Source organism: Dryas octopetala, chromosome 4, assembly GCF_963921425.1.
Source record: "Dryas octopetala chromosome 4, drDryOcto1.1, whole genome shotgun sequence".
In the NCBI taxonomy this organism is placed as follows: Eukaryota; Viridiplantae; Streptophyta; class Magnoliopsida; order Rosales; family Rosaceae; genus Dryas; species Dryas octopetala.
Window position 1 is genome coordinate 6,876,736 of NC_141369.1, and position 72,089 is coordinate 6,948,824.

Consider the following 72,089-nt stretch of genomic DNA (forward strand, 5'->3'; position numbering starts at 1 on the left):
CCGGTGCATTGCCAATGGGAAAGTCTGCAATGTTATCATAGATGGAGGAAGTTGTGAGAATGTTGTATCCCAAGATATGGTAGACAAGCTCAAATTAAAAATGGAGAAGCGTCTAACTTCTTACAAGCTTGCTTGGTTCAAGAAAGAAAATGAGGTAAATGTTGATAAGCATTGTCTAGTAACATTCTCTATTGGCAGGTCATATCAAGATGAAGTATGGTGCGATGTAGCGCCCATGGACGCTTGCGACCTTTTATTAGGGAGGCCCTGGCAATATGATCGAAGAGTACTCCATAACGGATACAAGAACACCTACACTTTTGTGAAGGATGGAGTGAAGGTAATTTTGGGTCCATCAAGGACTAACCAGTTGACAACAAATGAAAAGAAAAACAGCCCCAACTACCTCACTATGTCAGAGTTTCTGGAAGAAAGTCAAGAAGGTGCTCATATATGTATGCTTTAGTGATCAAAGAATAGAATCTTGGGAGTCCAATCCCACCTAAGCTCGAGCCTTTGATGAATGAATTTTCTAATGTCATACTAAAAGAGCTACCAACTGGTTTACCACCTATGAGAGACATACAACACCGAATTGGCCTCATTGCAGGGTCAAGTCTACCAAACAAGGTTGCTTACCGAATGAGTCCCAATGAGCACCAAGAGTTGCAGAGGCAGGTTATGGGATTAATTGAAAATGGGTTGTTACGAAAGAGTATGAGTCCATGTGCTATGCCAGCGCTCTTGACTCCGAAGAAGGATGGCACCTGGAGGATGTGTGTCGACAGTAGGGCTATCAACAAGATCACCATCAAATACCATTTCCCCATTCCTCGCCTAAATGATATGCTTGACATGCTAAGTGGCTCTCAGGTATTTTCAAAACTTGATCTAAGGAGTGGTTATCACCAAATAAGGATTAAGCCTGGAGATGAGTGGAAGACCGCCTTTAAAACAAGAGATGGGCTGTACGAATGGCTTGTTATGCCTTTCGGATTGTCAAATGCACCTAGTACCTTCATGAGCCTAATGAATCAGATATTTCGACCTTTTATTGGCAAGTTCTTGGTAGTGTACTTAGATGCTATTTTGGTATATAGCTTGGATGAGAAACAACATGTAGATCATTTGAGACAAGTGTTGCAGATGCTGCGTGAACAAAAACTCTATGCCAACCTTAAAAAGTGTGATTTCTTGGTTGAAAGTTTGGTGTTTTTGGGATATGTCGTATCAAATGAAGAAATTAAAGTCGATCCGAGCAAGGTGGATGTTATTCTCAATTGGCCAGCTCCTACAAATATTCATGAGGTACGAAGTTTTCATGGATTAGCCTCTTTCTATAGGCGATTCATTCGAAATTTCAGTTCAATTATAGCTCCTATTACTAATTGTTTGAAGAGTGGTAATTTTAATTAGAATGAAGAGGCAGCAACAAGTTTTCAAGTGGGGGAAGAAAAGATGATCAAAGCCCCAGTATTAGCTCTTCCAAATTTTGACAAACTATTTTCTCTAGATTGTGATGCCTTCCACAAAGGTATCGGTGCTGTGTTGAGCTAGGAAGGAAAGCCAATCGCCTTCTTTAGTGAGAAACTAAGTGAGGCTAAGCAGCGGTACTCAACATATGATGTGGAATTTTATACTATTGTTCAGGCCCTTCGACATTGGCGACATTACTTGATTCAAAGAGAGTTCACATTGTTTTCTGACCATGAAGCTTTGAAATACATCAATGGGCAACATAAGCTGAATGCTCGACATGCGAAATGGGTAGCCTATCTGCAAGAATTTACTTTTATCGTAAGACATAAACCAAGCTATAGTTTAGTGATTTGTTAGAGAGAGAAATCTGAACTCAACATTAATTACATAATGACAAAACTTATAAATAATAGGAAACTAATGAATTATTGTTATCCTACGTGGCATATGATTTTGAATATGGGCTTCAGCTATTTAAAAAAAAAATTAATAGTGTTAGACTCTATAAATTAGATTTGTTTTTTTGTCGAACTAATGCATTAAAAGAGCCCAAAAGGCATAGAAAATACAAAGTTAGAGCCCAAAGGCCCACAACAACACAAACAACTAAAAAGTGTAAAAAAATGGGCCCAACCAAGCAAAAGTCCTAACTCTAGGCAAAAAGGATGGTTCAGGAAGAACCACGCTGCCATGGTTCATAAGAACAAAACCACCATGAGGTGGAAGGGAGCAGAGAAGCCCACAAAAGGCCCAAGATCTCATCACATGGGCACCGAGAAAAAACCACAACCACCAAAGGAGCTAACAAATAATGAAAGCCAAAGAGAAACCAAGGAAGATGGAGGTGAACACCCATGCCGAAGAGCACATCCTCCAATGTCATAGCGACTGATTAGCTTTTGTGACAACCATATTCCCAACCATCATCGTTGAAGATCAAAGAGTAGTCTCAAATCTGACGAAGATGACGAGCCATGAGGCAAAACTAGCAGAAGTAGCGACCACCTGATGCTTGTCGACTAGAAATTGAGACAGAGAATAAAGGGATGAGAGACCTCCAATTCTGAGCATATAGCTTAAGAAAAATCACCACAAGATGGTGAAGAAATTACCACAAGGGGTGAAGCAACTCTCAAAAAGAGAGTAGTGAGAACCTGGGAGTGAGAGAAAAGGGAGGTGAGTGAGAAATGGGTGGAGGCGAGTGGGATAAAGGTGAGAAAGGGGGAATGAGGAGATTGGGAGAGGGGAGTCAGCTGACTCTCAAATCAATTATGAGATTAATCTGGAAGCTTCCATCTCCAAATTAGTTTAAAGGGCTAATATCTTAATATCCCTAAATTCTAAATGCTTGATTAGCAATGCGAGTGATAGAAAAGTCTATAAAATGGGCAAAAGAAAGAAAGAGGAAAATGGCCTATGTGATATCTAAATTTTTTAGATTTTATTGAGTGTTTGAAGTCCTACATGTAGGAAATTGTAATATCCAACCCAAAACCAATTACAATTGGTGGAGGGGACTAACTCCTTATAAGCCACTAAGCAATGCCTTACATTCCAGATATGGATCTTTCTCTTAACACGCTCCCGCACATATGGTGTCACTCAAGCCTAGCTAACATGTGGACAATTTATATTGATTGACATGGAAGCACGTGTAGCTGTTGGGTATGTATAACTTGCTATGATAACATGAAGAATATTGGACCATCCAACCCAACTCATGCCATTAATTACATAACATCACTACATCAGTTGCCACATAAGGTGGTAGCTAATATAGTTAGATAAGTGTGTACAAATAGTGTTACTCAATATCATAATTTTTCCACGTACTGTGGGACAACACTTCACATTCTCACACACCCTAGCACGTGTGGCATCACTTAAGACTAACACATGCATGGAAAACTCATATTAGATGACGTGGAGCATGTGTGGTCGTTAGGCCCAACACGTGGGTGAATCTACTTTGATACCATGAAAGAATATATCTTGACATCCATCCATAAACCAATTGGCTAAAAGCGGAGTAACTCAAGATTATTATAAACCACTGTGCAATTAATGCCTCAAGCATCACTCAAGCCTAACACGTGAACAATTCATATCGGGTGACGTGGAGTACAAGCTTGCTCTGATAGAATTAAGAAATTTATGCATTCATTTCAATAGGAGGAGATGCCCTAGTCCTTATTAGCACTTACAGAAGACTACAATTTTTCAATATGGGACAACACACTCCACATTCTCACACTACATCACTATATACTAGGTCAATGTAATTTAGGCTATATTATATGTACTAGAACTAGTGTCAGCCGTATGTTCTAAAGCCAATTACTTTAGGACATATTCATGTAATTAATTATTATCTAGTTAATAAACTGACAAGTTTTTCATTCTTAATTTGGTATTAACCTTATGAATACATAATTGTGTATATATAGAATTTGAGTTGAGGAGATAGCATCCTAAAGTGGACACCTATACTCATTTGCACTTGTATCTTAAATGGTCCTAGTTGTAGTATTACTAATTAGGAAAATAGACAATATTTCTTAAAGAAGTTTTAGGAAACTAATATGTACATTCAAAAAGCTAGATAAATCAAACCATAAACCAAGAGAACTAAAAGATATTTAAATTTGCAAAATAAGAGATTCTGAGAGATCTTCTATTTGATAGAATTCCTAGTTCGAGCGAGCTAAAAGAGAATGGGGGAGAGATTTGATACTTGGTTAATTAGTCACCATTGCATTAAAACAAGAATGGATCGAGCACAGAGAGATGAGGGAATAATGATAGTGCATTCAAATTGGAAGTGTGAAACATTAATATATTACCAAACACTGTTTAAACAATTGTTATAAATAATTAAGCATCATGACATTAACGTTAAAAGGGTTAATTACAATTTGTCCCCTCAAACTATGGGGGTTCGTATTTTGTCCCCCAAACTAATATTTTTGATAGTCAAGCCCTTAGACTATGTTTTGTCAAACATAAGATTCTCAACCCTTAAAAAAATAGTAGTTTCCATTAGTTTTGCACACGTGACGCTAAGAGAGAATGTCACCTGTGCAAAAATAAAGGTCAATTTGAATTTTTTTTATTGGAAGGGGGATATGTATATAACAGAACATAGTCTGGGGGTTAAGTGTCAAAATATTTAGTTTAAGGGGTAAATTGCGAACCCCCAATAATAATTTGGAGGGATAAATTGTTAAAAATATTATAACTATTACTCAGTGTAAACAATTACAGAACATCCTCAATTAAAAAAAAAAACAAAACAATTACTGAACATCCAAGAAAAACACATGCTTTCCAATTTGTTTTATTACAGTAAATGTATTGAGTGACAAAAAAACCAAATTAATATTTGATCGCATTTTGCAAAATTTTGTTGTGTGTTGTGTGAACTGGAAAAAAGAATTCAAAAAGGTTATATTTATTTGACAATAGAACTCCCACAAAGGAGTTATATCATTTACTCTCTAGATATTTTCTTTTTAGTCCTTAATAATAAGTGACAGACCACTAATCTAATTACTCAAAAGGGCAGCTACATATCCTTTTACATTTCAAGACAAAAAGTAATGTGAAGCGCTCGACACTGTAGTTGTAGCTGCAGTTTGCAGTACGTATATATAGTTACAACATTACACATACACCATATATCCTCCATAAAAATATTAAATTTAAATCTTAAACCAATAAATTTCATAAAACATACCTTTTTTTTTATATATAGCATTTCATTGCATTAGATCAGCCAAAAGGCAGAGTAAATACAAAGAAAGAACCCAAAGACTTACAAGAAGGCAAAAACCTACAGAAGTGGAGCATCAAAGCCCACAGAAATTCCAAGATCTCATCACAGTGGTGTTGAGCAGACATTATAACCACCAAACGGAGCCGGTGAGGCGCCGAAGGACTTAGCGAACTTGTTACATTAGGGTCCACGATTCTACCAACAACCCTAAATCGAGGCCGATAGTAGCTCATAGTGGCAGATCGAGCAGTAGTAACCGGTGAAAACATGACCGGTACCGGCGAAAATAGTGCCAATCAAACACTTTGAGATGAGTGTCTGAGAAAACTTGAGAGTATCAAAGCACCAAACAAGCCAAAATAAGTGAAAATAAAGGAGAAAAACAAAGCTACAAGATGCAGTAGGAAAGACTTCCAAAATGGAAGTATGGAAAAACTCTCATTATTGAGGGAGGAGAGTATCCCTGAGTTGGGGGGAGAAGGGGAAGGGAAGGGAAAGAAAGGAAGGGAAGGGGAGGGGAGGGAAGGCCAGCTCCCCTCACCCTCCCTGGAGTGTGCGACTGTGGGAGGGCTTGAGGAGAGAGAAGAGAGAAAACAGAGGTGGTGTCTAGGATTTAGCCTTTTTGTTGAAAACATACCTAAACATACTATAAAAGTTCTAATTAATAAACCCCACAAATATTAAGATTCAGTTTTTTGAAAAAATAATAACCGACCGGCAACTGCATCTACAGCTGCACCTACAGCTACAATTGTGCTGCAGATGCTGTTGTGGATTTGGATTTGCTTAGAATTTGAGGTGAATGTCTTTACGAATATGTTGAACCACTATTTTGGAACACGTGAACCTTGTGTTTTTAATGTTTTGGAATAATTGCATGGATTTTATGAAATCGGGTAGTTTAAATGTATCTACATGTGTGACACAAACATAATTTCTAAATATATGGTTGTGAAATGTGGGCACGTGAGAATCGCTATCCCCACAATTATAGTGTGAAGTGTTGGCTATGCCCCACTGATATTGCACTCAGCCAATGGAATATGGTAATGGATGGCCAGGAGAGATTCGTATTTGTTGTGCTATTGAGTTGGGGTGTGATCAATTGTAACAGATTTGGTTCTTCATAAAATACTAATTCCTCACCAACATAACATTTGAACATCCATCAAAAGGTTCTGAATTTAAAACATGGACTCTTTATTGCATAAAATTTGTTTTCTCACATTCCATAAGATGGATAGCACTACATGGGAGGATACAACTCCTAAACATCACTCTAATTTTGACATCTATATATGAACCAAAGAATCAAATTTGGTGCACACCAAGTGAAAACTATACACAGAGAGAGAGAGAGAGAGAGAGAGAGAGAGAGAGAGAGAGAGAGAGAGAGAGAGAGAGAGAGAGAGAGAGAGAGAGAGAGAGAGAGTCTAAAGACCCCTAGAACTAGGAACATGAATCCACTGCAATTGGAGTTCCACTTCCCCACACTCCACATTTCTAAGTCTGAGGACCATGGTTTGGACAATTTTGCCCTTGGACCAGATGATGCAGCTTTCTTCAGCAAGGCAATTTTGGGTACTTGGCTCTACCTTTGAAACTATGGTTCCATCTGGGAGGCCTTGAGAATTAGAGTGCATCTTCAAGGCTTTAATAAATGGACCAATCTCAATCTCAGCATCCCCCATTTTGTCATCATGACTAAATGTATCCTTGTCATACACACAAACCATGATTGGAACATTTGGGTCTGCAACAGAAAGAGTCAATTTTTCATCCCACTCAGGATTCACATTCCTCTTCACCACACGAGTCTTCAGCTTCTGCATCACAAATTAAATAGGTAGCTTTAATAAACAACCATTAATAGCCTCAAATTTTTCTATGATAAAGCAACGATTACTTGAAGCCAAAGCAAAGGATCAAACAAGAAACTTCCAGATAGCTTAACTGAAAACCAAATACTAATTTTTAATTAAACAAAAATAAAACTAAAGACTAGTCCAAAATTCCAAATACTAGACCAATTCAAACACCATCAGTAATCAAACGAATTATGTTTTCTACAAGCTAAATCTGAGGAAAAACCCAGAAACCCAGAAGTCCAAATGGATGAGGAAATTGAACAAAACAAAAGCAGAAATTAGAACACCATAAAGAGATGGAGGAGGCAATTGAATTACCTGGTTACCCATTTTGACAATAACATAAGGGTCACTGCTTCTCACGTCTCTAATAGCAAGGTTCACTCCTCTTTGGATGTGAATTCTCAGAAGACCCATCAAGTTCTCCATTAGATTTAAATCACAAGATTGATTAACAACAACTTCAAGGTTTTTGACAAATTAGTAGGACCTGTTTGAGGAGTAGGAGCTGGCTGAGAGAGAAAGATTTGTATGGTATTGTGAACTGTGAAGTGGTTGAATAAATGGAGCTGTTGATACAAGAGCACAACCTTTCATGCCTTTTATACCCAAACATGTGTTTTGACTTTTGACATTGCAAAGTTCACGCGCTCTTCTAGACTCTTTCAAAGTTTCACTCGTTTTATTTATTTGTTTTGTTCTTTTGGTTGTTATACCTTTTTATATAGAGAGTGTGCAATGTTTGACTTGGGGTTGAATGTCTCCATCGGGAATCGTGAAATGGGTGGGTTTAGTTTTTGTGTGGCATGCGTTTTGTTTGTTTTTAATAATAGACCGTGATTAAATGATTAATTGTGTGGTCGATTATAACAGCAGGACTTGTCTGACTCGCCTGGAGTAGGAATGTAGGATTAACATGTTTACAAGAAGTTGGAAAGCTTGATTAGGTGTCTCTGAGTCATCATATACAGTATTACAGTTGGTCATTTCAGTAAAGCACGGGAGGATAATGAGGCATACACTAAACTTCTAAAGTGCCAAAGAATTGAGAAATTATACTGTATAATTAATAAGGACAATGTTTGAGTCACCCAGGGGTACCTGCAGGTTACTCCATTTCCAAAAATACTTGTTCGGTAATGCAGGTTCAGAATCAGAACCGTTTATTTTTTAGATTATATATCAAAAATTATCTCTGTAAAAAATTAACTTAATCGAAAATCGTTTTGTTATATAACTGTTATCGAATAAATAGAATAAATGGATGGTTTGGTCAATAAACTACTATTTAAATACAAACTGTCCATTTATTTTATCTATTCGATAACAGTTATATAACCAAACGATTTCCGATTTTATTGATTTTTTGCAAAAATAATCTTAATTAATATGTGATTTAAAAAATGAACGATTCTAATCCTGAACTTACACTGCCGAACAAGCATTTCTAGAGGGTGGGGTGTATATGGAGGTCACCCTTGGGGGTGACTCAAGTATTGTCCTAATTATAATATCATTATATAGTATAATTAATTCATTTGTTATAATATGAGTGCGTGTACTTTAAATTCAATAACTTAGGTTCCAAAGTTATTTGAGTCCAAAGTTTTTGTTCTAGGTTCAATATATAGAATTAATTCAAGTCTCAAGATCTCATATTTCTTTTCTTAGGTGGGTTAGATGAAATTTCATTGTAATGAAATTTTGAAATGACAATTATTTAGTAGAACTTGAATGAATTTTTTTTATTTTTTATCTAAAAGAAAATTCAAACTTTAGACCTATCTAACATTATAAAGAGAAATATAATAAGACCGATAAGTATCGGTTAAAAGTGAGATTGGAAACTCTAAAATATCCTTTTATCCGATGCATATTGCTTTTGGTTTAAATGCTTTCCTTTATTCGTTCTTATACAGAAAAGAGAGCGAAGAATATTTCATTTTGTCTTCTTTATATATATGCTTCATTTAATTCCTCGCTTTTTAATATTACAAAACTTTGACTTGCATGCATAAAGTCTTAAAAATGAGACATATGGGCCCCAGACAATGAACAATATAATAAATGCAAGCACCTATCTTTCTTTTGAAAAAACTATCGATGTTGCCATGTAGGTTGGTTTCTTCGAACGTTGTTTATAATGTCATACATTCTAGAATTGTGGGAAAATTGAGCCCCAAACATAATATTAATTCCTATTGGCTTCCAGGTAGTTTAATTAATATTGGCTAATAAAATGTCTTCGAGCGAAAACAAATTAGAAAGGCATACTCGACACTTTGTTTTTTTCATTTTAAGTATCTAAACTTTGACGTTTGTCTCAATGTGGTACATGAATTTTTATTTGTCCTAATTATGTACCTAAATTTTTATTTTGTGTCCAATAGGTACCAAAGTACCTAAACTTTAACGTTTGTCTCAATATGGTACATGAATTTTTATTTGTTTACCTAAATTTTTATTTTGTGTCAATAGGTACCAAAGTGAATTTCTGTTAAAACTGTTAACAGAAGTTAGGGGCAATATGATCACTTCAAATAAAAACTAATAAATCTTTTAAAATAATATAAAATATAAAACAAATAAATAATTGAATTGACAAAAAAAAAAAAAAAAAAAAAAGCCTAGCAACCCCTTTGTCCCCAAACCCTTCTCCCTCCCCTCCCCCGCATCGATAACCCAACCCACCCACCTCCCTCCCCATCTCCGACCTTAATTGATCTTGTTGTCCTCGACAACGACGATGATTAAGAACTCGACGAACTCGTCCTCTGTCACGCTACAAAAGCCATTGGATCGACAACCGGTGGACGAATAGGTCCTCTGCCCCAAAATCGGGGTGATGAAGCCGATTTCCTTTTGGTGGTTCATATGTATATTATCCAACTTGATTACAGGTGTTAATAACCCAGAAATGAAGGGATTTATTCAAAATATTTGCTATAAATATACCAAAGCCTCTTCTTTTCTTTCAAAAGTTGTAACCAAACTTCTGTGAAAAGATCATATAGAGAAACCAAAGATATTACTTTGGTATTATACACTCCGAAAGTGCAATGGCTATACATTTCTTCCAACAATCAATTAGCAGTGAAATAACACATGAAGATCACTTCCACTGAGGCCATTTGATTGTTTCTGCACATCCTTTTTTAATATTTGATGGATTGGACGACAAGATCAAGGCCGTGCGGTGGTGGGTGGGTTGGGTTGCCGATGCGAGGAAGGGGGAGGGAGGAGGGTGAAGACCTGAAGGGGCTGCTGGGCTTCTTGTTTTGTTTTCCTGTTTTTTTTTTTCAATTCAATTATTTATTTGTTTTCTATTTTATATTATTTTTAAAGGTTTATTAAAAAAATTTTGAAGTTACCATATTGTCCCTAACTTCTGTTAACAATTTTAACAGAAATTCACTTGGGTACCTATTAGATACAAAATAAAAGTTTGGGTACTCAATTGAGACAAATAAAAGTTTAAATACCACATTGAGACAATGGTCAAAATTTAGGTACTAAAAATGAAAAAAAACCCTTTTTTTTTTTTTTTTGTTCAAGAATATTTGACCACTTTGTAAGAATTGAATGGACTTCATTATTGTTATACTGGGAATGAATTACTCATTATTGTTTAAGCTACAAGTAATAGGGTTTGTTAATCGATTTAGTTTGTTTCAGTCAGGTAGTTAACTTATTGTTATGGTGAAAAATGCTTCCAGCCACGTGTTAAGCTAGGATTAACTTTTCTACAACATATGGTTCTCTAGACACGGGTATGTAACGAAATAAAAAGTAACAAGGCGTTCCACCAAGTGATGTCGCACTTGGAACGAATGCAAATTATATCTTAAAATGACATAAGATCAAGCAATGCGATTATTGAAAGGAAAATATAAAGAAAAATTAACGTCTAGCCCAAACGATCATGTTATGTTCTTTTTATTGCTTGGGCATTCCAGGACTTTAGGGTGCTTTTAAAAGTATTTAAAGAAATGTCTGCGAGTGTTGGATACTTAAAGAATGTCCATCATTTTCGCACAATTGAACGTGAAATCAATTCAGTTTAAATGAGACTAAATGAAACTAAGAAAACAAATCTGAAAGAAATTGGCAAGATTCTAGATCTAATTAATTGGATATAGATTTCCCCGTGAATTTAACTAAATTTAAACAATTCATGAATGAAAGTAAAAATGCTAACATTAAGAAGTACAATAAATGCAAGTGATTCAATTCCTCTTTCTTCTTTAATTGATGCTCAAATCTCATGAGAGACGTAAATTCAATGAAAGGAATTAAAGTCAATTCGGGAAATAAAGACTAATAACAACATAATTCAGGCCGACTTAATGCATAAGTTCAAATCAAAATAAAGAACGAGGATCACAATTCTCATAACTGATTGAAAATTGAATGCAATACGTAATCAAACAATTCTATGAGCAAACAAAATGTAATAAATGGTCAAGCCATGTCAAGATTGTGCAAGTTGCAGAGAATTTTCTGGGTGTAAATTGGTCAGGTCTTTTCTTTTGCCGTCACTTGTCTATTTATACCTTGGATGGGCTCTGAAACCCTCAACAAACTGCATCTGGATTGTTCCACGTGTAGGGTACTTAACAAATTTGAATATTTGTACTTATCCTTCTATACCAGCTGCCATCCAGTATTTGTCATCCTTCCATAACACGTGTCTTCATGTGATTGGCCCTTGTAACTTTCTCGACTTGGTGTAGCCGAGAGAATGACCCTTCGCACAGCCTATTTTACTTGCCAATGACTTGGGCCTTAAGGAGTTGGGCCATAGAACTGGGCTTTTAGGTTCAATCAATTTACTTATCAAAATCTTGGTACAAACATTGCCCCCTAAGTGTGAGTATCTTTCGGCTTGCAGCACTACAAGAAAATTGACTTTTTATGACATCTGATTCATGGCGTTTTATAAATAAACGTCATGAAAAGTAACCATTTATGACATTTTTAAAAACTGCGTCATGGAATATAATATATACCTAATTAATAATGGCATCTAAAGAAAAATGTCATTAAATCTTGATACAATGACATTCATATGTGTGCTATAAAAATGAAAAAAAAAGGATGACGTTTTTTCTATGTCATGGATATTTTATTGAAACCATGACGTTTGAGAAATGTCATAAAATTAATGGCGATTGAAAAATGTCATTGTAGTAATAAGAATGACGTGTTTTAAATGTCATAAATATTATATTTTAGGACATAACTTAAAACTCCAAGAATGTTTTGTAAAATGAAAATATTTTTAGCTAAAAGTTTGCCTCCAACGGGCGGGATTGATTCCCGCTTGGCTGAAAAGCCTGAAATTGGTGTGCATCTATTCTAAATCTCACACTTTGTTTTTTTTTTTTGTACTTTATCAGTACACCCTCCTGGCTCCCTCTCAAACTCTCTCGTTCCCTCCCTGCCTCGATCGACCTCGCACACGCCGTCGCCCCTCTCACCTTGCCGTCGCCTTCGCCGTCGCCGTCGCCCTCTTTTCTTTCTCGGTCTAAATCGTCCTCACCATCGAATCCCAAAAACTGCCTCTCACCTCGCCCTTTTTTCTTTCTCAGGCTCGATCATCCTCGATCACCATCCTCTGCTCTCTTGTCTTGACCTCTCCAAAACCCAAAATTGAAAATTGACTTAGCCTCTCTGCCTCCCGATTTCCCTCTCCTCCCTGGAAATCTCTCGCTATTTCTTTTCAGTTTAGTTCTGATCTAAGGAAAAAATGTTGGAGAGAGGGCTATTGATAAAAAGGATGAAGGGGAAGTTGAAGATCCAGAAGGAAGGTTTGGGTTAGGGTTACATGCAAAGGAATCGAAGGCTTCAATTTCTGTCTCAAGGTATGTTTACATTCATGCATTTGGAATTGTAAAAATGGTTGGCTTTTCAGTTCGAGAGAGACTATTTTGGACAAGTTCCAGAGGCCCAAAACCAAGAAGCAAATCAATTTGGGTAATGGGGTTTTTGGTTTCTGTTTTGGGTTTTATGAGCTGTATTTTAGCTTTTCTGATAGTGCAATGTGTTTGGTGATTTGAGTATTTAGTTTCTGTTTTGTGTTTTATGAGCTGTATTTGAGCTTGTCTGATGGTGTATTGTGTTTGGTGATTTGGGTCTTTGGTTTTTGTTGTAATTGATATAGGTCTGAGCTTATTGAGTTTTAGAGTGTTATAATTTGGGTGGTTTGGTTTTATTTTATTGTTGTGGGTATTTTGGATTTCGGTTTTACTAGTTTGGTGAGTAATCTGGGTAGGGTCTTCTCTTTTTGGGTTCTATTTGGTGCATTTGCTTTGTTGGGTTTTATTGTTCTGTTTTGTGATCAAAGTGGTTGAGGCAAAAGTTTGCGCTTTTGCAAAGTTTATAGTTTTCATAACCCTATTACTAAACAAAATAAGCACTGTAATTTATGATAATTCATTTTACCCGTTCTTATTTTTCTCTTCTATCAATTTAGTGTGTACTGTGGTTGATTTCTTGTAGGGAGAGATGGTTTAACTCACAATATGCTGAATGATATTCATAATCATTGGAAACATGAGGAAGCAGTGAGGATAAAATGTCTAGGAGTTCCCACTGTTGACATAAACAATGTTTGCACCCAGCTTGAGGTATCTTATCTTGTAATCATCAGTCTGCATCGTGATTCTTGACTTTGATGGAATAATCTTTTGTTTTCATTTTTCTCTCTTCTCCTTGAGTCTTTTGCACCATGGTATGTTGTAACCTCATATAGGTCCTTTTTGGTGTTTACGAATTATCAACTATGTTATGTATTTCTTATAAAAAAAACTACATATACATTTTACACAGGTTGCTTCTTATAGTGGGGCGTCAAAAAATAGTCTGAGGGATGGAGTGTCAGATTTACAACATTCTATATAGCTTTGAGAGATAGAGACTCCATGGGCTGAGAAGACCCAAAGATTTAGAACAACTCTGTGTTGGCCTCTCAAATTTATGGAAAGGTCAGATCTTTAGAAATGCTCAGAAGTTGGTCTTTATAATTTACGTGAGGTGAGATCTTTAAATTATGTTTGGATTCTTATGAATTTGATACTTTACCTTATATCCAATAAGGAGAGAACTTCTTTACAGGTTTATGCCTGTAAAGAAAGTCTTGTATTTGCTGTTGTTTACTCATAGTTTGTGTTGCTTGTTACTTCGTGGTACTTAATAGACCGTGAAATATGTTTTCTTTCTTTGTATTATGTAGGGATCATAATCGTCCCAGTGTTTTGTTGATCATTATTGATGTCAGGTTCAAGGAAGATAAATGTGATTTAGAAGCAGCTTTTCATCTTGCTCGCTTTTGGTCATTGGTATTCTCTTTTTCCTTAATTGAGTTTGTGTGTTAACTTTATGTTACTATTGCAAGAAAATAATAGGAAACAAAGGTTCTCTCATTTATTTCAATTCTTCAATTTCTTGTTATTGTTGTACAAATCAATTTTAAGCTGTGTGAAAAGTTTCCATTTGTAGTACCAAAAATATTGTAAGCACATCTTTGTAGCCCTCTTATTTTTCTTTGCTTTGATGGTTTGATGACTGCATTCCTCACTGCTTTTATTTTTAAGGGGATTTGTTCGTTTGTGCTCTCTTTTGGTTTTGTAGTTGGCTCTCTTGCCTTGTTCCTGGGTATTTGTACAGCTTGTTTAGTTTTGTTTGAATAAATTTATTTTTTCTTGTGGAGTTGGACTGGGGATGCAGTAATGTTTTCTAGTGTGTACTTATTTTATTATGCCACTCTTTTATGGACTAAATGAATCATAGGGTTAAATTATACGTCTAAATTAGCCTCAATGGGGAATTCCAAGCGTCACATGACAAATTGACCACTAAACTAGCAGAGGTATTTCAATAGAGATTGTAAGAATAGACGCTTATAGAGGTATTTTAATTGATTGTAATGGCTTTGTGATTATTGAATCCATTGTTTAAGCCTTCTAACAGGAAGATATGAACAATACTTTTGGAGACTGTAAGAATAGAAACTATTTCAATAGAGAAAAACATAAACATCTCTTTTTTCATTTTTTTTTTATCAAGAAAGCAACTGAGCCCTGTGTTAATAAACATCTCTTTGTTTGCAGTTTTTTGGTTTCTCTTTTTTATCAGTAGGAGTTATTAAATGCATTTATTACCAGTTTAATCTAAAGACTTGGTTTATTATATATTTTTAGTTATGGTTGGGGTTAATTATATATCTTTTTCTATTATTTTTTTTGTTTACACGTACTATATTGCTCTTACTGGTGCTTCCTTTTTTTGGTCTGACTCTTACTGGTGCTGCCTAAACCATTATTATATAAGGGTAAGAGTAATGTTGGAACTGCATTGATCATACTTTCTAGGAGGTTCAAGGGGAAGAGGATTGTATTTTAGAAGTATCATCCATCTTGCATGCTTTTAATTCACTGGAAATATTTTTTCCTTAATTGAGTCTTCAATTGTACACACACACACACACACACATATATGTAGATGTATATGTTTTTTTCTCAAAGAAGCAACACTCTAATATTGGCCATTCTGTAACTACTAGTGAAACAAAAGAGAAAGCTATCTTCTGGTGAACAGAATGCACTTGGTGCGAGTGGGCAAGTTGCTGGTCATTGGTATACAGGCGCTGGTTGAAGGAAGGTATGTTCAAACATTGCATATTGCTGAGTTTATAGATCTTATGTTAATAGCATTTAACAAATCAATTTTTTTTAATCCATTGTTAGTACATGTAGACAGTAAAAGAAGTTAGTTGATTGTAGATTGTTAATAACTTATGCCATTGTATTTACCATCTCAAAAGTAACAATGTCAATTAGTTCCTACATTGTGTCATTGCTGCTTTAAGAAGAGGAGTGTATACATGATATTGCTGGATGCTTGTAATCATGTTGTCCATATTGTTTGAATCGTTTCATGCATTGCACATCAAACCTTAATCTGATGTAGGTAACAGAAATTTGAGATAGGGTGATACTTTATTTTAGTTGAAAGTGTCAGTGTGTTAATCTGGGTTTCACATCTTAATGCGTTCTCATATACGTTACTTGGCTGGTCATTTTAGTTATAAATCTTTTGTTATTTCTTTGACATTATGGCTGCAAGGTTTGTTTATATGACTAACATCGTTTTCTTTTTGAAATAGATTTGTAGCGAACAGATAATGCTTGTATCTGCAGTGGCTGTTCAAGCAGTCTTGCAAATCTTTCAATTTGTATCTGCAGTGGTTGTTCAAGCAGACTTTTAATGTGTTCTTATGTTCTATTTTTTCTATCATGCAGAAACTCAATTCCTAGTCTCATACTAGACATTTTCGAGAAAAGAGATGGTGTCAAAAGCTTAACTCAATTGCTTTTGAAGCATATAGGATTCCACCAACATCTTTTGTACTTAATTAATATTTACTATTGTAGTTTGCTATATCTAGTACTCTTGTAGCTTGTCTGGATCTCTAATTATTAATTGTTATGTAAGGTATGTAAAGATATTTGTAAAGGTGGTTGCTAGAAGTAATGAAAGAGAATGCTATGAAATTTATGGCTTTGGAATTTTTATGGAATGCAATGGGATGATGAATTTGATGAAAATATTATTTTTAAGGATGAGTTGTTTTTGCAGGGAAGAAACTACTTTCAATATTGAGACTAGTTGATTATTATTATTTAAAAAAAAAAAAAACTCATATTATTCAATGGCGTTTAAAAAATGTCATAACAAAAGTTTTAATGGCATCAAAGGAAATGTCAAAAATTCAATGGCAGTTCAAACGTGTCATGGAAAGCCTTTAGATGACGTTAAGAAAATGTCATCTAATTTCACACCCTTTCAATGACAATCTAAACATGTTGTCTAAAGGTTTTAGATGACAAGCCTTAAACGCCATAAACTTAATAGTATTCAATGGCGTTTGATACATGCCATATAAACACTATAGATGACATGTATTGAAAGTCATCTAAAGTTAACATTTTTCAATGACATTCCAGTAACGTCATAGAAATACTTTACATGACACGAATCAAACGCCATAAAAAGTGTGGAAGGATGACAAATTTTCAACGTCATGGAAATTGTTTAAGATGGCGTTTTTTGGGTGTTGTGGTAGGGCTACCCTTTCCATGGCACCGGTATCTAGGACGTGGTTTGCGGCGCCTGAAAAACGCCATGAAAACCCTTCCATGACGTTTTTCAAACGTCATGGAAAGGGTTTTTTGTTGTAGTGTTGGTCTAGCCGAAAGGACGAAGACTTTTGATGCAATTCTGACTAAGCGAACAAAAATACTGCATTGAACGAAGTATCCGTTGAGATTTCTTTGCCATCTATTTACCTTTGGCGAAAGATTCGTGGAGGAAAAGAACATTGGCTTAGTAGCATTAAATATTTTCAATAATTCATGCATGCCTTATGCCACGTGGCCCAACCCGCTTGGCCTCGTGCCTTTTCGCTTTATAGAGGCGGCGTCATCCCTTTTTTTTTCTGAAACCCTAGGCAGCTGTCTTTTCACACGTGACTTATCATTTAAAACTTGTCACCATTTCTACATAAATTCATCATATATTATTCTTAAACAGCTTTCAACCTTTGCAACTTCTGAATAAAATAGCCGTTTAAAAATCCCAAGCTTCGTACATTCTCAAGATCTTTTGCTAAAACTATAAATCAAACACTTATTCATTTTTTTCACTCACATTTTTAACCCTGATCTTTCTGAATTCTTCCATCTTTCCTTTGAGTTTATTTTCTTGAAATTTCTTTAAACCCCTACCTCTGTTCTTCATTCTTCTTCAAAATGGTTCATCAAAGGAAAGCAGAAACTTCTGGACAAATGGGTAGGGAAGCAGAGGCCTTCAACGATGCAATCGTTCCTATTCTTTCACCTCTGATGAGACCTGATGTATTTCATCATTCTTGCCTTAGGCTCGCCACTTAACCAGACCGTGTTGCAGCATTAGGCCCAAGCTTTAAGACTACAATCCCTCCTTATGTTGATGTTATAATGTAAACCTCTTTCGTGGACTATTCGACCTTCTACAAAGGTGGCCACTAGGAAACCTGGATACCTAAAAAACCATAGACTGTTTGGCCGACCTTTACCAACAAATGGGTCGTTTGGTATAAAAGGGTCGAGCAAGAAAATGGAGAAGTTTGGGAAACCCTAGGAATTAGGGATGCAGTTGCTTTATCTATAATTGCCCTTATTTTTGATCGCCCATTGCTAGCCGCTGCCCTTTGCTTCTAGTCATCTGCGATGAATGCAATGTATTTTTCGTATGCCCCACTCTAGCCTACAATTTTGGACATGGCTACAATTTTTGGCTTCAGACCTCTTGGCAACTTCATTTCCCCTTTCTTTGAGCAACGAGTAGAAAGTAACAAAGGCGTTTATGTGAACTGGCGAGGAGATTTCAAGGCTGACTTGCACAGTCCCTCTACTCGAACTTGCTCGAGTTATGATTCTTTCTTCAAACTCTATAGCCGTTCAAAGGGTCACGTCTCAGACGAGGAACATTATGCTTTCCTCGCATATTAGCTTAGCAAGTATGTATTCTGCACAAGGAGCAATAAAGTGGTTCAAGAATTCGTCGTCCTCGTTGATGCTTTGGCTTCTGGGCGACCTCTCGCATTAGGGCCATTTGTGCTCGCACATCTCTATAGATGCTTGCGAGACATCATAGTTGGCAGAATGGACGTCAATGTTGGGGGGCCACTGTGGATGTTTCAAGTATGGCTGCAGGATTACTTCCCAGTCCTTCGCTCGAAATCAGCGGTTGTGCCTCCTACGGACGAAGTCCTTGCCGAATTCATACTTTCCTTACCACTCATAGACCATACAGCTGGGTCTTGTTTCAGATTCTTCCACTCCTTATCGGAAATTCGCACTGAGACTTTTCTGACCAGCGTGGTTCGCCGTCACCCCCACTGTCTTTCGGTAAGTATTGACGAGGCCCTTCCTGAAGATCCTGAAGAATTGCAGGAAATCAGCCATATTTGGGTAAGCATTTTGATTAGCACAGGGATCTGCCCTGGGGAAGCCCCACACTCTCGACCAACAAGCTTCAGTTTGGTAAAGCTGGGGCCAAAGTGTATCAGCCAAACCTCTTCGCTCGCCAATTTGGGTTTCCATAAACATTCCCTTTTTTCTATTTTCCTTAAATTAATTGCTTATCTTCCTGGCGAATAGACTGCACAGATGGGCAAGCCTTTCCCAGAGCTCCCACTTTCTACGATGAACTGGAACAAGTCACAACCACTAAGTTGCACAATTTGCTCAGACTTGACCTTCCAAGGCGAGTTAACAGTGACATCTTAACAAGTTTCAAGTCTTGGTGGGCAACCTGGTACCCAAAATATGTTACTGATGATGTGAAGACTACCTAAATTATTGCTTTCGAGAATCTCCCCTTCGCTAGGGCTCGAGACAGGAGACCCAAGAACTACACCGCCTCAGTCTTCTCATAGCAAAGACATCCCTGCGAAGGAGTCGGCGATACCATCACCGCCGAAAACTTCTGCTTCTCCCCTTCGCCAAGAACAAAGTATGGGCAAGGCAATTAATGAGGTATAGATTTCTCACTTATCCTTTATTTATTCTGCTTAGCTTTACCTTGACCATTTGTTTGTTTGATTTCTTAGCCAAGTGTTGTGGAGGAACAAGTGGTCATTAAAGATAACCCAATTTTGCCAGATCCAACAATAGTAAAAAACCATTGATTTTTTCAACATTCAACCCCTTCGCACGTACTCCTCCAAGACCAAGCTGATCATTTCAACTCCCCTTCCCATAGCTGTAAGTTGTACTAGCTTTTCTACTTCATCTACTTATTGCTTTTGTTCTGTTCTTCAATTTTTCTTACTCTAGCAGGAACAAGACAATCAAAATCTCGGCGAAGAGAATTTAAATAGAACTTCTGACTTCATTGCTCTCACCGAGAAAGAAAGTCCTGCATACCATGGCCTAGCTTCTTGCTCGACTTAATGCAGGGGATGATCTCTGATACCATAAACAGATTAAGAAAGTGATGAATATTTTATCGATAATCTTTTTGTACAATGACTAACTTTATATATACAAGATAGGAGTACGTCTTGGTGAGGAAAAGACTAATCTACAGCTAATAGACAACTACATCTAAGGAACAATTCTAGGATTATAGTAATTACAATAAATCATGATTAATGGAGAAAACTCATAGGAGAAGATCAAGGCTTTAACGATGCATCAGTATTATTAGAGGAGTTGACATTAGCTGCATTATTAGAGGATTTGACTGCCTTTATATTTAATAGATTTTCCCAAGGGTTTTTATAGTGCCTAATTTTAAACCCCCTAATCACCTAAAAAATTTGCCTAAACCCCCACCAATCTTGAAACTCTTTCAAAACCCCCTATAACTTATAATCCTAAATTACCCTTCTGATGCGCACTGACGCGCGTTGACGCATGCTGACGCACGTTGACATCACTGTAACTGAATTTTGGTGAAACTATTATTTTTTTTTTTTTTCTGGAATTGAAGTTTTTGCTAAAACTCAATATTTCACTAAAACTAAAATCAAACACTGAAATTGAATTTCATTACACTAAAACTGAATTTCAAGAATTCAGTTACACTGAAACTAAATTTTAAGAATTCAACTACACTGAAGCTGAATTTCAGAAATTCAGTTACACTGAATTGAAGAATTTAGTTATGAATTCACTTACTGAAACTGAATTAAGTGATGAAACAATTACACCTTGACTAAAATGCAATTACACCTTCACTAAAACAATTACACTTCACTAAAACAGTTACACCTTTACTTGACAAAAAATAACAATTATATCAATTCAGTGTTTCACTATAGACTAAATTCAGTTTCAGTCTGAATTCAATTTCAGTGACTTCAGTTTCATTGCATTCATTAAATTCAAATTCAGTTCATTGAGTGCACTGAAACTGAATTCACTGAAATTGAATATAGTGAAACTGAAACCCTAGACAACATCGTCCGATCACCTCACGCGCGACGAGTACACGACAGTCGCCACTGCCTCGATCTGTTTCTACCTGCAAATTTGATTCATCATATTTCAAAACCATAATTTCATTTAAAATTCATTTAAAACTCATGTTTCACGAACTGAAACTGTTTAATCAATAAATGTAGGCTTAAAGTTCCTTATCCAAGAAACTGAATTTTCACGCACTAAAAAAATGAATAAAATAAGGTTTTAATCGCCACCACTCGCGGTGGAGCAGCCGCAGTGGTCGTGAGGTTTGATTTGGGTTTTCTTGTTTCTTCAACAATTGGACCAATACAAATACATATAAGTGAAGAGCACAACAAGGTGAAGAAGATAGGTACCTGACTCGTCGGAAATGGCTGCCGGAAAAGGCAGATCGCCGGCGGAGAAGCCGCGGCCTTTGTGGCTGATCGGATGGAGAATCCGAGCACACCATCGTGCTCAGGACGTCGAGAGGAAGAAGGCTTGGGTGGTTTGGCATTCCAACTCCGCCGAAAAAGGCAGATCGCCGGCGGAAAAGCCGAATTTTCAGGAAGTGAAACTGAATTTTCAAGAACTGAAACTGAATTTACACAGTTGCACTAATTAAGCTAGAAACTGAAACTGAATTTACTGAATTCAGTTGCACTTTTCAATCGCCGAGGTACATGTTTAAGACCAGACAGTTCAACAAATCAAACAGGGTTCACAAAATTGTTCGTTCAACGGCCGAGTCAGGCAGTGACCACCACTCACGGTGGCTACCCAGCCCCAATCAACACACATAAAATCACAGAACTCACCCAAAAATATTCTCGGACCTCAAATTGAGCTTTTAGGATTCGGAGGAGGCTGAACAGTAAAAAAAACACCCAACCCGCCGCCACAAGTGGCGGATCTAGCGGTGGCATCAGCAGCCCAACCTGAAAACCAAGATTTGAGTTAAAACAACCCAACTAATAGCAAGAGCAGGTCGAGGGGACAAAGATTGATACATGGATCGACGGAAAACACCATCGAAATTGGCCCGAGAACCGCCGAAGAAGCCAACAATGCGAACCATCATCATGGGCTCGACATGACGCGAGAACTCAGATGGATCGATGATCGGAGCACACCATCGTGACGAGCTCGACGAGAGGAAGAATTCTGAGTCGAAGTTGGGCAGCGAAGTCGCCGGAAAAGGCGAGAGCCGTTGGCGTTGACCCACTGTGTGCGGGCTAGGTTTTATGTTCGGGGTACCGTGTTTTTGGGTGAAACGAATACCAAGGGAAGAGAAAGGAGAGAGGCGAGTTCAACAGGCCAAAAACCACCTTCATCCGCCGCCGGACGTGCTGCCAAGCGCCGGTGACAGAGGCGGCAAATGTGAGTTCTCACTAGCAGGGGAGAGACGCAAGAAGAGAGAGTGAAAATGAGAAATGAAATTTCAAAACTGATTTTCAATAGCCAAGGGTTATAATCGGAATTTTCAAAATAGAGGGGGTTAAATCTAGCTGGGTATAGGTTGACTAGGGGGTTTTGAGAGAGGTTAAGTTTATAACAGGGGGTTTTGGGAGCGAGAGGTTGATTTAGTGTAGGGGTTATGAGAGAACCTAGTTCTAAACAGGGGGTTAGTAATAGTTTACATGGGTTTTTATAAGTGAGGGTTTCTCAAGGAGAGATTTTCTAAAGGAGAAGTTTTCTCAAGGGTGAGATCAAGAAAGAAAGCAAGAATTACTTCAACTTCACTGCAAGAAATAAGGTATTTAGTGACAAATCTTTAGGCAAAAAATTTAAATTTGACCCTTGAAGGCATCTAAGATGACAAATTTACCCCTTTTGTCGCTGCATGTAACGCCCCTAGTCGATGTCTTTAGCGCCTATTGGCTGGTGATCTTAGGCGACTAAGTGGTCTTGGGTGACAAATTATTTGTCACCTTAGGTTAGGTTGCGCGACAAAATCTACCTTTGTCGCCACATGAAAATAAAGTTTAAATTAGTGCCAAAATGACTAAGGCGGGAGTGATTCCTGCCCAATGAAACTTTGTATCGACAAATGACTTGTTCGTCTCACAAAATTTTGTGTTTTGTATATATTTTGATTTTAAATGATGTAGTTTTGGGATGCTATAACCTGTAGGGACAAAGTTTTTTGTCTCATGGGTTTAATACAAAGACAAGACCCAAAAAAAAAAATACCCAAACAGAAAATCCCAAACCCTTTAGGGAGAGAGATTAAAATTAAGGGGTTAGCCAAAGGGTTTGAGAGAGATTAAGATCTATAGGGAGAGAGATCGAGTTTGTGTGATCATTGTAATTTTCTCTCAAAATGAAATCTTTCTGGTGCTTGCCGTGGACGTAGGCAAATTGCTGAACCACGTTAAATCTTGTGTGTTTGTTTTCTTTTTCTTATTTGCATTATTTATTTTTCTTTGCAAAGTTTTATCATAGTCCATCAATAACAAGATCCATAGGGGGATATATTGAATCACATTTAGTGGTTTAATCACAACAAATTAGTATTTGAGCCAGGTTCCAGGTTCAAGGTTCTGGGTAGGGTTTGCGATGACGGATAATAAGGATTATAGTGTGAAGTGTCAATTGATTAAGTCGTTCAGCGGGAAATTAAGATAACTTTACACTTTGGCAGAGGAAGATGATGAATGTCAAATCCAACAAGATCGATTTGGACGATGCTTTGGAAGGTTTCTTGAACAAGCCAAAGAACATGACTCTAGATGATTGGAAGAAAATAGACAAGAAGATGCAAAGTTTCATTGGGTTGCATCTAACAGACAGTTTGATGTTAATGTCAAGGAAATTAGTCCAAAAGAAACATATATAGGATAAGTTAGAAAAGTTATATATGGGAATTAAAGTCTTTGTCCAATAAACTTTCCTTGAATGATAAGCTCTTCAACCTTCGGATTGAAAAATGTGCGGATCTCATGGAGCACTTGAATGTGTCCAATAGGTGCGTTGCAGATTTGCTACAGGTGGATGTGAAGTATGAGAATGATCGAAAACAAGTTTCTGCTTTTGTTGATCGAGGTTTTCTCCATTGTCATTAAAGCACTTCAGGATCCGGACCACACTCATGTTCGGTAAGGATACATTAGTATTTGATTATGTTGTCACACATGTTACATCTCATGTAAGGATGAATCAGACTATTAGTGAAAATTCTCCAGATGTAGGATTCTATATACGTTAAGGCTTCGTTTGTTACACTGGACTGTGTTGGACTGGACTATTCTTAGGGATTATGCTGGACTGTGTTGGACTAGAATAAGCTGGATTAAATGTTATCCTATGTTTGATGCTGTGTCGGATTATGAAGCTGGATAAGCTAAATAGCACGTACTGTCTTATGTTTGGTGCATGACTGGATGGTCGGATTAAGCTATAATTATTTTAATTTTTAAATTAATAAAAACAATTTAACTATCTATTTTTTTTAATATAATTTCAAGACTTAAAATAATTAACTTTATGTATTTGTTTGTTAAATAAATAATCTTATTTAATTACAATCCACTTTTTAATATAGTTTGAAGGGTTAATATTTAATCCTCAAATTTTTCATAATTTTAATATCCAAAATAATTTATTAATTTGTTTTTTATTTTAAAAAATGCTATCAAATGACATTATTCATCTAACTTCTTTTTTTTGCTAAATCAAATACTTTTTTTCTTTTTCCAAAGCCATTGACCAGCAAAAGCATCCATTAGTGGTGAGACCTGTAAAATCCAAACATTTTATAAGGTAGATAGATCCCAGCAATCACACAAGGCAAACATAAGAAAAGTTACAGCAATCACACAAGGCAAACAGATAGATCCCAACACCAAACCCAATGAACGCGTTTGTTTCCTTTTTCTTATTGTTTTCCATTTGAGTTTTGGCTCCTGTATTCATCTCCCCCGTTTACCTGCTTCAATCAGAATGTTAGGAAGCTCGACTGATATCCAAGAAAAAATCCAATGAAGAAAAAATCCATAAAAAATAATAATAGATCAATACAAACAAAAAAAACCCAGAAACCCAAAAGATCAATTCTAAATCAAGCTTGTCCAGAGAGAACAAGAGAGAGAGAGAGAGAGAGAGAGAGAGAGAGAGAGAGAGAGAGAGAGCTTACCCACAAACTGAAGATGAAGGATGGAAGCGCGAGCTACCTCCAGGTTTGTGTTATTTTGCGAGGCGTAATCCAGTTCTTAAATAGCGAGGTGTCTTCAAGCCTCGCTATTTACCAACGCTTAGTCCGCTGTTTTAGAAAAAGCGGTGGTAGATAGTCCCACTTAAAATAATACTGGGCCTTACCAAACATGAGTTTATTGGGTTATTTAACACAATCCGGCCTAGTCCAACAAAACAAACGTAGCCTAAGGGTTCTAATGAGGGGGGTCGAATACTAGGGAAATTTCAAGAATTATCAATAGTAAAGTGTACGTGGTATTTTCATAAGAACATTGCAATTTTGTTTTTTGGAAACACAAATTAATTGAGATTTTTTTAATCAACAACTCTCATCTATTAGATTTGAACTCAATCAAGACATATTCTCACGAAGGAAAGACTGAGCGTTATTCACTAAACCAAATGGTTGTGTACTGATTTATTAAAATATGATTTATATCTATTACTTAACTAGATTGTTGTACATTAAATTTTTTTTTCTTGAAAATACCAATTAAGTACAACAATCGTAAATAGTATCATTTTGACATTAACCCACAATATGGAACTAGAAGCATAATTGTCAGAACTTTTGCTTTGATATATTAACACATAGAAAAATACAAATAAAATATCTAGAGGGATAAAACGTTTGGAAAACTTTCTACTTTTTTTTTTTTTTTTTTTTTCTGCTTTTGAAATTTCCTTTGCTCTAAAGCTCTAGTGATTTCTTCTCCTTTTGCTATTTTTGTCTTGAAAAAATCTTGTTCTGCTTTTGCTATTCCTTTTACTTTGAAGCCGCGAGAGATTTCTTCTACCTTTTCTATTTAGCATCTGGGCTCGGAGGGGATTTCTTCTACCTTTGCTACCTTTTTCACTTACTTTTGTTCCAGAAATGGAAGTGTAGCAAGTAAAAAGAAACGTTTCCAAATCTCATTTCATAGTACAAAGCTCCTTCTTCGCCAAAAAGCCAAAACACACATTCTCTGGTTTTACATCTCCCGTTCTCTTAATCTTCTCCTTATGATGATGGAGAGTCCACCGGACACCATGGTTGAAGAGAGAAAAGGACATGATTTCACCAAGTGGTGGAGACCCATTTTTCAAAAAGGCCTGTTTTATCAAAATTATTATTAATTGAAGGTCTTTTCTTTTTTAACGCAATGAGAGGTCCATTTAGAATCACTATAAATAAATTATAAAAAAAATACAATAAAATGTATTAATCATACCATAATCTGGTAAATCATTGATTCGATTAAAGCTTTCTTAAGATCATTTCCAAAAACTCTACTAAGATTTCTGCAATAAAGAAAAAAAAAAAAAAAGATATGTTAGCCCAGTAAAGGATTAAAAAAATTTCTACACACAGGACTCCCTAACAAGTGTTTTTTTTAACGTAAATTCCCGATAGGTTGTCTATTTGAACCCCTAAATTTACTCCATTAATCCTCTATTTGTTTATACATTTTTATTATTAACCTAATTTTACCAATTGACAGTTAAAAATTAAAAATTAAAAAGAAAGCACTTAAGCAGCTATTGACCATTTCTACAAACTATAAACAACTTTTTAATTTTTGAAAAAATAAAAGATTAAATATTTATTTAGTGATAATAAAGTAATTTCAAACATAGAAAAAAAATAAGAGGGCTGAAGAAATCTAGACATCCATTCCAAAATCAATTGACAATGGGAGGAGTAGCCCAAATCTTTATAAGTCACTATACAAGGTTATACATTTCTAATATGGGATAACACTCCACATTCTCACACTCCCCCGCACGTGTGGCGTCACTGAAGTCAAACACGTGGACAACTCATTTTGGGTGATGTGGAGCACGTGTGACCACTCGGCCTAACACACGTGGGCGAATCTACTTTGATACCATGAAGAAATCTAGGCATTAATCCCAAAACCAATTGGCAATGAGAGAAGTAACCCGAACCCTTATAAGTCACTATGCAAGGTTTTACATTTCCAATGTAGGACAACACTCCACATTCTCACATGGCTAATCAATCAGATTTAGCGGTTCAAATAAAAACCACCTACATCAACTATTAATTTATATTCATGCGTTGAGTAAATTAAGGCGGGGGAAAATATGACTACATTTATAGCATAAGTTAAAGAATTTCTATGTAAATAGAGTATGAGATAGAGAAAATAAATCTATAAAAGCTACTTATATATGCTTTAGAGAAATGATCTATATATCTTACAATGGGAAGATGTCATGGGTATGAAATAAAGTCACAACACCCGAACCAAATCTAATGGTTGTCTCAAAATCTCTCAATTTCAAAGGACTCATTGTTATTGTAAGAGTAATTTCTAATGCTTGACCACACATAGAATTCCAATTCATTTATAGGGAATTATAGCGAGAATTTTAGTAACATTATGGAAATGTAATATTAATAATCGTATCCACTATTGAGATATTTTCAAATCAACATTTATATACTTGATAAAATTAGTTGGATACGATTCATCATGTTGACTTATTCATGTTGACTTAATTCCTTGGAAAAAAACTTGAACCCTTCATTTAATATATATGATCCTAGAGTACTCCTTTTTTCTTTTGGAAAATTATAAAACAAGAGAGATTAAAAGCAAATTGGGGAGAAGGGGATGTGTTGATCGATTTGGATGTTTTTCTACTTGAGGACAAGACAAAGGCACGTGGAGAGAGTGATCACCCTCTCCTTTCATGGAAACTTCTTTAATATATTTTGACCGTTAATTAAGATTTTGAAATTCAAAATGAATTCTAAAAATAAGACTCTGGAGAGAGTGATCCTTTATATTATTTGAGTTTGAACTTAACGTAGAATAGATATAGAATTTATAATGGGGACTTTAACATATAGAGGCTTGGAATGATTGTCTACTTTGCTTATCTTCGGAGTCACCCCTATATTTAGAAAGGAATAAGATGTCTTTCAATTTCCCTCAGGTATATTGTTTTTAGTTGTAGAGGCCAAGATGACCCCTTTTAATTTTTGTTCTTTCCCTTGTCCAATGCCATACATGTACTCACTCTCCTTTCATTTATTTCTGTCTCTCTCACTACTCTAAAACACCACACCCTCCAACACTACTCTCACACACCCAACTTGCGCTCTATCTTTTCCAATGGGGTAATGGAAACACAGGAAATTACAAGAGGATAATTAGCATTGAAAGTTTGAAAGAGAAATGAAGTACACATGAATAAAGGAGCTAGTGAAGTCTGAAAGAGAAATAGAATACATGTACATGAAGGAGAGAGAGGGGTATAGATATATTCAGACACGTGCATGCGTTTATGATACACAGGAAGTTACACAGTAATTTACTTGTTCAAAAGAAGAGGACAATTGACACTCAAAATTTGAAAGAGAAAAATGAAATATATACACATGAATGAAGGAGTGCTGAGTCTGTAAGAGAAATGAAATACATGTGAATGAAGGAGAGAGAGAGGGTATAATACAAATCAATTTACCCAAATAAAAGAAAAAAGAAATAACAAACCAATAAAAAAACAGAAAATCACATAATACCCAATAAAGGAATTTCATTTTGATTTAGTTTTCCAACATACCCCTCTAGCTCTTTTGGCGTGGGAGGGGGGGTTTGGGCAACTTGTCCCCATCTTGTCTGCCATCTCTATATATACTCATTACTCACACGAGCTAAAGCACATCTCATTTTTCCATAACCTTATCTCTCTCTTTACACCATCCTATGTTTTCCAACACCAAGTACCACCACCATCCTTAGATACAAGTACTACTACAACTCACAATAATTAAACACATCTCTCTCTTTCTCCATTAATTCACGTACACACACAACCTTCACTATGTCATCACTCTCTGATGCCTTCAAATCCCACCCTCTCAATCACAACCCCCACAAAAGGTACCCAGACCTCAACTCACTACATGAGCTACCTGACTCCTATGCATGGACCCAAAACCATGACTATTACCCATCTCCAGATTACTCCTCATTTATCACCACATCATCACCTTCAGAGTCTGTGCCAATCATCGATCTAAATGACCCAAATGCCCTCAAGCTCATAGGCCATGCATGCCAGACCTGGGGTGTGTTCCAAGTCACCAACCATGGCATCCCGGAGAGGATTCTGAGTGACATTGAGTCAGCGGGTCGGGCCCTTTTCTCTCTCCCCGCCCAGCAGAAGCTCCGGGTAGCCCGGTCCCCGGATGGTGTTTCGGGTTATGGCACTCACCGGATATCTTCCTTTTTCGAAAAGCTCTTGTGGTCTGAGGGATTCACCATTGTTGGTTCTCCACTCGAATACTTTCGCCAACTTTGGCCCCAAGATTACACCAAATACTGGTATATACTCATCACACTCACTCACACAGGCTAGCTCGTTAATAATAAGGCTATTTTACATTTTACCACGTGAACTTTGGGCTCAATCTCACTTTATCACTTAAAAAAAATTTTATGTCAATTTACCACATGAATTAAAAATTTATTACAATGTATCACTTTTTGCTAATTTTGTCTACAACTTTTGTTAAAAATAAGAGTGTTTTAGTCTTTTTTAAGTTCCTATTGTTAGAAAAAAATGGTTTTTTACACTTTATCTACTTTGACACAATAAAAAACTAACTTAGAAATACCAAAATATTCTTACTTTTAACAAAAGTTTAAACAAAATGAACCAGATGTGGTACATTACAACAAATTTTTAATTCATGTAGTAAATTGACACAATTTTTTTTTAGATAGTAAAGTGAGATTGAGCTCAAAATTTAGGCAGGTAATAAAGCCTAATAATAATGATTATTTTTTAAACCAAAAATATACCTTTAAAAATTCACGAGCCAAAAACATATTTGATTTAAAAAAAGGAAAAATATAACCCTCAAAAAACGAAACCAAACTCCAGCCAAAAACGAAAAGAAGACAACGTCCCAGACTGGAAGATCAAATTGGCCCAATCGCCTGTTTTATTAGCTAAAACTATTTGTACCACATTTTTTGAGTCAGATTTTAGCACCAAAACTTTTATGTCAGATTAGTATCATATATTTTGTGTGAGATTAGTACGACATGTTAAATAATTTCTGTATCACAAATATATTCACCCATTATATACAGGTACAAGTCATCTGTATAAATGAGTTAAAAATATAGTATTATTGTGGTACAATATGAAAAATATGTAGCACGTCTAACACTACCTAATATAAGGTTATAAGAACAATTATATCAATATAGGATATATGTCATGAATGTTTACCATGCATCATGCAACTAGCAAAGGTTACAATGAAAGCTATAGACCCACAGGTCGAGAAGATTAATTTGGTGTCACAAATATCCAAAAGATTAAATCTAGCTACTTGTTACTACTGTTTACTTTGTTAAAATATCCATCATAATAGCATGTTTGTTAAGTATTAAACAATATTCTTGTTTATCCTTTTTAGTTTTTGGTTTTTTTTTTCAGTCATATTGTCAAAGAATACGAGGAGGAGATGAAAAAGCTTGCGGCGAGGCTGATGTGGCTAGTACTTGGCTCATTGGGCATATCCAAGGAAGATGTCAAATGGGCTGGCCCAAAAGGCGAATTTGAAGCTGCATCTTATGCCATTCAATTGAATTCCTACCCGATTTGTCCGGATCCAAATCAGGCAATGGGCTTGGCCGAACATACCGACTCTACACTCCTCTCAATCGTCCATCAAAGCAACACGAGTGGCATGCAAGTCCTCCGAGAGGGCACCGGGTGGGTCACGGTTCCCCCGGTCCCGGGTGCTTTGGTCGTTAACATTGGCGACCTCATTCACATCTTATCAAACGGGTTGTACTTGAATGTCTTCCACCGGGCCGTGGTGAACCAGACCCAATACCGTTTGTCAATTGCATACCTATATGGTCCACCAGACGGTGTCCAAATCTCACCCCAGTCCAAATTAGTAGGCCCAAATAACCCTCCCCTCTACCCGCCGGTCACATGGAATGAGTACCTTGGCATCAAGGCAAAGATTAACAACGAGGCGCTTCCAACACTTCTCCTTCGGTCCATGTAAATTAAATAATCATTAAGAAAATAAATTTCTGTTATGAAAAAATGTGTAATTTTCAATTATTTAATTTTCTGCAAAATTAAATAAATTCATGTCATGCCATTTTAACCTTGAGAGAAAATTATAATGAACACACAATCTCTCTCTCTCTCTCTCTCTCTCTCTCTCTCTCTCTCTCTCTCTCTCTCTCTCTCTCTCTCTCTCTCACACACACACACACACACACACACACCCTTTGGCTAACCCCTTGAAGTAATTCTTGCTTTCTCTCTTAATCTCACCCTTCAGAAAAATTCTCCTTTAGAAAATCTCTCCTTGAAAAACTCTCACTTATAAAATCCTTGTGAAAATCTATTAAATGCCTTAAGGACCTATTTATAACTTATAGGGCTTAGGTTACAATCCTAAACAAAGTAAGAGACTAAAGAATATATAACTTGCCTAAAAGACAATTTGGATATAAAATCCTAATCTTGGTAGACGTAGGAGTCCTAATTCCCTTAAAATTGATCTTGGATGAGATTTAGTACGGTAGGATCGATCCTACCTGCGTATGCTTGTTGTAGGATCTATCCTACAGAAACGTGGTTTTCTTTAGATTTGTGTAGGGTCAATCCTACCCTTTGTCGGGTAAAATCTAGTCTGGAAAGACTATTCTTTTTTTTGTAGTGGCTGATTAGCTTATCAAAAATCATTAAGTTTGAAGAGTCAAAAAATACAAAAGCACTAGGAGAATTAGTACATTATTTTCAAAAGCATTCAATTAGGACAATTAGACAAAACTTAGACTACATAGCTGAAAAATTAAAATACAATAATAATATCTAGAAATTCCCTAGTACAAATGAAATAAAAGAATTCATTAATTTAATAGATATAAGTAACCCTAACGAAGTAGAACTACAATCTTTAGCAGTAATAGAATAACTAAAAATAGAAGTACAAAAAATAATATAACAGAACAAGTAGAAAAATTACACATCAACTTTGATAGATTATTAAATTAATGACAAGCTAGTACTAGAACTAATAAAGCATACATTGAAGCATTAGGAAAAAAAATCAGTGCAATTGATAAGGAGCTAGTAGGATTATCAGATTACTCAACATCAGTCCTTAGCAATAATATACAAATTAGGCAAAATAATATTATTATACAACTATTAGTTAATATAATAGAAAAATAATGTTGCTTTATTAACAACTATGTGTATCATAATAACATAATTGCTAACAAAAATACCCACATTTTATATATGTAATTACTAATTATTTAAATTTGTTATATTCAAAATTTCAAAAATAGTATATATATATCTGTGTGTGTATCTAGTGACATTTATTCTCACATTGTTGGATGAAGTCCAAAGATTAATCTCCCTCATTCAAGATAACACAATAATATATACTTGCATCGTGCTATTATACTAAAAAAAAAAAAAAGGTATAATCCAAATTTATTCGAAAAATTCTGATTTTTTATTCAAAATTTCTGAATATCTATCAAAAAGTTTAGAAAATGTGATATTCCAAAATAATTCAAAAATTCCGAATCAGAATGAGATGTTGAAATTCTGATTTTTTTTGGAATGGAAATTGTAATAGAAATTTCATTCCGAAAGTTTTTGAATTAGAATTAGAACACCTTATTTCTGATCCGATCTGATCCGTCTGAAACACACCTCTATAATATATAGTCCTAAACCAACAAGAAGTAGGAGATGGATACCAAAGAATTAAGACTCAAAAGTGTGTCAAAACCAAATCTAGAAAGCTGAAATTGAGCTTGATGCTTGAGTGTCCATCCTGATGCTCGAGCATCCAACTCCTAATTTTGATCCACACCTAAATTAAACAAGGAAGAATGAGGCAAAACCATTCCACCAATTATAAGCATTTTTTATTTTAATCTCAAAATTTTCCTTATTATTTTTATATGATACCAAAAATGCCTAGCTTCATAATATATATATATATATATATATTTGCATGTGAATTTTTATGGTTCAATTAGGAATGGCCATTTGACCCATGGGTGTGGGTACCCGCAAGATCTATTCCATTAAGGGATGGGTTTGGGACACTACTATTGGGTTTGGGCTGGGTATGGGGATTTTTATAAAACCCACATATAGATAAGGTGGGTTTGGGTAATACCCATGGTACCCAAATATATATTAAATCTTTTATTTTTATATTAACTAAAAATACAAAAATCATTAAAAAAAACTATTATCGAAACAGCACAAAAAAAAAAAATTCAAAACACAATTGATGGAAAAAAAAAATGCAGAGCGCCTCTGCTATTTGCACCTCATAAATCTCAAACTAAGGCTTAGTTACTATGTTTGATTACTGAAAAAATTTTAGATTTTCCTAGAAAGTTTGGTGAGCACTCTCTTTCTTCTTGTAGAATTTAAAACTCCTTACACTTCCACTGATCAATATAGATACATATTTATACAAGTCATTGACGTAGCTTATAGGAAATAGCATTCCCTAAGGAACTAGGAATAAGACACATATAAGGACGTACAAGTAATCTAAGTCCTAGAGCTATGTGCAGTCTTTGATGTCCTTGCATAACAAGTCTCCTGGTTCAACACGCCCTCGCAAACTTGACGGCCTAGGAGAGACATTTTGGAACGAAGAAAATGAAAACGCTGCTTGTGTAAGCCCTTTGTTAGAATGTCAACAGGTTGATCAATAGAAGGAATGAATTGTACGTGATGAGAACCAACCTTGACACGCTCCCAAACAAAATGGTAGTCGAGCTCGATATGCTTAGAACAAGTATGAAATACCAGATTTGGAACCATATAAGTAGTGCTAAGATTATCTCAATACAAAGAAACAACAGTGCTAACAGGATGACAAAGCTCACGAAGAAGAAAAGATCCATAAGGTATCTGCATACACATGACCAAAAGGCCGATATTCGGATTTTGCACTAGAGCGAGACATGGTACGTTTCTTGGCTGAGCTCCAAGAGACAAGATTAGAGCCATGAAAAACCATATAATCCGAGGTGGAGCAACGAGTGTCAGGACAGCTGGCCCAATCAGAGTCAGAAAACCCACGAACATGCAAGGTACTTTGTGAGAGCCGAAACATGAGACCAAGCTCCATTGAACCTTTGAGATATCATAATATTCTCTTTGCAGCAATAAGATGTGTGTGAGTGGGAGCGGAAATGAATTGATCAATGTGATTCACCGCAAAGGAAATGTCGGGTGTAGTCATGGTCAAATATAACCTGTGAGGTCCTTGGTTTTTCTTCCAAGACCGTTTAAGTACTGTTAGCCCCAAAATCTTCAAAGACGAATAATTTGGCCTACATGTGTGATGAACTTAGAAATCGGACCGTGTATCGTCAGATGGGCTTTCACCAGTTTTCTGTTGTCAGATCTTTATTTGTTTTTGAACGGCGGGGTGAAGTACCTGCTAAAAATACTCTGACACTCAAGTCAGTGTTTGTCTAAGTCGTGCATACTCAAATGGTTGAATTGCCCACCTTTTTGAATGACTGTGGTTCTGTATTTATAATCGACGATTTCTTGAGGATAAAACTTACGGAGTGACGCGTCTACCATCCCGATGTCCACGCGGAGTTACTTGCCTTCCACACCCATGTTCACATTTCGTTTAATCACGCGGATAAACACAGTTGCACCTGGGCATTCCAATAGGATAGGCCTCACATAAACCCAAAGTTAAATTCTTTTAATGGGTTCAACCCCAAATTTCGTTTAGTTAATTGGGCTACAAATTTATATTCGAGCCGTGAAAATATTTCCCCCACAATGCTCCTTTTTTCTTTTATTAAATTCCTAAAATTTAATGAAAGATAAACCAAAAACCACTAGTTAAAATTCAACCACCTTTAAGCCAAATCAAACTAGGAAAGACTAATAACTTTATTACTCAAATTTCAACTAAGAAAAGAGAGAGAAGAATGTCTCCCCACAGTGATCTTTTCCTTCACAAGTGCTCACATGATCTCCTTCCCTTTTTCTTTCTAAGCACTTATCACCCATTTGTTGGAACTCGTCGTTGAGTCAACAGTGCCCAGCGCTCTGCTTCAACTCCGTTAAGGTTCAGCCACGCAGCAGCGCATCTTTCACCTTTACTGTGCGTTGCAGCAAGGCGCATGTAGAAAGAAATCAACGACGCAACCAAACTTGTTGTGACCCGCGTACAACCACACAACCATCTCTACACGTAGCACTACCTGCATCACACCGAGATTCTGCCATATTGAAGCTTAGTCATGAGAGGTTCAGCCGCGGCTTGCCTGTTAAGGATCAGTTCATCTCGTCGTTCAGCCTTGTCATGTGACCTGCGCGATGGTGAGGCTCGGCCTTACTTTGGCTAGTTCTTTTCGTTCAGTCATGCGTGACTTGCGGGAAGCGAAGTTCAGCCGTTTACGAGGTTCAGCCTGCTGCGACGTTCGACTTAAAACCTCGCGCAACAACGACCCGTCTCGCGCATTCAAAGTTCTACCCTGAGTTGAGGACGCGCTACCTGGTGAGGTTCTGCCAATGCAGCCTTGCTGCTCCTTCTCACGCTCAATTTCATGTTGCAAGTCAAAGTTTAGCAACAGAGAGTCGAGATTTAGCTCGCTACTACGTCCAGTTCACCTTCGGGCTCTACGTGGTTCAGCTATATCAAGGATCAGCAACCTATGTTGTATCAAGGTTCTTCCCACCTCAACTTTTAGTCCATCAATGAGGTTCAGCTCGCGCTAAGGATCTATCACTGATTGCTCGCGCCGCGTCAAAGTTTAGCCATACACGCGAAGGGTTTAGCTGCGCTTACGTCGAAGTTCAGCTGCGCAACCAAGTTCAGCTACTCTCGACGTTCAACCATGCTGAGGTCGGTTCAGCCCTTTTATTTGTATTTATATAGAAAGATTAGCCTTGCAGCATTGAGGATAACACTTATTTACGGATGACATGGCATGGTAACATTACCAATTAAACTTTCTTGCAAATTTTCGCATAAATTTCCTGAACTTAACAGCTAGTATTAAAATCATCATAACTCCCTTTAGAAAACTCGAAATCACGATCCGTAAAATTCTACAGAAAGCCGACTTGCAAAGCTTTCCAACGATATAAGGTTCATTAGCTAATTCCTTCTGAAGAGGTGCAGTTTAATCCACGAAGTTGACTATTCAGCCTGCGAGGTTTAGCCATGTTTGAAGACGTTGAGGATCAGCCCCTGCACTGCTCGTGTCGACGTTCAGCTGTGAGTGCGAGGTTAGCCACCTTGCTCGCGCCAAGGTTTAGCTGGTTCAGCCCGTGCAATCTGGAGAAGTTCAACTTGTGCAATTGTCCGTGCTACGCATGGTTAAGCCAAGGGTCGCTGCATCCTACGTGCGCAGTTTGAAGTTCATCCACGTCGCGAACTTATTGAAGTTTAGCAAGTTCAACTGTTCGAGCTGGTTCAGCCTGTGCAACCTAGAGACGTTTAGCTTGTGCAATCGTCCGTGTTGCGCAATGTTCATCCAAGGGTCGCTGCGTCCTACGCGCGTAGTTTGATGTTCATGCACGTCTAGAGCTTGTTGAAGTTGCAAGTTCAACCGCACTCCACTTTCTTCATGCGACATCGAAGTTCATTTAAGTCATGTGGTTCATCCAAGTCCCGTCGCCCACCACGTTGCTGAGTCTCGCATTTACCGCTTTGTGCGTTATGCCCCTTTTCTTTTTTGAACAACATATATATTTTATAAATTCAGGTTCATTCATCATGGTTAATATTCAACAACATTCAACAATTCTTTCTTTGAACATATGGCTCGATTTCTTTAGTTTTTTCACAAGCGTGGGTTATTTTGTTGAATCCTTTGGCCGAAAGTCTATAGCTATTTCGTGAGCTTGGGTTATTCTTATTTTCTTGAACCCTTGGCTGAATTTCTATAGCTCTTTCATGAGCTTGGGTTCTTTTCTTGAACCCTTGCACAATATAGGTTCATTTGTGCCCCTAGTGTTTCGTTTTGTCCCTTGGATCATCTGCGAGTCCCCGGGATCATTCTCGCGTCTTCGGGATCATCCATGCGTCGTCCCCGGGATCATTGGATCGGTTTCTTCGATTCAAGAAAATATTTTCCATAAAAATTTTGACTTCATTTTAACATTTTAATAGACAAAGTGGAATCCATATATAACTTAACTTATTGAATTTAATTAACATATATACTTATTAAACATAAATCTAAAGAAAAATACTTCCTTGAGTTTATTTGTCTGAACTTCTTTAAGGTTGAAGTGCCTTAGACCGTATTATTTTTGCTCAAATTACTTGAAAAATTGTTTGCATCAAGCAGATGACATGGGTTCAAAGATAGAACAACTGCTACCCAACTGATCAGAACTTAGACTTCCCCTATAGCCTTTATTTTCTTCGGGTACGATTTTCTCCTTCGGTGAAATGGACACGGTCATCATACAGCAAGCCTGTATTGCCATTTCTTCTTAGTCTTATGCACCCGTCTGCCCGGTTCAAAACTTTTATCATGTCTATTGGCAGCCTTTTGATCAGGGTCTTGTGCATTTTCGTTCCAAGTATCAATCCTTCCCGAAAGGCCAAATAAGCGGTTTTTGGGTCGCACTCATTGAGAGTTGACATCTCGGTGATGAACCGACACAAATTATCCTTCAACTTCTCTTCAGGGTTCTGTTTGGTGTTGAAGAGGATTGTCATGTCTTTCTTCTTTCTTTGGTTGCAAATGAACTCAGAGATGAAGGCTTCGTATAGCTCGACGAAGTTCCTGATCGATCTCGACTTTAGTTGTCTGAATCACGTCAGAGCTGAGCCCGAGAGACTCGAGGGAAATAGCTTACCAATCAAGGCCTCGTCATCCATTTCCAGAATCATCTGCTACTAAAAGTGGTATATGTGCTCGAGCGGATCGGCGGTTCCATCGAACATCTTGAACTTGGGCTGGAAGAATTTGGCAGGTCTCTTTGCCTTCAAGTTCTCCTCTGTAAATGGAGATCGGCATATTTCCCCGACTGCTTCCAAGGCAAGTTCGGCAGAGGTCTTTGTTTTGATCCCCTTCACCATTTTATGGATTATATCTCTTAGTTCTCCTTCTATAGGTCTCTTCTGACGTCCATGCCCGGAGGGGCCTGAACCATTTCCACCATGGCCTCTGGCGTCCTTCATTTCGTCTGAACTTACCTCAGTTGAAGATCATCCTAGGTTCTTTCATTCGCTTCTTCTTCTTTACACATCTATTGCCTTCGTCTTGCTGTCTTTCAAATTCTCTAACTTTCTTCAACGCTTCTTCGACTATTCATCTAGTTTCGCGGAGTTCACCAAGTATTTTCTTTATGTACGGAGGTGCATCCCCAGCTTCTTGGGAGCCATGCACCCAAATTTTGCTACTGAATAGCAGCAGTAGGAGATCTCGGGCTGCTCCAACCAAGTCCGATCCATGTCATTATGTTGATGAACGGCATTTGTTCTAGGAGTTCCCACAGATGTCGTCAATTGTTGGACCCAAAATCATCAAGAAAGAATAATTTGGCCTACAGGTGTGATAAAGTTGAGAATGAGATTGTGTATCATCAGATTTTCTAATTGCGCTCGTTGTTTGTTGTCTAATCTTGATTTATTTTTGAACAGCAGGGTGGGATACTTGCCAAAAAATACTTTGACACTCAAGTCAGTGTTTGCCTAAGTCGTGTATGCTCAAATGCTTGGATTGCCCACCTTTTGAATGATTGTGGTTCTATATTTATAATCAATGATTTCTTGAGGATAAAACTTACGGAGTGATGCGCAGGTAACTCCTTCCAGGCATCTACCATCCCCATGTCCACGCAGAGTTTCTTGCCTTCCATGCCCACGTTCCCATGTCGTTTAATCACGTGGATAAACACAGCTGCACCTGGGCTTTCCAACATGATAGGCCTTACATAAATCCAAAGTTAAATTATTTCAATGGGTTCAGCCCCAAATTTCGTTTGGTTAATTAGGCTACAAATTTAAATTCGAGCCGTGAACATATTTTCCCACAAGTACCCTATTGTAAAGCTACTAACCCTATAGTTAGTTAGTTAGCCTTGTACTACTTTTTGGAACTTGTAAGGTGCTAGGACTACAAGTTCTTGATTTCAACTTATCTTATTTTGTTGTTAATTTTTGCCTAGTTTGTGTGTGATTTTCTAAAGTTTGAGTTATGCTTATTTAAACTTCAACAAAAAAAAAAAAAAAAACATGTCTTTGTAACCAAAGGGTGTCACGGCACAAAGGGGGTTATGTGCAATGAGCATATGTTTGTTTAACCTTTTATTTTAATGGTTAGGCTGGACTTGAAGGGTTTTTAAAAAATGAGAAAAAAATAATAATAATAGATCAACCTAGGACTTCTTAATTAGGGAAAATGCTTTATAGGCTCTAATCATATGGGCTATGGGAACTTGGGCCAGACCTAGAAAGAAAGAACTGATGAGTGTTTAAAATACTCATCACCAGCGCACACACACACACCAAAACACAACACACGCAACAAGAAGACCCTTCGTTTTCTTTAGAGAGTTCAGACACTCTCTCCCTCTTAAATTAGACCTACTCTTCCAAGAAACCACAAAAAAATCATCATCTCTCCCTCTCTTCTTTTTCTCAAAATCCAAAGGTACTGGGTAGTGTAGAACCCTAAGAGGAAAACCTTTTCCTCTGACCTGCGACCAAGAGAAATTAGAAGCAAGGTAGCAAAGGTTCTGTTAAGGGAGTTTCCAACGTTTTTTACACATTTTTTAAGGAACACATATATATGTCTTCATCCAATAACCCATGAAGGAACACATTTTTGACATCCAATTGACGAATAAACCAACTGTAGTTGACAATAAGGCTAAGAACAATGTGAATGGTTGTAGGCTTGACAACAGCATTCTGGTGAGGAGAAGGTGGAACAAGTGACCAAGTCTTATTTTTCAGGAGAGCATTAAACTCCTCAGTTATGGCTTACTGCCATTCTAGAAAGCGAGAAGCTTGAGAAAAGCAAGTGGGCTCCTCTCTAATTTTAATATTTTTTGTTCTCCTCTATTTTAATATATGTTGTTCTCCTCTTATATCAATAAAGCATTTTTTTGACTAAAATATCAAACTCCAATCTAAAGAAGCATTCGAACAAATTAGTTTAAATTTTTTTCCTTTTCTATTTTAATGTATGACAATATAATGTTTAAATATATATTTGTTAGTATTTGAAAAATGTTTTCTTTTATAATAAAAAAGTATTTTTAGAAGATTATTATGTTTTTTCATTTCATTTCGAGATTTACCAATTACGGAAATGGGAATGACAAACCATTTCTTAACTTCGATTTCATAGTTGTTGGAAACGGTTGAATGGAAATCTCAATACCATTCCATTCATGGATATATAATGGCTATTCTCATTCTCACATTATAATAAAACAAACAAGGCCTTAACATTCTGATTCATTCTAATTTCAATTGTATGTTTGAAAGTTTATTTGGACAAAAAAAGAAAAGGTATGAGTTTAATATAAACACTTAACTATATAGGTCATTTCAACTAAGCCTATGAATAAATATTTTTTTCAAAAATGCACCCAAATTAAGATTTAACTTAAAAAATACACGTTTGTGAGTTAAGTATATGCATGGCTTTTGTTGACTAGACTTTTTTAATGATATGAATGCCACATTTTTACCATGTGAATTAATAATGTCACGTGGATAACAAAATCATTTATAAATCACAAAAATATTAAAATATATTAAAAACTAAAAAAATAAAAACAACTAAAACTTTCCAGCAGCTTCCAACCCGACCCACTTCTTCTTCTTCCTCCCCTCCTCCTTCTTCACCCATCTACATCCATACCCATTCCCTTAAAAAAAAAAAAAAAAAAAAAAAAAAAAAAAAAAAAAAAAAAAAACTCAAACAATTAACAAAGAAAAATTGGAGATAAAACAGATCCATTCATCTTCAACCAGTCTTCTTCTTCCAGCAGATACCCAACAGCCCCACAATCCTATCAAGAAAAACAAGAACTTTGAAACCGACAAATTGATTTCCATGGCTTCCTAATCGCCTACAACCACGCCCTTCGCACGACCACCCACCCACCCACATCCACAGTCACCTCTTCTCCTCATTTCGGATCCACAGCCACAATCACACCCACGACCCGACTCCATAAGAACAAACATCCAACACAACAACAAATCATCTCGATCTTTTGCTTGAGAGTGGGTGAGAATTAAGAAGATAAATTGATTCATACCCAAAATCACAGCTCGATCATACCCAAAAGTCTTGTGCTTGATCACATCCAATCGGGTTTTAGCTCATCTTTTGCTTGAGAGTGGGTGGGAAGAAGATAAAGTGAGGGGGGGGTGACTCTGCACATGTGTGGGTATGAGTCTAGGTGGGTGAAGGGGGAGGAAGAAGAGAAAGAAGGTGGGTGTGGTGGTTGAGGACGATATGCACATGTGTGGGCATGGGTCTAGGTGGGTGAAGGAGGAGGAAGACGAAGACGGAGGGGATCTGGGCTGGTTTTTAGTTATTTTAGTCTTTAGTTTAGTTTTTAATTTTCTGAATATTTTTGTGATTTTTTAATCATTTTATGTCCACATGGCACTATTAATCTATGTAGTAAATATTTGGCGTCCATGTCACTATAAATGTCTACTAAAAAAAGCCAGGTATGCACTTAACTAACAGACATTTATTTTCCCTTCATTTTTCAAGTTAAATCTTAATTCAAGTATACTTTTTAAAAAAAGAAAAAAATTTATTTATGGATCTACTTGAAATTGCCTATAGGCTATAGTTGAGTCTCTATAAACTCTATATTGAACTTGAGCTAAAAAAAAAAAATGTCATAAACTATTACCATATTTAGGACGCAAAATTGGAGTTGAGATTATACAATTCCAATTCAAGTTCAAGATCTCTTGCACTTATACCAAGATAAAATTGGTTGGATTATCACTATTCCCAAAAGTTTAAACTATTGGGTGCTAAAAATGACTATGTATTACACACTTCAAGCACAATCAATCAATATAGAACTAGTGCTTAACACCTTCACACACAATTATAATTTATTTGCAAGAATGTATGATGGATATAAAAAGAGTCAAATAATAGCACTTTACAAATGAATGAAGATGAAGCTGTCAAAATCAGTTTTCTCACATCCCATATGATTGATTGCTATACATGGGAGGATAGCAGTCCTAAACTTTGACATCTACATAGGAACCAAAGAATCAAATGAGGAAACTAAGTAGGTGCAACTATACAAGGAGAGAAAGAGTAGATGCAGTCTTCTATAAACCCTTAGAACTAGGAACATGAATCCACTCCAACTGGAGTTCCACTTCCCCACACTCCACATTTCTGAGTCTGAGGGCCATGGATTGGACAACTTTGCCCTTGGACCAGACAATGCAGCTCTCTTCAGCAAGGCAGTTTTTCCTACTTGGTTGTGTTTTTGTAATTATGGTTCCATCTGGGAGGCCTTCCAAATCCAAGCGCATCTTCAAGACTGTAATAAATGGACCAATATCAAACTCTGCATCCCCCATTGCATCATCAAAACTAAACGTATCTCTGTCATACACAAACTGCACCAAACACATTGAATGAAAATTATCATTAATTAAAGCCCATTTCACAAAAGAGTCAATTTCTCATCCCACTCAGGATTCAAATATACTACTTACAAGTTTGATTGGAAGATTTGGATCTACAACAGAAAGAGTCAACTTCTCATTCCACTCAGGACTCAAATTCCTCTTTACCACTCGAGTCCTCAACTTCTGCATCAGAAAGTAGCCAGGTTTAATAAACTAGAAGTTGACATGAACAAGCATCAGAAGCTAAAATTATCAAGCAACAAAATGCATGTTATCTGATTCAAAAAATAGTTTTCTTTGCTAATATGCAATTTAATTAGGTCCAGATGTTTGCAATCTCTGAGACAGCATTTAGATATTTGGAATCACATGCATTTATAATCTACAAGACAAAATTAAAAAGTCATTGGGTGGAGAACCATATAACAAACTTTTAGTAAGTTTTAATTGGGCAATCAAATCCTCACACCTCCATATAAGCTTTTTGCGTTCTTGTTTGAATACTTTAAAAATAATAGAATATAATTTTGGAGCACAAAGGATAAACTAGAGGTGGGAATAGTAATGTGTGTCCTATTTTTTGTTTTTTTTTTTTCTTTCTAATTTTCTGGTGACATAGTTAATGAGTCTTATTGGAAGTCCTTTTCATTCCAGTGGAGCAGATACAACTAACAAAGCAAATAGTCCACATTACCACCAGATTCAAATACATTGATTTAATTTTCTTCACAGTGAAAGAAAAATAAAAAGCACCCTGTTTTGTCTGGCTGATTTTTTTTTATTAAAAACAACAATGATTAAAGCCAAGGAAAAGGATCAAATAATTAAGAAGCTTCCAGAAGGCATGGCTTAAACCAAATACTAATCAATTTTAAATAAATAAAAAAAACCTAAATGCTTCAGACTACACCAATTCAAACACCCAGTGATTTTACCATTAGTAATCCAAAGTACGGTCATCTACACTCTAAATTTGAAGAAAAATTAATCAAAACCCAGAAACCCAGAGGTCCAAATGGATGAAGAAAAGCAACCAAAACACAAAACCAGAAATTAAAGACCATAAAGAAAGGGAAATTACCTGTTCGCCCATTTTGACAACAACATAAGGGTCACTGCTTCTCATATCTCTGACAGCAAGGTTCACTCCTCTTTGGATGTGAAGTCTGAGAAGACCCATCATGTTGTCCATTAGATCAGCAGATTTTGTGTTTTGCAAGAGCTAGAAGAAGTTGAAGAACCAAAACCCAATGAATAAGAGTAGGATGGGTGTGAAAGATTGGTGTTGTGGGTGTCTGGGTGAGTGAGGAGTGGGTCTCTGTCTAAATTGTGACGCGGTTGAATGAAATTTGATACCAGACCACAACCTTTCACGCCTTTTATAAATGTCTGAAAGAGTTGGCGTTACCCTAAAAGCCCACACCCACAGGTCCCACACACACCACAATTCCTATGTAGGCTAGGTTTATAATATTATTTATTTTAATTTCTGAACGTGATTCACGCGCTCTTCCAGACTCTCACTCACTTTATTTTTCTCCTTTGACTTTGTTTTTGTTTTTCTTCTCAGAGAGTGCAAAGTTTAACTTGGGCAAAAAGTTTTCCGTAAATCATTTTACGAGTATTATTTAGAATTTAAGATTTTGAAAATTAATAATTATACACATTTTATAATTTAAGTAAATTAATAATATTATATTATTATATCACATAATATTACAATCACACATAATATTTCTCCAAATTTTATTTTAGTGGGTGAATTTTATTTGTTTTGAAAGCTAAGGCGCGTGACCCATGATTGCGGACTCGATTGCAAGTTTACAGCTACAAGAAATGAGCAAACACAGTGTTACAGTTGGTGATTGATTTGAGTAAAAATTGGGAGGATGATGACAAGCGCGTAGAAACATCAAGCTTTTTTAGATGATGACCAAAGCTTTAATTTGGGTGTTAATTTCTGGCACTGCCTGTTATACTGTGATTACTTTAAATTTTGGTCTTTACCTAGATTTCCTTATTGTTAATAAGGGTATGAATCACGTTCACTTATGATAATGATAGATTAAAATACAAGTTCTTTTTTAAAAAAATTAATAAATTATGCAGCTATTATGCTTCTCATTTTGGTTAATATTTTAATTATTGAATTAATTAGGATCTCATCCGTTTTCAGACTCAAAGCTAATTTGAACAGTTGAATGCATATAGATATCACTTATATTATTACATTCTCACGTTTTTGTTGGGGGGTGGTGGGGTTTTAAACCCATCCTTCAGCAATTACATAATAGTTTTGAGCTCATGAGCCATTGTTGTCATAGTGGAAATTTTTGGTGGTCAATGGTTGTCTTGATAAGCGAAGGAAAAAATTGCCAAATATTGTGGAGTGTGTGTTTGCAAATTCTCATTTTAAGCAATTGTATATTATTTTCGATAATAGTGTCAATGGTTGCGTATTTATATAATTAAATTGTATCAGTCTAGGTATTACCGTATTAGTATAATTAAAATATATAAACCACAAATTAATATAATTGAAATTAGTCTTAATTTAAAGATGATCAAAATGAGGCACCGGATCCAAAATCATTCTTTATTATTTTAAAATACTCACGATCATTTCAGCTCTCCCATAATGATTTATTCGGAACTTTCAGACAAGAGTTGTGTCCTATTAGTTTCGTTTATTGTTTGGACAAGGGGCTGTTGGAGGTACGTTTCTTAAACTATATATGTTAGGAGATTTGCAAATCAAATTTATTCGATTAAATTATGTTTTACTGTTTTAGCTTTGAAAGTCTTGCTAAAATTGTCAGTGGTTTCTTAAACATGTGGATTCTTCCGCTCACCATAATTATATTTTTGTAACTGAGCACACTGACTCGTAATATATAATATTATTTTTTGAAAATCACAATAAAAAATTATACATCTAATTTCATGCAATTTAAAGCGTTTCAATTACAATAATTGTAGACCAAAAGACAAAAGGAAACGGTCAAAAAGTTACTTCAATATTATTCTTCAACCAAATGTCCCTCTCTTTGTCTGAAATCATATGTATGTTCATATCAGCCCTTGAAATCATAATTAATTATTTTGTTAAAAAGAGATTATAAGTTCAAATTCTCTTTAAAAAAACATAATTAGTTGGAGATTTCCAAAGTCATTACATTTAGGAGGAGCTGTTATGTTGAAGAAGTTTAGAATATATCCAATATGAAAAACCACGTACATTGATTGAAATTGTCCATTGCTTTAGCTGCAAGCATTGGAGTACAACCCACACTCCCACTTGAGCTCACGGGCCACGCCACAAAAAGTTGGATCGCACACAACACACTCGAGAGTTCTAGATATTACATTATTATCAGTATATGAACAAATTGTAAGCTTTACAGTATTCATATATAGTCAAATTAACTGACCTTATTGTGGAATAAAATTAAAAAATTAATTTGTGTTGCCACACTCTAAATCAAGACCAATGATTATATATATTGATTGTTATTAATGTGTGGTCGAAATTCATAACAGTCTAAACATCTTAAATTGCAAACTACCAAATAACAAAATGCCACCCTGTATATATAATGAACCTCTTAAGATATTAGTAAGAGATATTTAACTATATATAGCTAGGTCTTTACTCATATTTTCTTATCCACAAAGCATGAAACATTTTTTTTTTTTGGTAATTATAGGTTGCTTGCATATGTCATTACATGACAGTTACACGCATTACCATTACCATTACATAATTTAATGTTACCGCGAACATAGCAGTTACATTCGTTAAAAATTAATCATAAACTTATAAATCTCCTAAATTATACTAGGAAGATGTTATTTGGCCAAACTTTTTCTTCTAAGTACTTCCTTTTCAACTTATCTACCCTTCATACATTTGACTCTACAAGTAAAAAAATAAAAAATTTAAAAAATAAAAAAATAAAACTAGTGAAATAAATTGATGCCACGTAAATTAGAAATAAAATAAATAAAAAAATAGATGGGGCATTAATCATTTTCCCTGCCCTATAAACTCAAATGACTCTTAACAAACCTAAACAAAAATTATGAGAAAAAGATCAAAAGATAGTAAAAACAAGTCTAGCTGATCAATAACTGAAATGATGCAATGTATAAAACGCTGAAAATTAAATCTTTAAAATTTTAAATCACTGAATGCACATTTATGAATATAATAAACAGATGTCAAGAATTATTAATTATGTATGCTAGTAAATATATAGGATCAATTTTATATAAAATTGTAATGACCTAATGATAAGATATACAGCCATCTATATTTGAAAATACACCAACTTATGTGTCCATGATTAAACCATGGAAAAAAATTATATATGCATGCATGTTAATTTTATATTAAATTGTTATATTTGTAATTAAAATATTGTTTGGAATATAATATTTATGGGTGAGAACAACATTATAATTGCATAAAGTTTCTCTCACACACAAAACTGATAAGTGAGCAGGAGACATTCCTCCATATTGTATACAAACTATCAGTCATAAACAAGCCAATTGCCAACCTTCATGAAATGATCACCTGTTGGCGCCTATATATTTTATTAGTTTGACCCTTTAATTTTGTCCCCAACTCGATCCCTAGTTTTGTTATATTATATTAATTGCTGAAAGTTGACTTGCATACACTGACACTGTGCATGAAAAAAGTCGTAAAAAGAGCACATGAACGCAGACAAGGACCAATATAATATATGTAGTCATGTAGACTACACGTAGTTTCTTTACACGTTGTATATATTAATTTTATATATAATGTCATGCATGCATTCTAGAATTGTAGAAAAAGCTAGCCAAAGCTGCGGGCTGCGGTCATCATATTGCATGCGCTTTCCGACGGTGGACATTATATTGGCTATATTCTAGGTAGCTTATAAATCTCATTGACTGCTTTATTTATTGTAAGTTAATTTCTCGAACTTAGGTTTTTTTCTTTTTTGTTTTTTTATTTTATTGGTGATGGCCTCATGGGTTGACTAGCTTCCTTTCAGTTGATCAGTTAAGTCTTTCACTGTATCTTCTCCCAACTTAAGGATGATCATGTCACTACAAGAAAAAGAGGGAACAAAAGGGATCTCGATCAGTTCACAATTGCAATACCCGTATTGAGCCCTCTTTGTATTTGATATCTAATATTGCATAAAAAAGCAGCCACCTATTAAATGCTTAATTATTCTATAAGCTTATATAAGTTATCAAGCTAGCTATTAAGTGACTAATTTAAGAATATGTACACTTAGCTTTATAAATATATGAGATTAGTCTTCAACACAAACCACCATCCCTTTGACCAAGCTTGGGTTATAATGTAAAATACCCTTCAAAAAAAGCATAGCCCGTCCCTTTGTTCCACTTGGCTCTCTATTGAGCCAATCACTCTAAGTATTGACTCATTTGATGGGAAATGGATTCTCTATTTGTTGTTGGAAGGATCAATGAATTCCTCACAATCTCCAAAGAGATTAAGTTGACCATTCACTTAGGGTCTTTTTGGATTTATAGATTTAGATTTGGATCTCAATCTATGCATTTGAAATCCATATATTTGAAAGGGAAAATTACAGGAAAATGATTCCAACATATGTGCTGGAGCCAGATCAAGACTCTAAAAGTGCATCCGTCAGAACTACTACTTCACTTAAGTATCAAACACTACAATATTATCTAGCAAAGCTCACCAATTTTTTTTGGTAGGAATAGATGCAATTGCTACTATTGTTAGTTTGTATTGCCCATTGCCACCCTGCAGTCACTATAGAGCATGTTGGAGGTTGGTGATGGGGTGGCAAGGGAGCTAATGCTACCCAAATGTAGGAATGGTGGAATCTTCTACCAAAACATGCCATGACAGCCTGGAAGAATGTTCCTCACCAATGCTACAGTTAGTTGGTTTCAATTTTTCACCATATCTAATGAGATTGCTATATTGGTGGAGGATTGATATTATTAAATAGATATGTCATGGATTCTTCTACTATCTTGTTAAAAGTGGGTTAGGTAGCTCACTAATTCCAACAATAGCATACTGCATTCTCACCTTCTTGGTATTGGTTTTTGATTTGGTTTCATTAATTAAATGTCCTTCACCATGCAAAAAAAAAAAAAAATAACAATGCTTACTAATTAATAGTAATGAATTTTCATGTAACCTCAAAGGAACACTACTAATTAATAAACTGCTCATAAAATCTGAAAACGCATACTTGAACCAAAAGTAACTTGCATTACACACATATATCTGTTGAAGCCTAAATTACAAAACATTCTATCAGTTTCCTTCAACATTCTTACAACTAAGAACATCTAAAACAATTAAACTTGGTCAAGCAACAGCTCCAAACCCGCTACAAAATACGTAGATACCCTGCCAGTTTTCACAAAAATATGACCAAGCTTTCACCATCAATATCATCCCCTTCAAGATCCCCTTTCATGAACTCAAGATCCTTCAATACCATCAATCTCACAGAACTACAAAATGAAATTTCTTTAATTGTACCAAAAAAATAAATATATAAATGCCCCGGTAATTATCAAGAGTGTACCTTAAACATGCAACTTTATCCTCTTGATTTGTTGTTGCTTCTATAGTAACTCCCTCTGCTTCAAGAACACTATTTACAAGTCATATAGTGCATATCTATTAAATTTACTGATAAACAAACTTTTTTGTTGTACTTATATATATAGAATTAACCAACAACAATACTTAGCCCTTGTGCATCATCTAAAATCTACACAAATATATACACCAATATATAAACCATGCAATGTTGAATGTTCCATATTGATGTAGAACAAGAAGTGGATTCGAAGCTTGAGGACCGGACCTCTCCCCAGAGGACCGAACCTCTAGAAACTCACCATTGAAGCCATGAAACTGAGGACCGGACCTCCAGGAAGCCTCCATGAACCTAAGGACCGGACCTCCAAAACCTCCAGCAGCTCCTAGCTTCACCATGAAGACCGGACCTCTCCGAGCAAAATCTAATACTTCATATTCCTTTTATTTTTGAGTCTCAGAATTTACTACGAAATTAAGTGTTTGTTTATAGCCACAAAATCATAAGGAAATTTATAAAACATAAATAAATATAAACATATCTAAAAAATGAAAAAAAAAAAAAAAAAAAGATTCACAACAAATATAAACAGATCAACTCTCAAACTCTTGTGCATAAGAAAGAAGCTCGCTTTTTATTGTCCACAACATGACTCAAACTCAGTTCAACTATGACAGAGGTCTCTTAGAAATTAGGGATCTTGGACAAGGCAAAAATTAGGGTTCATGGTGGGTCTCACCATAAATTTTTCATATCCTTCTTCGGGTGGTTCAAAGGATGTTCTTAAGATGATGATGATGGCGACAATAGAAACGACTTTGAAGATAGAAATTCTTCAAAGCTTCAAATTTGAAAGGAAACAATGAAACATAATAGTTACAACCCAAATCTTCCTCTAAACACCAAATCTACAAATTGTAATAATTTTCAAAATCCCGAAACCCTAGAAGAAAATTTCATGATTTGAGAGAGGAAGAGAGAAAATATTTGTTTACCCGTGTGTGTCCTCTAAATTGTATCCATGGAGAATGCAGGAGAAAAGATCTTGGGACATAGTAGTGAGAAGGTGTGAATCTATGTTTCCATTGGGTTGTTGAGCAATCAAAAGGCAAGAATAGAGAGAGGAGGAAGAAACTAGTTGATTGAGGTCCATGTCGCCGACGTTGGCAGCTGGACGGCGAAGAGATGGCCAGAGAGAGCTCACAACAGAGGAGAGAGAAGAGAGAGAAGATAGAGAAAGAGAAGTGGGTGTGCGGCTGCTTCAGGACTAAAATGAGAAGAAAAATGTTGAAGTTAGGTCTTTATAAACAAAACATAACTGACGAATTTACTAAATTGCCCTTTAACTTAAAATACCCGAATTTACAGCCATGAAGCAGAGGACCAGACGTCCACCTTAAGGACCTGACCTCCAGGAAGCCAACATGAAGCTGAGGACCGGACCTCCACCTTGAGGTCCAGACCTCAAGAACCTCCAGCAGTCAACACATTTTACAGCAGCATCCTTAACACAACTAAGACATTCAAAACATGTATAATCTACTGCAATCTTAACACAAAATACAGTTATGCCAACAAAAGTCTAAATATAACCACAAAGCATTCCATGTTGGTAGGAAAGCAACAAGTGAAATTGTACAATTACTGATTATCATTGATTGTTTATCGCTTACCTGATTATTGGTCCTTTCAAAACTTTAACAGTCGGACCAACTAAGAACTAACTTCTACTGAACACAACCGACCCCTCTGGTTTGTGTAGCAGGTGCTTCCTCATTCACGCACAACCCAAGCACAAAGAGGAACCACAATTTCTGAAAAAACCCAGGTCTAGGTGCCACAAACATGAATAATGGTAACCATAGAAGCAAAAAAACCCATGAATTTCCCCTACCTATGCGCAACAATAGCGGAAGGATTAAACCCCAGTTATCTGGCAATAAACAACCCAAAGGGAACCCACTTTCCGATGGTGACTAGAGGAGGAGCAACCCTTTAATTTGGAGATTTGAACCGATCGGCACTTTCTGGCGTGAGTGTTGACATCCACCGATGCTGGATCCTATTTGGTTTGGGGGTGGGAAGAAAGAGATGTTGCCACTAGGGAACCACTGATTTAACTAAACCCTTTTTTTAGTTTAAATTACTGACTAGCCACAATTTAATCAGCACTTCAGACAAATTAGTTGAATATGCAATTACTATCATGTCACACTTAGTGATGTAATCACTAATAATAAACATTAGTGAACAGCCACATTATCAATTAGCACCCTCCCAACTTTAGTTGAAATCATTGGAGGCCTTTGGCCAAAATTGTTGTAATGAAATAAGGTTATTATGTCACATTCGTTACATTTTCAGTCAAAAATATTAAAATATTTATAAAAATAGAAAAAATAACACTAAAAGAATAAAATTAATAAATAAAAAATAAAAAACAAACTAAAAGAAGCAAAAGAAAATTAAAAACAAACTAAAAAAGAAAGAAATTAAAAACAAACTGATGGAAGTAAAAAATAGAAAAAACTAAAAGAAGAAAAAAAAAAAAAAAAAAAAAAGGGAGGAGGAGACGAGGCTTTAGGGGGAAGGTGGGTGTGACGACTGGGTTGGGGAGAAGGGGGTGCGACGAGACTAAGGGGGGAGGGGGTTGCGACAAGGTTGGGGAGGGGGGAGACGAGACTGGGTGGGGAGGGACTTCAATTCCCCATTTTTTTAGTTTTTTTTTTTTAATATTTTTCTTTTTTATTTTGTTTTTAATTTTTTTTCTTCTTTTTATTTAATTTCATCTTTTCTTTTAGTTTGTTTTTTATTTTTTATTAATTTTCTTCTTTTAATTTTATTTTTATAAATATTTTAATAGTGAGAAATGTCAATTACGTCAATTTTGACGAAAAGTTTAACGAATTTTGACGGAATAACCTCATTTGACACTTAAGTGAAGTAGTAGTTCTAATATATGCACTTTTGAAACAAGAGTTCTGATATGGCTCCGACACATAAGTTGGAGTTCTTTTCCTCTAACTTTCCCTATTTGAAATTCTGTTTTTTGGATAAAAATTTAAAAGTGAGGATTTCAGTTTAAGATATATATTTTTTCTTTTACAATCATAAATTTGTGATAGAAGAATGATTTCTCTGTATTGAATTGGTAGCAATGGTACATCGATATATACACGGCTATAGCTAGAGTTACGGTAAGCGATCCACAATCATAGGGATTGGGAGGTCCTAGTTTAGTAAGTAAATAACAAATTGATGATAATAAAATATTTACAAATATTTTCCTTAACACTCCCCCTCAAGTTGGAGAGTGAATGTTATGAAGTCCCAACTTGCCGCTTAAAGAATTGAAACTTTCTCTTCCTAGTGCCTTTGTGAAAATGTCAGCTAGCTGCACCTTTGAAGGAACGTAGGAAGGAGAAATCAATCCAGCCAACAGTTTTTCCCGCACGATATGGCAATCTATCTCGATATGTTTTGTTTGCTGCTATGTACAGAGAAGCCTGATTTTCACAGTGCAAAGGAGTATGGATGTGTTGATAAACTCGCAAATCACGCAATATGTGTCTCAACCATGTGAGCTCCAAACACGTAGTGGCCATGGCACGATACTTTGCTTCTGCTGATGACCGAGCAACATTTGACTGTTTCTTGGATTTCCAAGAAATAAAAGAATTTCCCATAAAAATACAATAACCTGTGATGGATCTTTTGGTTGTGGGACAGCCAGCCCAATCAGAATCATAGTAAGCTCTTAAGGTGAGATTGTTACCTGCTGGAAAGTACAACCCTTGGCTTGGGGTGCCCTTAATGAAACGTAGCACACGGAGAGCTGCTTCCAAACTAATAAAAAACATAATTTAATGAACAAATTGTAAGCTTTACAGTATTCATGTATAGTCAAATAAACTGACCTTACTGTGGATGCTCTAATCATATACAAGCAAAAAAAAAACAGTCTAATCTATGGAAAATATAAGCTAAAGGGTCCATGCGTATAGTGATGAAAATGTTCTTTTACTAGATAATTTAGTAACATATATATATATAGAATAGGATTAAAAATTTTTGTTGCCACACTCTAAATCAAGACCAATGATTATATATATTGATTGTTATTAATGTGTTGTCGAAATTCATAACAGTCTAACAGCATAAACATCTTAAATTGCAGACTACCAAATAACAAAATGTCACCATGTATATATAATGAACCTCTTAAGATATTAGTAAGAGATATTTAACTATAGCTATGTCTTTACTCATATTTTTCTTATCCACAAAGCATGAAACATTTTTTTTTTTTTTTGTGGTAATTATAGGTTGCTTGCATATGTCATTACATGACAGTTACACGCATTACCATTACATAATTTAATGTTATCGCGAACGTTGCAGTTACATTCGTTAGAAATTAATCATAAACTTATAAATCTCCTAAATTATACTAGGAAGATGTTATTTGGCCAAACTTTTTCTTCCAACTTCCTTTTCAACTTATCTGCCCTTCATACATTTGACTCTACAAGTAAAAAATTTAAAATTTAAAAAATAAAAAAATAAAACTAGTGAAATAAATTGATGCCACGTAAATTAGAAATAAAATAAATAAAAAAATAGATGGGGCATTAATCATTTTCCCTGCCCTATAAACTCAAATGACTCTTAATAAACCAAAACAAAAATTATGAAAAAAAGATCAAAAGATAGTAAAAACAAGTCTAGCTGATCAATAACTGAAATGATGCAATGTATAAAACACTGAAAATTAAATCTTTAAAATTTTAAATCACTGAATGCTCATTTATGAATATAATAAACAGATGTCAGGAATTATTAATTATGTATGCTAGTAAATATATAGGATCAATTTTATATAAAATTGTAATGACCTAATGATAAGATATACAGCCATCTATATTTGAAAATAAACCAACTTATGTGCATGTCCATAATTAAACCATGAAAAAAATTATTTATGCATGCATGTTAATTTTATATTAAATTGTTATATTTGTAATTAAAATATTGTTTGGAATATATATAATATTTATGGGTGAGAACAACATTATAATTGCATAAAGTTTCTCTCACACACAAAACTGATCAGTAATTAAGCAGGAGACATTCCTCCATATTGTATACAAACTACAGTCATAAACAAGCCAATTGCCAACCTTCATGAAATGATCACCTGTTGGCGCCTATATATTTTATTAGTTTGATCCTTTAATTTTGTCCCCAACTCGATCCCTAGTTTTGTTATATTATATTAATTGCTGAAAGTTGACTTGCATACACTGTGCATGAAAAAAGTCGTAAAAAGAGCACATGAACGCTGACAAGGACCAATATAATATATGTAGTCATGTAGACTACACGTAGTTTCTTCACACGTTGTATATATTAATTTTATATATAATGTCATGCATGCATTCTAGAATTGTAGAAAAAGCAAGCCCCTATTGGGCTTATTCTAGGTAGCTTATAAATCTCATGACTGCTTTATTTATTAAGTTAATTTCTCGAACTTAGCTTTTTTCTTTTTTGTTTTTTTATTGTATTGGTGATGGCCTGATGGGTTGACTAGCTTCCTTTCAGTTGATCAGTTAAGTCTTTCACTGTATCTTCTCCCAACCCAAGGATGACCATGTCACTACAGGAAAAAGAGAGAACAAAAGGGATCTCAGTTCACAATTGCAATACCCGCTATTGAGCCCTCTTTGTATTTGATATCTAATATTGCATACAAAGCAGCCACCTAGCTATTAAATGCTTATTCTAAAAGCTTATATAAGTTATCAAGCTAGCTATTAAGTGAGTAATTTTAGAATATGTACACTTAGCTTTATCAATATATGAGATTAGTCTTCAACACAAACCACCATCCCTTTGACCAAGCTTGGGTTATAATGTAAAATACCCTTCGAAAAAAGCATAGCCCGTCCCTTTGTTCCACTTGGCTCTCTATTGAGCCAATCACTCTAAGTATGATCGACTCATTTTATGGGAAATGGATTCTCTATTTGTTGTTCGAAGGATCAATGAATTCCTCACAATCTCCAAAGAGATTAAGCTGACCATTCGCTTAGGGTCTGTTTGGATTCATAGATTTAGATTTGGATTTCAATATATGCATTTGAAAGGAAAAATTAGAGGAATATGACTCCCAATATATGTGTCAGAGCCAAATCAGGACTCCAAAAGTGTATATATCCATCAAGACTACTATTTCATTTAAGCATCAAATAAGATTATTCCGTCAAATCCGTTACATTTTTCGTAAAAAATATTAAAATATATATTTTTCACTATTAAAATATTTAGAAAAATAGAAAAAATAACACTAAAAGAATAAAATTAATAAAAAAACTAAAAAACTAAAAGAAGAAAAAAAAAAAAAAAAAAAGGGGGAGGAGTAGACGGGGCTTGGGGGGAGGTGGGTGCGACTAGGCTGGGGGGGAGGGGGGTGCGACGGGGCTGAGGAGGGGGGGTTGCGACGAGGCCGGGGGGAGGGGGATGTGACGGGGCTGGGGAGGGTGGGGAGGGACCTCCCCTTTTTTTCAATTTGTTTTTAATATTTTTCTTTTTTATTTTGTTTTTAATTTTCTTCTTCTTTTTGTTTAATTTTATTTGTTCTTTTATTTATTTTTTTATTAATTTTATTTGTTCTTTTAGTTTTTTTTTTTTTATTAATTTTCTTCTTTTAATTTTATTTTTATAAATATTTTAATATTGAGAAATGTCAATTATGTCAATTTTGACAGAAAGTTTAACGAATTTTGACGGAATAGCCTCATTTGACGCTTAAGTGAAGTAGTAGTCCTAACGAATGCATTTTTGAAGCAGGAGTCATGATCAGAATCCGACACATAAGTTGGAGGAGTCAATTTCCTTTAATTTTCCCATTTTGAAATTCTGTTGTTTGTACAAAAATTTAAAAGTGAGGATTTGAGTTTAAGGATTTTTTTTTTAATAGTTTAGGAATGTGAAATATGATTTTTATATCGACTCATTTTATGGGAAATGGATTCTCTATTTGTTGTTCGAAGGATCAATGAATTCCTCACAATCTCCAAAAGAGATTAAGTTGACCATCCACTTAGGGACCCTTTTGATTCATAGATTTAGATTTGGATTTCAATCTATGCATTTGAAATTATGTTATTTTGATAAAAATTTAAAAATGAGGATTTGGAGTTTAAGAAATTTTTTTTTTTAACAGTTTAAGAATACGAAATATGATTTTTAGTTTCATATATTTAGCAATATCACATAAATATTAAAAAATAGACAATTAATTACAAATTCAAGTCTAGCTTGGTTAAGAGTTTTATTTGTGTACAAGGGTTCAAACCCTAGCGACCACACCTTTGTCATTATTTTTAAGAAAATAAAATATGGAGCATGGAGGAGATCGGCCGGGGTGGTGGTCCTTGGTGGTGGACGGCGGCGGCAATGGTGATTGGTTGTGGTGGTTGTAGACGACGGTCGGTGCAAGTGGCCAGTGGTGATGGTGGCCGGCACAGAGAGAGAGAGAGAGAGAGAGAGAGAGAGAGAGAGAGTTATGGTGAAATTTCAAATAACTAGTTACATAAGTCATTTGAAATCCATGGAATTTGGCCTATAAAATTCACCCTCAATTTGGGCCAAAACCAAATTCCCTCTTTGAATTGAACCCAAACATAAGGATTTGGATTTGGGAACCAAATCCTTCCAATGAAATCCTTCAATCCAAATGGGCCCTTAGTGAATACCATATATAATATATATATCTTCCGGGTTTTTTTGGAATTCAACACACCTTACGAGGAAATTTTGTCTTGTTATAGCAGTATACGTTCTATTGTCTCCTTAGAATAATCTTAGATGTGGTTTTTATGTCTCTAAACAGTTTCTTGAGATCAAACTTCTGTCCGGGCTCCATATCATGGATAAAATTGTCATGACAAACTTAGAAAATGACCTGGTCATAACAAACTTGACCTATACTCACAGCTGTGAACTTACAAACAAACTACTAATTAAAAACTAACCAAATTACAGTTCTTAACATTTCTAGAAATTATAGACGTAATATCCATAGCTTAACGTGTAAGTACACCATTTAAGAAAAGATCATATCTAGTGGACCTATTTAGTTGTGGAGTTTTATCACAAAAGTTCTTAGTGCTATTAGTTGTAGACCACACACTTTTATTTTGTAGATTTTTGATGTGGAATTCTATCCACATTCATAATTTGTAGTGAACCATGCACACACAACTCCAACACAAATCGGGTTAGTGGGTTGTAAATCAAGTTTTCTATTATAAAATTTAAATAACAGTAGTTTTTAATCTTTTTACAATGGAATATACATACCTATTAAAGAAAGGAAATTTCAAGTTATGGGTGTCCAAAGTAAATTTTCAAGTGTATGTACAATTTGGGCCAGCAATGGGCTTTCTCATGAGTTGGGCCATTCTAAAGTGGGGGGAATCATCACTATAAAAGCCTCTCAATAAAAACAATATTTAATTTCATGGGAAGCGCAGCACATGCTTCCCAGTTCCACAGCAGATATTCTTCATCCTTGTCTCGACCAACACCTAATTCGTTTCTTTCCTTGTTAATTTCTTTGAGTATTTTCGATAACCTTCATGCAATTTCTTCTTCCTTTTCTTTCTCAGAGGACCACTGCGCGTGCCATTCACGCGCTGTCCTCCTCCACCACCTTCGGTTCTTGCAAACAAGCTTGGTATTATCGTTGCCTTGGCCTTGACCCCTAAACCCCAACTCTCTCTCTCTCTCTCTCTCTCTCTCTCTCTCTCTCTCTCTCTCTCTCTCTCAGGCTTCGCTGTAGTTTGTTCATTTGGGTGTGTCTGAAAATTCTCAAAGAGAAAAAAAAGAAAAAGCGAAAAAGAATGTTGAAGAAGAATGTTTTGGAGAGAATTACGTCGCAGAAGCAGAAGAAGATTAATAACGATGTTGGTCATCACCCACATCAAAACCTGAAGAAAAACAGGTTCTTGATCACAGTGAATGTTGTTGGAAGCGCAGGGCCAATAAGGTTTGTGGTGAACGAGGACGACGCCGTTTCTGGAGTCATCGACACTGCGCTCAAATCCTACGCCCGCGAAGGCCGCCTCCCTGTTCTTGGCTCCGATGTCAACGATTTCCTTCTGTACTGCTCTACTAATGCAGGATCTGATGGTATATATTATCACATGCATGCACACATACTCAGTCATCGATTGCAAACAAATTTGTTTCATTATTTTCAAATATTTCATGCTAATAATATGCCTCTTTGTCTTTATTTTGATCGAATCATAGACGTATTAATTGTATAATTTTGATTTTGATATTTGATGTTAGCTTGATATGCATTGTTTATCTATTTTCGGAAGCCTTAAACTTTTGAAATTGAACATAGTATAGAGTTGCAATTATAATGCATGTTAACATTTACATGCTTCTGCCTTTCTATCGTGATAGAGTGTTAATTGAATAAATATATACATTATTGACTTATTCTTTGAAATTTTAAATTTTCAAAGTCTAATAATTGTCTAACATTCTGTATAGGCTAATATTTACTTTGTTAATGGGCTCTTACATTATGAATGTTGCATATCTTATAAACCAATAATTTCTTCTCTTCTAAACCAAATTGATCCTAATTTGCATTTGCATGTAAGTTATTCAATGAATTCCTGTTTATTTAATTATCTTATTAATTGGAGCTTATACTTTGTAGCTCTAAGTCCATGGGAAACAATAGGATCTCATGGGGGAAGGAACTTTGTGCTGTGCAAGAAGCAGAGGCCGGTACAGATTGCAAATAGCACAAAGTCGAATATGATACCTCCAATTCCAAAGGGATCATCATCATCGGTTAGTAGCTGGAAGGCATGGCTTAACAAATCATTCACTTTCAAGATATCATCTCACTGAGACACCTTCTCAATTTCTCATGCATGTATCGGAATATGATCATAATTAATAATCTAATGGTTTTAGTATTGAAGTATCTGAGACAATTGAATTATGAAAGGTTTTCTTCTTTGTGAATAATTTAAATATATGGCTTACTTCTTACTTCGGAGCCGGATTCTTTTGGCATATTTTTTACTTTTAATTGAAATATTATATGCTTCAATTCTAATTTATATTCCTGGCTTATAATATAGCTAGAAAGGGATGCCTTGATGAATTAGTGGGTGGAGGACTAGGAGGTTTGTTTAATGAAATTTCTTTGCATTCATGTATGGGATAGAATAAGAATATTGCCTTCGCCAAAATAGAGGCTAAGGTTTAAAGGTTCTTCTTGGCGTAATATCCGCTCCAGCTAAGAACTCGTCTAACTGCAGAAACCACTTTATTTATCATTTTAGAAAACTATGTTGAGTTTGAAAAAAAAAAAATCTTAATTAGAATTTAATATCTCAACTTTACTATTTTTTTAGGCTTAATTATTGATTTACCACCCAAAACTATAACTCATTCCCACTTTGCCACCTGAAAGTTTTTTTATCCCAGATTACCACCTGTAACTTACACCCGTGTCCCATTTTACCTTGTTCCGTCAACAATTCCGTTAATGCTGACGTGGCGCGCTGGATGTGCACCACGTGTCACATCTTTTTTTGTATTTTTTGATTTTTTTGATTTTTCTATTTTTATAAACTTTGAAAATTAATTAAAAATAGCTCCGAGCTTAGAAAAATACACGGAAAATTCCTACTGACTTGTCTTGACTAGTACTAATTTACTATGGGGTCAAAATGCCAATTTTCCCTCTAAAAATTTCCAAAAAATTTGGAAAGTCTAAATTTATTTCTAGAAAATTAAAATACTCTAGACTCTTTGGAAATTCATAAAATAATCTCCCGAACTCCAAAAAATATGAGGTCTGTACTGTTAGTCTTCTAAAAACTAACAATACCTTTCTCGTGAACACTTGCTACCCAAAAGACCTCTCGGACTTAGAGGAAAATAAAATTCCCTATAAAATAAATTCTAGAAAAATTCTAGAATTTCTGTAAAGTCTCAAAATAATTCTCTAAAACAGGCTTTTGGTAATTTTTCAAAATATTTTTGAGAATTTGTCCAAGAGTTTACGAAAATTCTAGAATTTATTTAATAGAGGAAAATTTATTTTAATTTTTTAGAAATAAATTTGGACTTTCTAATTTTTTTTGGAAATTTTTAGAGGGCAAATTGGTAATTTAACCTTATAGTAAATTAGTGCTAGTCAAGACGAGTCCGTAGAAATTTTTCTGAGTTCGGAGCTATTTTTAATTAATTTTCAAAGTTTATAAAAATAAAAAAATATAAAAAATAAAAAAATATGTGACACGTGGCGCACATCTAGCGCGCCACGTCAGCATTAACGGCCAGATCGTCAGCATTAACGGAATTGTTGACGGAACAAGGTAAAATGGGACACGGATGTAAGTTACAGGTGGTAATATGGGATAAAAAAACTTTCAGGTGGTAAAGTGGGAATGAGTTACAGTTTTGGGTGGTAAAACGATAATTAAGCCTTTTTTTTAAATTCATACCCTAAGTTCAAAAACTTACAAATACATGCCTCAACTTTCATTTTATTTTAATTAGTTAGTACCTCCGTTAGGTTTTATGTTAATCAGCCATTATCTTTGATGGCGTGGTAAGAATATTTTCGTCTTTTCACCCTAGTTTTGTTCACTTGGACTTTAATTACTCACCTAAGCTGCCACATATAAAAAAAAAAATTTAAATCATTTAAACAAAAATTTTTATTTTTTTTTTTGTAAAAAACAAAATTCTTCCTTCCCTCACCCACCCAAGCAACCCCTCTAAACCACCATCTCTCTTTAGCTCCTCGACTCCCTCACTCTCTCTCTGCCACTCTATTCTCCTCATCCCGCGCCGGCGCGTGCAGCACCGTCTGGCAGCGACTGCTAATGAGACCACCACCATCAGTCTCGTTTATCTCTCCTCGTCCTCCCTTTTGAACAGAACACCTAGAAAAGTAGTGTAATGGAAAACCTAGCCTGAAACCGATCAGGCCCCATCACCGTTTATTCACTTTCTTTGCGAAATTGAGACTGGCCACCACCCCAGTCAGCTTCCCCTCATTGTTTTGAGTAACAGGGTGGTCTTGGATCATTCATCGAACCACCGAGCACGACCAATCGATGCCGAGAAGCCGCGGCGGCTCCTATGGCTTTTCCGGCCAATTCTCTCTTCGTGTTCTTGCTATTAGTATCTTTGTTTTGGGCCAAATCTTGTGAAATTTGAAAACCAGTTTAGGGAACACACGACCACCACGGGCTCCGCCGCGGTGGCTGGGTTGGTCGGGCTCCCTTCACTCAAATTTGGTCCCTTTGTAATAAATTGTTGCTTCTAAGTTGAATTTGGACATAAATTATTGAAATTTCTGTGTTTCCAGGTGTTTTCGCCATTGACACCACCGGCGCTGCCACCTGTTAGGGGTGGGCGTCGGGCGGGTTGGTGCCCAAACCGTATCCGACAATTCCTTGGTGGCTTGTCGGCTCGGGTCTTAGTTGGGGACAGGTCGGAGGCGGTCGAAAAACGAGTTGGGCAAGAAGGAGAAGGAGAAGAAAGAAGAACAACCATGAACTTCGACGATGCCGCAATGAGTGATTGCCTGGGCCAGCTCGAGGACATGGTGAGTTCGATGAAGTCGGTGTCGAAAATGGAGGTGGTGGGTCGGGGAGAAAGCTTGAGGCTGGTGAGTTCGTGACAGAAATTGAGGTGGTGGCCGGGGAGAGAGCTTGTGGTTGGTGAGTCCGTGTGAAAAATGGTGATTGATGATAGCTGAAAGCCTAAGAAGATGGTGGCTGGCGAGCGGGTCGGCTTCGACGGTCGGTTGAAGGGCCGATACCGGCCCGTTAATGACAGGGTTGGTGGAAGGGAAGGGCCGACACCGGCCCGTTAGTGACAGGGTTGGGTCGGGTGGAAGTTTGGTTGGTCAGAGAAGGCGGGCGGGTCGGGTTGATGCCCACCCCTACTACATGTGGTGTCGGGTTGGTGGTGGATTTCGTCTATCTTGTTGCGGTTGGGTCCTAAAAGACATTTTCCATGTTGAATTATGTTTTTGGGTGAGTTTTTGTGAAGTTTTTTAGTGGTGGGTTTTGGAGGAGAGAGTTGGAGAGAGAGAAAGTGAAGAAGTCGAGGGGAGAGAGATCTTGAGATGGTGGTTTGGGGTGGGGGTTGCTCGGTTGGGTGAGGGAAGGAAGAATTATTTTTTTTTGACAAAAATTTTAAGAAAAAATGATTTAAAGTTTTTTTAAATATGAATTTTTTTTCACATGTGACAACTTAGGTGGCTAATTAGAGTCCAAGTGGACAAAACTAGCCTCGAACCTATTCAGTTATGATTACAATATAGTATGATCATTTCTCATCTATGTCTCGATTACGTACATTATGGGTATGAAACTAGTGTCAAAAACTCATTACAGGATATAATCACATGTGTGACTCTGATGCTCTAGCCAAAAACATTGCCAGTCTTTCTATCATGGGACATCTTCTTTACGGAAGGTGAGAGATTTCATGTTGCATACCACATGCCTTCGTATGTGTGTCAATGTACACATGTAACCCATACTTGATTGTGTTTGTCCATTTTGTGGGGTCAAAGTACACTGAACACACACATACAAGACATCAGTAGTATCTCAGGTCTGAGGACTAATCAGTATCTATCATAACCAAAGAGTTCCTATTTGATATGCTGTAAAGCTTCATCTAGAATTCTCTGTACGATCAGTTCAGTGGACATGTCTCCAAACATGCACCCACATACCTGCTCCAGTGTCCCTACACTGTGGCATGACATTCAATGACTAGGAACATTTTGCTCATCATGTTTCTTCTCTTAGACTTCCATAGACGCATTCATTCACATACACAGTGATCCTAGAGTTCTAGTGTAGTAAATAATGCTTATGCCCTGGTTAATGTGAAATTCACATTAATCGAAATATCGCTCGAGTCAATTCAACCAAACATCTTTGGTTAACCAATTATCATTGGTTTTAGGGCATATTTTCAATAGGTAAGACCCTATACAAGTCTGAATTGAATACACTTAGATTTCTATGGATTTTCAAACTCTTTTCAAATCAATTAGAATCTCAATTGAATGAACCCCTAAAACTCACATCTTCGCTTAAATTTAAATCTCTCTCTCTCTCTCTCTCTATTAAAAGGCTCGACCAAAGACTAAGGCAACAAAGGAACTTGCCTTAATTTGGACTCCTCTTGAGCAAAGGCCTGCCATTTTCAAAGATTATTTTAACCCAATTGATTTCTATTAAAAAAATCCAAATAATTCAAAGTGGCCCAAAAGCATGTTTAAACTCAGGGCTTTGTTTCAGCATTTAGGCCTCAAACGAGATTTAAAGGCCTATACAGCACTAGACGTACATAGATCTTTTTTTCATTTATTTACAAGCACAATTAAGGCCTTTTTTTACTAGCACAGTTGAGGCTTTGTCAGAGAAGTTTAACTTCATTATTGTTGAGGCCTTTTTTGTTTTTTTACTTTTCTTAAGGTCATATACAATTGAGCCTTATATTCTATCTGTTGTACACAATTTGCACATCATGTTATAATTATATAGGCATTAATTGTAATATTTATTATATTCATATTGCATGTAAGAATTTCTATCATTATATTTAATATTTAGAAAGTATTGCAACAAATTGATAGTTACAACTGAGGTATTATGTTTTATATAAGTTTTTTTTTTATTTGGGAAAGGAACACAAAAAAGACAGGACTTTTGAACCTTTTGGGGTTTTAGGTTTTACGGAGAGAATAAAGAGTAGAGGTTGAAAATTCTAATGTTAATTAGGGGGAAGATTAATTGAGCTAAGAGTAAGTGCTTCCGTTTAGGTCTAGTCAACACAAAATATGATTAATCGAGAAGACCCAAAAACAATCACAGTATAGAGAGAGAGAGAGAGAGAGAGAGAGAGAGAGAGAGAGAGAATAATGGGGTTTATGGGGTTTATTCAAGACACAATTACCCTAGGCTACATACTACTTATTGTTTTTAACTTGTAATACCTTGATTATTAAAATATAACAATTAGGTTAATTAGTTTTTTAATAATCAGGTCATTGTGTTTGACTCCAAGTGAGTGCCTGCTTGCTAGCTGGTGGGTATTTAGAGTTACTCTTTTACAATTTTACCCTATGCCAGTTTTTTTTTCTTTCAATTTTCTCTCGTTACTCTCGCTTCTCTCAATTTGAATTTGTTTTTGGATCTGGTTCGATCTTGTTACTGGATCTAGTTCGATATTGTAGCATTTTGGTAATTCTATAACAATGCAAGCCATTAATTTTATTCACAAGAAGGTAACATACTAGTACCTAGCTACCTAGCCTAGCTCTTGACTATTGTCCTTGGTCCTCTTCTATTCTTTGATATGATCCTTTTCCTTCCTATTTGGAAATCATATGGTTTTGTATATTATCATCTTGCTAGCTACGTTCAAACTTGTACATAGGCATTTCTAGAACATTTCATAGAAAAAAGAGACTTGTATGTGTTTAATAGCCAATAAAATCTCCATGTTTGTACTTGTTTTGGTCTAAAAAATGTATTAAGAGACACTAAACCCAAAACATAAAAATAAACGTTAAATAAAGACACCCAAATGCAAATAAATAAATACACACGTGTCTATGATGTCCAGCCAAAGAATGTTGAAAAAGGGAAACTCACTTCAATGCTCTGATACGCACAAAAGTCTGTAGCAAAAACTACAAAAGAGTTAGAACAATCTCTAAACCATTTTTTAACTAATAATGAAGCGGTGAACTACAACTTCGTGAAGAAAACAAAATCATATTCCACTAATTATAAACCCTAAACAACTACAAGTACGCCAAAAAAAAAAAGACTATACATGATTATAATTTATTCACACTGATTTAGACCTTAACTTTACAAAACCATTTTACTTGGGCTAGTGAATCAAGCGATTCATTTTAGTATGTGTAAAAGAAAATGTGTCTCTTTGTGAAACAATAAATCAATTGATAGTTAGAAACATATATAATATATATCACACTGTAAAAATCTTCATGCCTTTGAAATAGTATGGTTATATTTCAAAAGGGATGCAAAAGCACTTTTCTTTCCTCTTGTTTTTTTGAACATTGTGGATTTTAGTTGCTCTGGTGATTTATGCTTCCTAGGAGACTTCCTCATTTGTTGTTTTTCAAAGGTACAGTTTTTCTTGCACAGACTTTGTATCTTGGTTTTAGTGTTCAAATCTTTTACTTACTTGTCATTTGCATGTTAAGAAATAGAAATTATCAGTATATAAATTTGATATGCATTTTGTTTGTTTTCAAAGTAAGAAAAGTCAAGTAAATGGTTTTGTAAAGTCAAGGTCTAAATTAGTGTGAATGAACTTTAATCATGTATAGTTTTTTTTTTTTTTTTTTTGAGCAAACTTGTAGTTATTTAGGGTTTATGACTACTGAAATATGATTTTTATTGTCATAAATTTGTAGTTCACCGCTTCATTATTAATAAAGAAAAGATTTATAGATTGTTCCAACTCTTTTGTAGTTTATGCTGCATAGTTTTGTGCATGCCAAGTGATAATTAGCTTTATTTCAACTATTATAAAATTGAAGTGAGTCCCTCTAGATTAGTGTGAATAAATTCTAATCATGTAAAGTCTTTGTTCAAAAGGATAAATAAAAGAGGGACTCACTTCAATGCTCTGAAAGTTAAAATCGAGGAGACTATCACTTGACACGCACAAAGTTTTGTAGCAAAAACTACAAAAGAGGTAGAACAAGCTCTAAACATTTTCTTTACTAATAATGAAGCGGTGAACTACAACTTCGTGGAAAAAAAAAAATCATATTCGACTAGTCATAAACCCTAAACAACTACAAGTTTGCACAAAAAAAGAAAAAAGACTATACAAGATTATAATTTATTCACATTGATTTAGACCTTGACTTTACAAAACCATTTTACTTGGGCTAGTGAATCAAGGATTCATTTTAGCATGTGTATAAAAAAATTTGTCTCTTTGTGAAACTAGAAATCAATTGATAGTTAGAAACATATATAATATATATCAAACTGTAAAAAATTTCATGCCTTTGAAACAATAAGGTTTTGTTTCAAAAGGGACATATAAGCACTTTTCTTTCCTCTTGTTTTTTTGAACATTGTGGATTTTGGTTTCTCTAGTGGTTCGTGATTCCTAGGGGACTTTCTTGTTTGTTGTTTTTTTAAAAGGTATAGGTTTTCTTGCCCAATCTTTGTATCTTGGTTTTGGTGTTCAAATCTTTTACTTACTTGTCATCTACTTGATAAGAAATAAGAGCTATCAGTATATAAACTTGATATGCATTTTGCTTGTTTTTAAAGTAAGATATATCAAGTAAAATTGTTTTGAAGTCAAGGTCTAAATCAAAGTAATTAACTTTAATCATGTATAGTCTTTTTTTTTTTTGGCAAACTTGTAGTTATTTAGGGTTTATGACTAGTGGAATATAATTTTTTTTTCATAAATTTGTAGTTCACCACTTCATTATTAATAAAGAAAAGATTTAGAAATTGTTCCAACTCTTTTGTGTTTTTTGTTGCATAGCTTTGTGCATGCCAAGTCATAATTAGCTGTATTTCAACTATCATACAATTGACGTGAGTCCTTCTAAATTAGTGTGAATGAATTCTTATCATGTAAAGTCTTTGTTCAAAAGGATAAATAAAAAGGGAACTCACTTCAATGCTCTGATAGTTGAAATAGAGGAGACTATCGCTTGACACGCACAAAGTTCTGTAGCAAATACTATAAAAGAGTTAGAAGAATCTCTAAACTTTTTCTTTACTAATAATGAAGCGGTGAAGTACAATTTTGTGACAAAACAAAAATCATATTCCACTAGTTATAAACCCTAAACAACTACAAGTTCGCCCAAAAAAACAAAAACCTACACATGATTAGAATTTATTCACACTGATTTAGACCATGACTTTACAAAACCATTTTACTTGGGCTAGTGAATCAACGATTCGTTTCAGTATGTGTATTTGAAAATGTGTCTCTTTGTGAAACAAGAAATCAATTGATAGTTAGAAACATATATAATATATATCAAACTGTAAAAATCTTCATGCCTTTGAAACTGTAAGGTTTTGTTTCAAAAGGGTCATATAAGCAGTTTTCTTTTTTTTTTTTTTTTTTTTTTTTTTTTTTTTTTTTTTTTTTTTTACATTGTAGATTTTGGTTTCTTTGGTTGTTTATGCCTTCTAGGGGACTTCCTTGTTTGTTGCTTTTTTCAAGGTACAGTTTTTATTGCACAGATTTTGAATCTTGGTTTTGGTGTTCAAATCTTTTACTTACTTGTCATCTGCTTGTAAAGAAATAGGAGCTATCAGTATATAAATTTGATATGCATTTTGCTTGTTTTTAAAGTAAGATATATCAAGTAAAATAGTTTTGTAAAATCAATGTCTAAATCAATGTGAATGAATTTTAATCATGTATAGTCTTTTTGTTTTTTTTTTTTTTTTTGGGCAAACTAGTTGTTATTTAGAGTTTATGACTATTGGAATATGATATTTTTGTCATAAATTTGAAGTTCACCACTTCATTATTAGTAAAGAAAAGATTTAGAGATTGTTCAAACTCTTTTGTGGTTTTTGTTGCATAGCTTTGTGCATGCAAAGTGATAATCAGCTGTATTTCAACTATCATACAATTGAAGTGAGACCCTCTAAATTAGTGTGAATCAATTCTTATCATGTAAAGTCTTTGCTCAATAGGATTAATAAAAAGAGGACTCACTTCAATGCTCTGATAGTTGAAATAGAGACTATCACTTGACACGCACAAAGCTTTGTAGCACAAACTACAAAAGATTAGACTAATCTCTAAACTTTTTCTTTACTAGTAATGAAACGATGAACTACAACTTCGTGTAACAAAAAAATCATATTCCACAAGTCATAAACCCTAAAAAACTACAAGTTCACCAAAAAAAAAAAAAACCTATACAAGATTAGAATTTATTCACACTGATTTAGACCTTGACTTTACAAAAGCATTTTAACTAATCAGCTTTATTTCAACTATCATAGAATTGAAGTGAATCCCTCTAAATTAATGTGAATAAATAATCATGTAAAATCTTTGTTCAAAAGGATAAATAAAATAGGGACTCACTTAAATGCTCTGATAGTTGAAATAGAGGAAACTATCGCTTGACACACACAAAGTTCTGTTGCAAAAACTACAAAAGATCGAGTTAGAACAATCTCTAAACCTTTTCTTTACAAATAATGAAGCGCTGAACTACGAGTTTGTGACAAAAAAAAAATCTTATTCCACTAGTCATAAATCCTAAACAACTACAAGTTCACCAAAAAAAAAAAACTTTATACATGGTTAGAATTTGTTCACACTGATTTAGACCTTGACTTTACAAAAGCATTTTACTTAGGCTAGTGAATCAATGATTCATTTTAGTATGTGTATAAGAAAATGTGTCTCTTTGTGAAACAAGAAATCAATTGAGAGTTAGAAACATATATAATATATATCAAACTGTAAAAATCTTCATACCTTTGAAACAGTAAGGTTTTGTTTTAAAATGGACATATAAGCACTTTTCTTTCCTTTTGTTTTTTTGAACATTGTGGATTTTGGTTTCTCTGGTGGTTTATGCTTCCTAGAGAACTTACTTGTTTGTTATTTTTTTAAATGTACATTTTTTCTTGCACAAACTTTGTATCTTGGTTTTGGTGTTCAAATATTTTACTTACTTGTCATCTGCTTATTAAGAAATAGGAGCTATCAATATATAAATTTGATATGCATTTTGCTTGTTTTTAAAGTAAGATATATCAAGTAAAATTGTTTTGTAAAGTTAAGGTCTAAGTCAATGTGAATTTTAATCATGTATAGTCTTTTTTTTTTATGGGCAAACTTGTAGTTATTTAGGGTTTATGACTACTGGAATATGATTTTTTTTGTCATAAATTTGTAGTTCAGCACTTCAATATTAGTAAAGAAAAGATTTTAAGATTGTTCGAAGTCTTTTGTGGTTTTTGCTGCATAGCTTTGTGCATGTCAAGTGATAATCAGCTCTATTTCAACTATCATAGAATTGAAGTGAGTCCCTATAAATTAGTGTGAATAAATAATAATCATGTAAAATCTTTGTTCAAAAGGATAAATAAAATAGGACTCACTTCAATGCTCTGATAGTTGAAATAGAGGAGACTATCGATTGACACACACAAAGTTCTGTTGCAAAAACTATAAAAGAGTTAGAACAATCTCTAAACCTTTTCTTTACTAATAATGAAGCGGTGAACTACAAGTTTCTGAAAAAAAAAAAAAAAATGTTATTCCACTAGTCATAAACCCTAAACAACTACAAGTTCGCCAAAAAAAAAACTTTATACATGATGAGAATTTATTCACAATGATTTAGACCTTGACTTTACAAAAGCATTTTACTTGGGCTAGTGAATCAAGGATTCGTTTAGTATGTGTATTAGAAAATGTGTCTATTTGTGAAACAAAAAATCAATTGATAGTTAGAAACATATATAATATATATATCAAATTGTAAAAATCTTCAAGCCTTTGAAACAGTAGGGTTTTGTTTTAAAAGGGTCATATAAGCACTTTTCTTTTCTCTTATTTTTTGAACATTGTGGATTTTTGTTTCTCTGGTGGTTTATGCTTCTTAGGGGACTTCTTTGTTTGTTTTTTTTTTTAAAGGTAATGTTTTTCTTGCACAGATTTTGTATCTTGGTTTTGGTGTTCAAATCTTTTATTTACTTGTCATCTGCTTGTTAAGAAATAGGAGCTATCAATATATAAATTCGATATGCATTTTGCTTGTCTTTAAAGTAGGATATATCAAGTAAAATGGTTTTGTAAAGTTAAGGTCTAAATCAATGTGAATGAACTTTTATCATGTATAGTCTTTTTTTTTTTTTGGCAAACTTTTTGTTATTTAGGGTTTATGACTAGTGGAATATGATTTTTTTGTCATAAATTTGTAGTTCACCACTTCAGTATTAGTAAAGAAAAGATTTATTCCATCTCTTTTGTGGTTTTTGTTGCATAGCTTTGTGCACGTCAAGTGATAATCAGTTGTATTTCAAGTATCATACAATTGAAGTGAGTCCCTCTAAATTAGTGTGAATGAATTCTTATCATGTAAAGTCTTTATTCAAAAGGATAAATAAAAGGAAGACTCACTTCAATGCTCTGATAGTTGAAATAGAGATTATCACTTGACACACACAAAGCTCTGTGGCACAAACTACAAAAGATTAGAATAATCTATAAACTTTTTCTTTATTAATAATGAAGCGATGAACTTCAACTTCGTGACAACAAAAATATCATATCCCACAAGTCATAAACCCTAAAAAACTACAAGTTCACCAAAAAAAAAAACCCATATACATGATTAGAATTTATTCACACTGATTTAGACCTTGACTTTACAAAACCATTTTACTTGGGTTAGTGAATCAAGGATTCATTTCAGTATGTGTATAAGAAAATGTGTCTCTTTGTGAAACAAGAAATCAATTGATAGTTCAAAACATATATAATATATATATCGAACTGTAAAAATATTCATACCTTTGAAACAGTAAGGTTTTGTTTCAAAAGGGACATATAAGCACTTTTTTTTCCTCTTGTTTTTTTGAACATTGTGGATTTTGGTTTCTCTGGTGGTTTATACTTCCTAGAGGACTTCCTTGTTCGTTATTTTTTTAAAGGTACAGTTTTTCTTGCACAGACTTTGTATCTTAGTTTTGGTGTTCAAATCTTTTACTTACTTGTCATCTGCTTGTTATGAAATAGGAGCTATCAATATATAAATTTGATAGGCATTTTGCTTGTTTTTAAAGTAAGATATATCAAGTAAAATTGTTTTGTAAATTCAAGGTCTAAATCAATGTGAATGAACTTTAATCATGAATAGTCTTTTTTTTTTCTTTGCAAACTTGTAGTTATTTGGGGTTTATGACTAGTGGAATATGATTTTTTTTTGTCATAAATTTGTAGTTCATCATTTTATTATTAGTAAAGAAAAGATTTAGAGTTATTAGTAAAGAAAAGATTTAGAGATTGTTCCAACTCTTTTGTGATTTTTGTTACATAGCTTTGTGCATGTCAAGTGATAATCATCTGTATTTCAACTATCATACAATTGAAGTGAGTCCCTCTAAATTAGTGTGAATGAATTCTTATCATGTAAAGTCTTTGTTCAAAAGGATAAATAAAAGGAGGACTCACTTCAATACTCTGATAGTTGAAATAGAGGAGACTATCACTTGACACGCACAAAGCTCTATACCAAAAACTACAAATTAAAGAGTTAGAACAATTTCTAAATCTTTTCTTTACTAATAATGAAGTAGTGAACTATAAGTTTGTGACAAAAAAAAAATATTCATATTT

General features: G+C 35.2%; 4 protein-coding genes and 1 pseudogene across 4 annotated transcripts; 3 read left to right on the forward strand and 2 right to left on the reverse strand.

Moving 5' to 3' along the window:
• Positions 1 to 6,437: 6,437 nt before the first annotated feature.
• On the reverse strand, positions 6,438 to 7,681 carry LOC147286389 (protein C2-DOMAIN ABA-RELATED 1-like). Its single transcript, XM_086239506.1, has 2 exons — positions 7,441 to 7,681; positions 6,438 to 7,080 (listed from the first exon to the last, which is right to left on the reverse strand). The coding sequence occupies exons 1-2, from the start codon at positions 7,549 to 7,551 to the stop codon at positions 6,688 to 6,690; spliced, it is 504 nt and encodes a 167-aa protein (XP_086095632.1). The 5' UTR covers positions 7,552 to 7,681; the 3' UTR covers positions 6,438 to 6,687.
• A 10,252-nt stretch (positions 7,682 to 17,933) lies between these two features.
• On the forward strand, positions 17,934 to 19,522 carry LOC147286390 (uncharacterized; annotated as a pseudogene).
• Positions 19,523 to 29,147: 9,625 nt separating this feature from the next.
• LOC147286391 (gibberellin 3-beta-dioxygenase 1-like) lies at positions 29,148 to 31,359 on the forward strand. The gene is made up of 2 exons (XM_086240753.1): positions 29,148 to 29,650; positions 30,777 to 31,359. Exons 1-2 carry the CDS (start codon positions 29,148 to 29,150, stop codon positions 31,357 to 31,359), a joined length of 1,086 nt encoding a protein of 361 aa, XP_086096879.1.
• Positions 31,360 to 42,404: 11,045 nt separating this feature from the next.
• LOC147286392 (protein C2-DOMAIN ABA-RELATED 1-like) lies at positions 42,405 to 44,201 on the reverse strand. Its single transcript, XM_086239715.1, has 3 exons — positions 44,066 to 44,201; positions 43,072 to 43,167; positions 42,405 to 42,972 (listed from the first exon to the last, which is right to left on the reverse strand). The coding sequence occupies exons 1-3, from the start codon at positions 44,174 to 44,176 to the stop codon at positions 42,676 to 42,678; spliced, it is 504 nt and encodes a 167-aa protein (XP_086095841.1). The 5' UTR covers positions 44,177 to 44,201; the 3' UTR covers positions 42,405 to 42,675.
• Positions 44,202 to 58,496: 14,295 nt separating this feature from the next.
• Positions 58,497 to 59,690, forward strand: LOC147286393 (uncharacterized). Its single transcript, XM_086242001.1, has 2 exons — positions 58,497 to 58,802; positions 59,350 to 59,690. Exons 1-2 carry the CDS (start codon positions 58,514 to 58,516, stop codon positions 59,544 to 59,546), a joined length of 486 nt encoding a protein of 161 aa, XP_086098127.1. The 5' UTR covers positions 58,497 to 58,513; the 3' UTR covers positions 59,547 to 59,690.
• Positions 59,691 to 72,089: the final 12,399 nt, after the last annotated feature.

What these genes read in the sequence shown, in the direction of transcription:
- LOC147286393 (XM_086242001.1), top strand. Translation starts at nt 58,514, where the DNA reads ATGTTGAAGAAGAATGTTTTGGAGAGAATTACGTCGCAGAAGCAGAAG. An exon ending in TACTAATGCAGGATCTGATG is followed by an intron (nt 58,803 to 59,349) that starts GTATATATTATC and finishes TATACTTTGTAG; the next exon opens with CTCTAAGTCCATGGGAAACA.
- LOC147286392 (XM_086239715.1), bottom strand. Translation starts at nt 44,176, where the DNA reads ATGGACAACATGATGGGTCTTCTCAGACTTCACATCCAAAGAGGAGTG. An exon ending in TTGTCAAAATGGGCGAACAG is followed by an intron (nt 43,168 to 44,065) that starts GTAATTTCCCTT and finishes TTTCTGATGCAG; the next exon opens with AAGTTGAGGACTCGAGTGGT. An exon ending in CAAATCTTCCAATCAAACTT is followed by an intron (nt 42,973 to 43,071) that starts GTAAGTAGTATA and finishes TGTTTGGTGCAG; the next exon opens with TTTGTGTATGACAGAGATAC.
- LOC147286389 (XM_086239506.1), bottom strand. Translation starts at nt 7,551, where the DNA reads ATGGAGAACTTGATGGGTCTTCTGAGAATTCACATCCAAAGAGGAGTG. An exon ending in TTGTCAAAATGGGTAACCAG is followed by an intron (nt 7,081 to 7,440) that starts GTAATTCAATTG and finishes TTTGTGATGCAG; the next exon opens with AAGCTGAAGACTCGTGTGGT.
- LOC147286391 (XM_086240753.1), top strand. Translation starts at nt 29,148, where the DNA reads ATGTCATCACTCTCTGATGCCTTCAAATCCCACCCTCTCAATCACAAC. An exon ending in CAAGATTACACCAAATACTG is followed by an intron (nt 29,651 to 30,776) that starts GTATATACTCAT and finishes TTTTTTTTTCAG; the next exon opens with TCATATTGTCAAAGAATACG.